Source organism: Pinus tabuliformis, chromosome X (genome assembly GCF_031772625.1).
Source record: "Pinus tabuliformis cultivar Carrire ecotype Pingquan chromosome X, CPIR1, whole genome shotgun sequence".
Classification (NCBI taxonomy): Eukaryota; Viridiplantae; Streptophyta; class Pinopsida; order Pinales; family Pinaceae; genus Pinus; species Pinus tabuliformis.
Window position 1 is genome coordinate 600,955,502 of NC_142308.1, and position 72,089 is coordinate 601,027,590.

The 72,089-nt window shown below is 38.0% G+C and overlaps 1 protein-coding gene across 1 annotated transcript; it reads left to right on the plus strand.

Annotated features, from left to right (window-relative positions):
- The first annotated feature begins 32,857 nt into the window (after positions 1–32,857).
- On the plus strand, positions 32,858–34,409 carry LOC149141464 (class V chitinase-like). Its single transcript, XM_089447187.1, has 2 exons — positions 32,858–34,077; positions 34,218–34,409. Exons 1-2 carry the CDS (start codon positions 32,985–32,987, stop codon positions 34,238–34,240), a joined length of 1,116 nt encoding a protein of 371 aa, XP_089303313.1. The 5' UTR covers positions 32,858–32,984; the 3' UTR covers positions 34,241–34,409.
- The last annotated feature ends 37,680 nt before the right edge of the window (positions 34,410–72,089 follow it).

Below are 72,089 nucleotides of genomic sequence, written 5' to 3' on the forward strand. Positions count from 1 at the left end.
TGATTGTAGAAATACAATTATTGTGGTTAAATATATAGAAATTAATTTATAGGATGATGAAAATATCTATTTAATTATAAAGTTTTGTAATAAATGTGTAAACAAAATTCTTGTGGATGACTTTATTGTGTTTGGGTACATTGAACTAATGAGTTCATCGAGACTTCATCAATAATTCACTTTAGTCATAGTTGTTGGCTCCCCGTTAATGGCGGTGTAGAAGGTCAACGCTCTCCATGTGTTTCATGGCATGTGCTTAAATCTAGCGATGTGTCTGTTTACTAACACCTGTGGGTTTTGGTGTAATGGCAATCGTGACTCCAACAAGTGGTATCAAAGCCAGAGGTCTCGAGTTCGAAACACACTGGGCTCGCGTTGGGGGGGAGATTGTTGGCTCCCTGTTAATGGCGGTGTAGAAGGTCAACACTCCCCGTGTGTTTGTGGCATGTACTTAAATCTAGCGATGTGTCTGTTTACTAACACCTGCGAGTTTTGGTGTAACGACAATCGTGACTTCAACAATAGTTTGAAACTTTTTCATACATCATTAGAGGAACATATAACCACTTTTCATTCACTACTAGACCTTCCCTACCATTTGGGATCATCACCTATTTTTAACATTTTCTATTTTTAATACGGGTGAAGCATAGGATAACACGTGACCGTGGCTAATAAATGAATGGGCTATGACATGGCTATTTCCACTCCATTATTGTTCATTTCCTTATCCCTAAGGTCCAATACAAATTCCTCTCTTATTTCTAAAGATAACCTACCTAACCACCTTATCCACTCACCTACCTACCTTATCTATTGACTTTCAGTCTTATTTTTGGAGTTTGCATGGGTAGTTATTGCATGTGAGGATTATTACATCAATTCTAACTTATTTTCAACTCCACTTACAAGTATTTAACCCTATCATTATATATTTTTCTAATTTAGGGTCTCCCACTCCATTTTTTTACTTACTAGCTATTCTAGGAATGCTAACTAGTTGAGTGCATGCACAAGGGAACCCCAACCTAATTTGAATTTCCTTTCCTTGATCAAGATACTATTTTTGTATTCATGTTCAACAATAATATCATATCAAAGTTTCATGAATAATTCAAATTGTATTTTTGGTTATATAAACAAAAATTAACTAATGATTTTTTTTACAAGGATTGATTTGTAGGCCCAACTATCTCTCTCTTTCGAGTTGGACCTATGAATCAATCCTTGTAAAAAAAATAATTAGTTAATTTTTGTTTATATAAAATTACTCATCTTCCTCATTGATCCTCACTTGATGATATCCTGACCTCAAGTCGACCTTGGAGAAGACTACTGCTCCCCGCAACTTATCAAAGAGGTCATCAATACGTGGCCATGGATATTTTTTCTTTATGTTAAACACACAAGAATAGTGGACAACCAAATAGGATAAACATGAATACATTTCTATTAACAAAGATGCACATTAATATTACATTCTTTTGACCCTTGGTCTTCATATACCAAGTGGTCTCTTGGACTCCAGTGATTGTTCACATTCCACACCAACCCTTAGCGGATTAGGTGTCCAACATTCCTCCCCTTAATCCGAAGGGGTATATATGAATCGAAGAAGAGATCTCTAATACAAAAATACAATAATGCATGAAGACAATAAGCTAAATGTTTTCTTTGAGACAATGGCATAAGGTGGGAGAACTCAAGGTCTCAACCGATGATGGTTTAAAGATTACCATCAACACTGAAATGCTTAGTGCAGTTCTCGGAACTCTTCCCAATATCACAAAAAGATGAAATCTTCTGCTAGAGGAAGTGTCCCTAATGCTTTGGAGAGGGAGACCTTCAACCTGGAAAAAGGGAGGTCTATAACCTGTAGTGGTTTAAGGAAGGCCACCAGCCAAAGGAACACTTAGTGTGATCCATGGAACTCTTCCAAATTTGGCAAGAAGTTGAAGTATTATGCTAGAGGAAGTGCTCCTTAATGCTTCAGAGAGGGATACCTTCAACCTAGAAAAAGGGAGGCCTGCAACCTGTGGTGGTTTAAGGAAGGCCATCAACAAAATGCATGCTTAGGGGCATCTGTGTATCTATCTACAACTATGAATCTGGGTATGCTTGTCTCTGGTTGAAGGCTCAGGGAGCAAGTTCAGGTTGTGGCTCAAGATCGCTTGATTCATCTTCAAAACTTTTATATGACCATCACTTCCCCCCTATCAAATACAAGGTGAGAAGACAAAGAGAAATCAACTTCAAGACTTTTCAATACTCTAGAAGAAATTATGACATGTGACTGAAATATCTTCTTGGATGTTGAAAAGCATCGCCAAGAAGTGATCCATACAAGGTGAATCTTTGTTCTTGTAGGAGGAGGTTTGTTTTTTATACATCCATATGAAGAATGAGTTTGCTGATCACAATGCTTGCACGAGTGAAGATCAAAACAATGATATTTCACATGGCCAACTTGGTCACAATGTTGGCATTTCACAATCTATTGTTGTGGATGATGAGAAAGAACTGGTGAAGATGAACTGCCATAAAGAAACCCGACACTTTGAAATTGAATGGGCTTGGAAAAGTATGGAGTATTAAGGGAAACCTGCTTGTCATATCCAAGACCAACTTTATTTCTATTGTTGTTAATATCTTCCCAGGATCTTATGATGGATTTGGGAACTGGAGGCTGAATCTCTGCATTTGCATGCAAATTTCCCCTGAAATGGGCACATGATGGGAGTCAACCTCAATTTTACTGATTTGACCACTTTCTGGCAGCTAATGGGAGTCTGTCTTGAACTCAAATAGAGAATTTTCCTGAACAAAGACAAATTCAAAATGATGAATATGCTTCTCTAACTCGTCTTGCTATAGCTGAGATTCAAGATGCAAAATTTCTATCTTATCTTGTGCATTTTGTAGACATGTTTGAATGTCAGCAAGAGTGGTTTTGCTGATTTTGACTGTGTTTTCAACAGTGGACACGATTAGAGTTCTCAATAAATCTAATAATCCATGAATTTTCATCATTATTCAAACAACTCAAGTCAAAAAATGGCCACAAATGTACTTGTAAAGGCATATAGCTAGCAATGCAATATTCTTCAGAATTAAAAGTTCCCAATGATAAGAGGTAAATCCAATTAATCAATAATCCTTTACAGGCAATAAATATTGTCCTTGAAAAATGTTTCTTCTCTGTGTTTGCTGTCAAATAAATTCCTCAACAAAAGATGGACTTGAAAAAAAGACACTTCTCTACTCTATGTCAACAAACAACAAGTTAATTGGAAGATTTCAAGTTCATTCCAACACGCAATCTAGCTTCAGGGCTTGATAAACGTAAGGGGATTCGTTCAAACTCAACAACTTCCTTCTTCTATGTCATTGCAGGAATTTTCTCATCACCATCAACGATATGAGTTCATGCATATGTACCACATAGTCTTGGTGAGTTTCAATTATACTATCTACAGGAGATATAATACTCAAAGTCGCATTTGAGAAGGTTTCACGATGTTCCAGCAGCATCAATCACCCTTCCTCTTGGATGATAGAGTGATCACCCCATTTTGTACGCTATGATGCTCAGGTAGTTCAATGATGAACTAACACAGTTTTGTGAGGGCTTCTGATTTACAATAGGAGCATGACCCACTCATAATAGCTTCAAAAAATTATGTCTGCCTTTATGCAAGCCAATCAACTCACAACAACAAGTTCAAATGGGGCCCACATGTTATCTCAATGGGATGTTCACAAACAAAAACACACCGTCCCGATCATAGCGCACCTATTTTAGAAAAAGGACATACCAGGAGAAACTATATACTTCTCATCAATCCTAGTGATAGTCCAGCCACTATTCTTCTTGGGAAGACAGACACTAAGATAAATGATGGTCTCTTCTGATATTATGATCCAGATTAAGCTGTTTTAGCCTTGTGTTTGTGAGAGGGAAGGCATGACAAGGGCCAATTTTTGGTGCAAGTCAGTGGTCTTAAGAATATAACCTAATCATCAGAAGAGAATGAGAACGATGTTCGCCCCATCCTAAATGAAAGATATGTGATTGTTGTGAAGATAAATCCCCTCTGCGGATAGAGGCGATCTCTCTAATGGAATGAGTGGGTCTAGAAACAAACTAAACAAAATAATGTAGACTTTCCTAGCTTATGTTTAAAAATGCACAGAGAGAGAGAAGCCTACCTCGCTCTGATGCTAATTGCTCAATCCTTTGATGATGACTTTGATCCCTTAGCTTCCAGGCTCGCTCCTTGCTTGTTCCTTACATCTGAGTACCTACAAGAGAGATCAAAGGACAATACAAGATACAAGAGCATACATAGTATATATCAAACATAAACTACTCAATAGATCAAGGAGTATCAAGCTAAATGCATAAATATTTAGACATTTATGGAAAGTGAACATCAGATGTATATATTAATGAATAAAAAAGGGAAGCATACAACCATTGCCTTGATGTTGGAGACCTCCTTTTGGTGGATGTCCAAGTCCAAGCCAAGACTCTTCAAGCACTCCTTATCTTAGTTAGTGTTAGGATATTCCGACACATAGGAAATAGTTAAGTTCAACTTGGTCTAGTATAGAGTTAGGTAAGTGTGTTTCTTTACCGTTGTACATTTTGTAACTTACAATCCGACGGTCACGATATGTAGTGATCCGACGGTTCACTCTCTCCTCGGTATTACCGACACTTGATCTGTGGCTTGACACTCGATTGGTCCATGAGTTCTATTTAAAGCGCATGGAGGGTCATTGTTCGAGTAATCCGTCTATGAGAGAAAGCTTATGTAAATTTTCATTCTTTGATTAATAAATTGCCTGAAGTGGCCACGTTGGCTCAGGCCGTGGACTGTTTCCCTCTTTGAGGGTTTTAACCACGTCAAAAATACTGGTGTATTGATTTGAGATCTGGTTGTGAGCAGTGTCCTTTTGGTGTTCTTTCTGAGGAACTTACCCTGTAAATTCCTACATGGTATCAGAGCTATTTGAGGGCCGCGTCCGTTGGTGATCCAAATCTAAAGCCGGTAGAACTGCATGTGGCTTTCGTTTCCTAGATCTACTGTTTCTGACTGCTTTCGGGTCGAGAGGACTGCTCTGTTGTGTTCGGAGCATCTGTTCCAGTGAGGAACCCCTTTCGTTTCACGCGAAAAGGTTTCCGGTAGCCCTATCTGCGTCATTTTTAAGATCTGGAGGTATACAGTGTTTATCTGCAGTTTACTGTTATTTTCTCTCTGGTTATTTCGGTTTCTGTTTATTTAGATTTTTTTAATTACCGGATCTATACCTTTCATTTCTGCGTATGCTCTTTGCCCTGCGACTCTGTGCGATCTGGGCAAATTAGAAACATAAAGGAAGTTTTTTTTCTCATGCGTATGCTCTTTTCCCTACACCTTAGTGTGATCTTGGAAAATCAGAAACATTGAGAAAAATATTTAGTTTCCGGCTAAAGCTAACTTCGAGCCGTAAGGTCCGTTTTTCTTTGCATATTCGTGTTGGGTTTTGTGTTTTTGTTTTGTAGGAAAAAAGAGCTTTCTGAAGGCAAGCACGCAACCCAAGCCCCCCCCTCCCCTCCCCTCTCTCTCTCTCTCTCTCTCAAATTTTTTGTATAGCTCAATTGGTTCAAAGCTATTTTAAGAGAGTAGAGGTCTTGGGTTCAAATCTCCATTTTGTGGGGGCGTTTTTTTTCATTCTCGCACATTCGCGCACTTTGCCGGCAACTTCAACAATTTTTTTTCAAAAAGCCATAACTTCTTCATTCGGAAGCCTTTTTCAGAGCCATTTTTTTTAAAACAGCCTAATTTTTCGAGATCTATCCATTGGAACACTTACTTTCAGCATCTTCAGCTTCAGTTTTTTAAAAAATGGAAAGTCCATACCAAGTCATTCTTGACAGCACTAACTACTTCCAATGGATATCCTACATAGAAGATTTACTTAGAAGTAAAGGTCTCTACAGAATAGCCACAGGCCAAGAGAAGAAACCAAAAGATGAAGACAAGGCTGCAAAATGGGAAAATAGACAAGATCAAGCATGTGGTTTGATAGGGATGTCTATTTCGCCTGATCTTAGATTCCATATTGCAGAACTTGATACTCCTCATGAAGCATTGGAACAAATCATTAAAGTTTTTGCGATTAAAAATGAAATTAGAGCCCATCAACTTGAAAATGAGTTGCTTACATTGGATCCTAATAATTTTTCTTGCATTGAAGATTTCTTGTCCAAATTCAAGACCCTTAGATATCTCTTGGAAGATGTTAAGGTTAAGAAAGAAGATAGTAACCTTATTTATTCCATCCTTACTAAGTTGGGACCAGCCTACTCTGTATTTGTTTCCACCTTCCATTCTACAAGGGAAGCTTTCATTTGTCAAGGAAAAGACTACAAGGCCCCTTCCTTTGACTCTTTTTGTGATTCTTTAATAAGAGAACAAGAAAAACTCTTACACCTTGGTCTTCTTAATCTTGGAAACTCTTCCAAGAAAGCGTTAGCCGCCCAGCAGCAACCAAATTCAAAGAATCCTAAGAAGTCATATCCTAAAAAGAATGGTCCTAAACCAAACAAGGGTCCTAAGCAAACTCACCCTCAAAATGAAAGATCATTTCAGCAAAATGATAAGACCAATAAAAACAAATGGAAGAAGACTGATAGACATTGTAACTTTTGTAATCGAGATGGCCACTTAGAATCTAAATGTTTTAAGAAGATGGAAGCCTTAGAAGCCGCAATGAAGAAACATAACATCCATGTGGAGCATTCTTCAACTTCAACTTCAACTTCATCTTCAGGAATGGCACTTTCTGCATGTCGTTGTCAATCATCTCAGTCTGGTTATGCATTAAATGTATCTTCTTCTTCTCATTCTCATGAGTGGCTCATTGATTCTGGAGCCTCTTATCACATGGCCAAAAACAAAGCCATGTTTTCTTCTTTAAATGATTGTAACACCAAAAATATATATGTTGGTGATGATAGATCTCTTAATGTTGTAGGGACTGGAACTGTTCATCTAGACAATGGTCAGTTTAATGATGTATTATGTGTTCCAACCTTATCCTGCAACCTTCTATCTGTATATCAGATAACTCATTCAGGTGAAGGTAAAATTGTTGAATTTTCACCTCATGATGTTGTAATCAAGGATCTAAGAGATCCTAAACAGATTCTAGCTACTGGTATTGCTGATGATTCCACAAGGTTGTATAAGTTTCACAACTTTGGGTCATCAAATCTTCCCTCAGTATTTGTTGCTCATAATGATGAAGTGAGCAAACTTTGGCATGAGCGATTTGGTCACTTAAACTATCGCTCCCTTCAGCATCTATGTAAAGAAAATATGGTGACAGGTCTTCCTATGGTATCTTGCAGAGTTGGTGTTTGTTCCGGATGTGTACTCAGAAAACATCATCGGGACAGTTTTGAAAAACGTGCCTCTTGGCACGCCTCAGCCCCTTTACAGCTTGTGCACAGTGATTTATGTGGTCCACTTCCTGTTGCTTCATTCTCTGGCTGCAAGTATTTCTTAATTTTCATTGATGATTTTTCCAGACGCACTTGGGTATACTTCTCAAAACTCAAGAGCGAAGTATTTAACACTTTTTTGGTGTTCAAAGCCTTTGTTGAAAAACAATCTCGACATCAAATTCTTAAGCTAAGAACTGATAATGGTGGAGAATATGTTAAAAACACATTCATCAACTTTTGCACCGAAAATGGAATTCAAATGCAACATACTGTTCCATACACTCCACAACAAAATGGTGTAGCTGAAAGGAAAAATCGCACCTTAAAGGAAATGGCTAATTGTATGCTGCAATCTAAAGGACTCAGTCTTAGTTTTTGGGCCGAAGCAATTAATTGTGCAAATTATATAATAAATCACACTCCTACTAAGGTTCTAAAGAATATCACTCTAGAAGAAGCTTGGAGTTCCATTAAACCAGATGTAAGTCACTTTCGTGTTTTTGGAAGTGAAGCATGGGCCCATATTCCAGATGAAAAGCATAAAGCTTTAGAACCTAAGAGTGAGAAATGTACTTTTGTTGGATATTCCGAAGATGTAAAAGGTTATAGACTTATTCCATTTAAGTCCAAAAATGTTATCATTAGAAGAGATGTAAAATTTGATGAAAATAAATCGGCCTGCGAGCCTAGTCCGGCGGATGTGCCACCTCTTCCTATCTCTTCTACTTTTGAAAACATTTCTTCTTCAGATGATGAAAGTGAGGATGACAATCCTCCCCCACCTTCTCAGGATCCTCAACTTCCAAGATGGGTCCATGCTACTCGGGATGCAGCAGGTGATCTTGCTGGTGATCCTACAGATCAACGACATACACGTTCTCAGTTTGAAAAAGCCTCTTCTTTACTGGCTCAAGCTCCAGTAAATCATGATCCTGACACTTTTGCAGAAGCTTCAGGCCATCCACATTGGGAAGCAGCTATGAATGAAGAATATCATTCATTGTTGGAAAATGATACATGGGATCTTGTTCCTCTACCAAAGGGATGCAAACTTGTTAGATGTAAATGGGTTTACAGAACCAAGTATGGACTAGATGGGAAATTTGATAAACATAAAGCTCGTCTTGTTGCTAAGGGCTTTTCACAGGTTGAAGGCATTGACTACACTGAAACCTTCTCCCCTATTGCCAAAATGAACTCTATCCGCCTTGTTCTTTCCCTTGCTGCCTCTTTAAAATGGGAAGTCCATCAGATGGATGTTAAATCTGCCTTCTTGCATGGGGACTTGCATGAAGAAATCTATATGGAACAACCCATTGGCTTCATCCAAACAGACTCCAGCCTTGTATGTCGACTTAAGAAATCTCTTTATGGTCTCAAGCAAGCTCCTCGGGCTTGGTATGCCAAAATGGATAGCTTTCTTTTAGAATCTGGCTTTTCTAGGTGTTATTCTGACAATACTGTCTACACCAAGAAAGTGGGCAACTCTCTTATCATCCTTGTTCTTTATGTTGATGATCTTATTCTTACTGGTAAGGATCCCAACCTTATAAACCATGTGAAGTCCAGCCTTAAAAAGAAATTTGAAATGATAGACTTAGGACACTTACACTATTTTCTCGGTCTTCAAGTCTTGCAATCCAAGGAGGGTATTTCCCTTTCCCAGTCCAAGTATGCTTGTGATATTCTTCGTCATTTTCACATGGAAGACTGTAAGCCAGCCCCTTCTCCCTTTCAGTCTGGAGTCAAACTTTCAGTCTTTTGTACTTCTCCTGAAGTTGATGCTACCTTATACCGTCAAGTTGTAGGAAAACTCTTGTATTTAACCCATACTCGTCCTGACCTTTCCTTTGTTGTTGGCCTTGTTGCTCGTTTTATGCAAAACCCCCGTGAAAGTCATTGGAAAGCAGCTAAAAGAATACTTCGTTATGTTCGAGGTACAGTACAGTTTGGGATTCATTACAGTGCCAAAGCAGCTCCTCTATTAGTTGGTTTCACTGATTCTGATTGGGCTGGTGACCCTGATGATCGGAAGTCTACTGCTAGTTATGTCTTCACTCTTGGTTCAGGACCTATTACATGGGCTTGTAAGAAATAAGCTGCCATTTCTCTTTCGTCAGTAGAAGCAGAGTATCGTGGTGTCGTGGAAGCTAGTAAGGAAGCCTTGTGGCTTCGTCAGATCCTATCAGAGTTTGGCTTTGAGTAGCAGCATCCAACCATACTTTGGTGTGATAATCAAAGTGCCATTTAGCTATGCAAAGATCCAGTCCGGCATCAGCGCAGCAAACACATTGAACTACACATGCACTTCATCAGAAAGCTCATTCATGACCATGTTCTTGAAGTGCAATATTGTTCAACAGATGATCAGGTTGCAGACATCTTCACAAAGGCTCTCACAGAGGCGAAGTTCACTAAACTTCGATATATGATTGGAGTTCAGGAAGTTGTCACTAAGGGGGGATAGGCTCTAGTGCCTCCTTCCTTCTCCTATTGTGTCATATTTGTAAATCCTTCAATCCTATCCCAAGTTGTTCTTAAGGGGGGATGTTAGGATATTCCGACACATAGGAAATAGTTAAGTTCAACTTGGTCTAGTATAGAGTTAGGTATAGAGTTAGGTAAAGTGTGTTTCTTTACCGTTGTACATTTTGTAACTTACAATCCGACGGTCACGATATGTAGTGATCCGACGGTTCACTCTCTCCTCGGTATTACCGACACTTGATCCGTGGCTTGACACCCGCTTGGTCCATGAGTTCTATTTAAAGCGCATGGAGGGTCATTGTTCGAGTAATCCGTCTATGAGAGAAAGCTTATGTAAATTTTCATTCTTTGATTAATAAATTGCCTGAAGTGGCCACATTGGCTCAGGCCGTGGACTGTTTCCCTCTTTGAGGGTTTTAACCACGTCAAAAATACTGGTGTATTGATTTGAGATCTGGTTGTGAGCGGTGTCCTTTTGGTGTTCTTTCTGAGGAACTTACCCTGTAAATTCCTACAGTTAGATGGGCATCATTTAGGCATAATCTCAACATAGGAATGCATGCAATCAATGACCAACCATTTCGGGATGGAGGGGATTTGATTTATAGGAAGGGAGAAGGAGTTAGGGATCCACAAAAGAGGGAGGAAGGTCCACATCTCAAGGGGAAGGCCCTCAAAGGTAGGATAAAGAGCTCCAAATGGGAGAGCTCGACCATATATCTACCCAAAAACATCCAACTCATTGTTTCTCGAAGTTTCTAGCATACAAAGCTTCTCCTCCATTTTGAGAAAACCTGCCAGAAGAGGTTCAACATGGGTTTCCATATCAAAACCCACACTGGCAGCGCTAGGTAAAAGAATTGCATCTTACCATCAACATGGGTAAGCAGTGGAGCAAAGAGCGATGGTCCTGAAATTTAGGGTTTCAGTAAACCTTCTCCAGAATTGACTCAGGGCAGTTTTTCTTCCATTCTTTAGGGATGTTTCAGTATGTGTTTCATAATGAGTACAATTCACAGTTGTCAAAATTTTGGCACTTCAGGATGTGGAACAGGAAGTGAACAGGAGGTGTGACAAAATACTGTGTAACAGATGCCCCCTAAAGCATGAAGTAATAGCAAGGAGTGATGGGTGAAATTCTTTACAAGTCAAGGCAAGGATGAGAGAAACACCATCAGGAGACCTACAAATCAAGCATATACATATACATATCTAACATCTCTGATATAAACATGCCTAATGATACATGAATAAGCATCTAATAATACATGAATCCATGACATGGGCACAACCATTCGAATAGAAGGGATCATGTGCATGGATCCACGATATGGACATAGACATCCAAATAGAAAGGATCATATATATGGACCCATGGTATGGTCGCAACCATCTGTATAATCATGTGTACAATCATGAATAACTCATAACTCCACGCAACCAGGATTTATCAGATGAAACCCAGGGTCTTGAACTCTGTCCTGATTCGATCAATGTACTAATTCTATCGTGTGAATAGATGTGTCAAAGTCGAACATGATAGAAAACCGCCTGATTACCGGTCAATGATGTAAACCCTTAACAAGTACGAGAGAAACCACTAATAATGACAATGTCTCTCAAGGTACAATTAGCATAGTCCACGAGTGTGAATAATGAAGCTGAAGTCAAACACCGGTACAATCATTTGATCAAAGGCCAATAATGTGAACCTATCGTCGAATGCGAAGAACTTGCCATTGAGGAATGCAAGCTCCAAGGTACTGGAAGGGAGTTTATAGATCATCTTCCTGGATAATGAATTGAAGTCAACAGGAAGTGATCCATTGAAGGAGGGCCATAATGTATCCCACATCATCGACATGAAACAAGAGATGTAGTAGAGTAGGTAAGTTTGATTCAGGACTATGGCAGAAAAGTCGACAGTATAAGAAGTAAAGAATTGCAAATGGGACTTCTCTTGAACATATTGGTGACACAACTCTGGAGTTTGGCAACATTTGACTCAACATAGGATCAGAGGTCATAATGACAATGAAGTATAATCAGACGAGAGGAAAAATGGATTTCCCAAACCCAAGAAGGCAAGTGATGAAGTGAGGATAACCCAAACCTGACACAAGAAATAGATAAGTGTCATGTTCAAGAGCGACATGCTTCCTCTACACAAAATACAAGAGATATTCGCTTCAATTTTCCCCCAGTATTTCTAGCAAGTACCCCATTATTTTTTATCTCAAGCTTGAAGGGGATAACATATGCTTGCCATATAAGTTCATCCTTTGGATGAATCCATCCTAGTAAGTTTAACGAGTCCTAGGAAGGAAAAACTCGGTCTCGTCATGGTGACAAGTCCTGTGTCGTTTAAGTTTTACAAGTCCGACAGAGGGGTAACTCGACATCTTTTTCATGTTTAGAGAGTTTGAAAAAGAGGCAAAAAGGAAACTCCAAAGGTCCCTTTTCATAGATAGTCTCTCGAATCTGAAAAGGTAGAAAACAATATTCAAGAGAACCTCTTAGCCATGTGTGACTAAGGTATTCCTTTTTCGTACATTAGTCTATCTCAGTTTGGAAAAGGGTTAAACTTATACTGAGTAGATGTCTTTTCATTTACTTTTACGAGTTCAAAAAGACAAGTGCTCGACAATATTTTCATATTTTTAGAGTCTGAAAAGAGTTGAAAGAGGACTCCTCCTGGAGGAACGAGTGGTATAAAAAGATAGCAACTGGTTCCGGTTATGATGAAACTACTCAAAACATGTAAAATTCAAGAGGCTAGCTAATAAGACCACTCATTGCAGATGTTCCTCAGACAAGGGTAAAAGAACGAAGTGAAAGCGTATGATTGGCCAAAGAGGTAGTGATGATGGAATGTAAAAACCAAGGCTCATCTAGCAAAAAAAGGTTAATAGAAATGACAATCATGAGAGGTAAGATGAAAATGGTTTCATTTTTTACACAAGATTGAATCATGGTAAACTATGCTTGAGTATACTTGAAGATGGTTTCATTTTTTCAAAAGCTTGAAAAAAAAAAAAAAAAACTATGCTTGGGTTTGGTTTCATTTTTAAACAAGCTTGAAACAAAGATAAACTATGCTTGAGATGAGTTTGCATGCCCCAACATAATGACTCAATTTGAGGTACATGCCCCCAACATAATGACTCAATTCTTGGTACATGCCCCCAAGCTTCATTTCATTCACCTAAGTATACTACTGGTTACTAACAAGTGGATGGAATGAAGGTTAACATTATGATATCAAGTGAAAGATTCGACTGGGATTTTACGAGATATAATCAAAGGCTCGAATTGGAAGGGGATTTGTTTCATTTTTTAATGAGCTTGACACAAGAAAAGAACCATGCTCATGACATCTTGTTTCATTTTTTACCGAGCTTGAAACAAGTAAAGGAATTATGCTCATGGAGACCTATTTCATTTTTAACGAGGTTGACATAGTAAAATAACTATCCTCAAGGGGACCTATTTCATTTTTTAACAAGGTTGAGATGGTAAAATAACTATCCTCATGACCTTGATCATGGGCTATAAGAGACCATGGCTTCTAAGAGGTTCTCATCAGATGGGAGAGAAGCATTGTTGAAGGGATACATGTCAAGGGATCTAATGGAAAGATCAGGTTCCAATGCCCCCAGTACATGACGCGCTATATCACTGACTAGATCATCAGTAGACGCGGAGGCCACATAATAACTTGTGGTGGGGGTGATACCATTTACATAGAAGAACCATTTAGGGAATATGGCCGACTAGGAGGCATATTAGGACCAAAAAATGAAAGTTGATCAATGATCACAATTCTTCCTTCATGGAGGAAACACATCACTCAAAAGAGGGAAGAGACAAGAGCTCCCATGACATAAGCATAGTCATGGCCAAGGAGTAGATTAAAATTCAATAGGCCTTGGACAACCATCACGTCTATATAGATGGTCTTACCTCCCAAAGTAGTAGGATACTTGGGAAGGATACCTAACAGTTGATTCATTCCTCTATTAAAGACAACAGATTCTGGGTGATGGGGACAAGCTGTAGTGAACCTAAAGCTTTCCAAGTAGTGGAGGACAAAATAAGAACAGATGCGCCCTCATCTACGATTGTGCTAGGTATGAACATATTATAAGCCTACACTGTAATCTGAAAGGCACATAAGATGGAAGACGATATTCTGCCAGTTGACTCCAACCAAAAGAAGTGACCAAACTACTCAAAGAGGGTTTCATAGGAAAGTGAGAGATGTCTCCTTGCGCTATGGGAATAGGAGAACTACTCCCATGCACCTTTGAAATGGGAGGATTTCCCTCCAGTTCATTCGAAACCGAAGAAATAAGAAGAACCTGAGTGGTATGAGGTTCCAACTCTATTGGAAAGGTACGGTTAACCGAAGGTGGAGCCAAGTCTACCTTTTTCTCAACCATTGGCTTGTCGAGAATGGACTCACGAGACTCACTTTCAGAGAGATTGGGGTTGACCAAATATAAATTTTGATCAATCACTTGATCAATTGGCTAAGGATCAGGGGAAAGCTTTCGATAACCAACCGGAAGACAAGGCTAAGAAGTTGTAAGGTTTTCCAACTCTTTGGAAGCCTCATCCATAAGAGGACAAAGGTGAATGGGATGATTACCTTCACACAACTTACAGGGAAATTTGACTTTTCCCTTTTTCCCATGGACCTTATTATTACTAGTTGAAGTTTTATCACCAGCATGATCTCTAGAGGCTGATGACAAAGGTTGGTGTGAACATGTGGACCACACTTCTAAGACCTTGGGAATACCAGGACAATTTCGAAGAAGGTGGTCACCCTTACATAACTTGCAAGGGAATTTCACTTTACAAGATTGATTGGAAAGTTTCTAAACATCAATTGCATCAGTAGCATTGACTGCTTGGTTTCCCCCTTGCTTATTTTTCTTCTTCTTCTTTTCCCCCTTCTTCTTCTTCTTCTTAGCTTCCGGGTTGCTAGAATCTAGACTTTTACCAGGTGAATGTTTATTTGGGGTAGCATCGGATGTGCTCTAACCATGAAATTTGGTGGAGAGGTTGGGGCACATGATATCTCCAATACCCAGAAAGGGTTTGGGAAAATTCTAAACAGATTAGGAGATATTAAAATAATTAATATTTTTAATGGAGTCCCTAAGTCTAAACTTAAGGAAAATAAAATATTAATGTGTATTAATATGAATCTGTGTTAGAGTGGTCCAAAAGACATGGATCAAGCCAGATCTAATCTTAGTTGTTGATTAGGGACTTAATCTCAGTCATTGAATCGTCAACAGGAAAAGTATAAGAGGTGGCTTCAGGGTCACTTGGAGAGTACACTAGATGATCAATCATTCTATTATCTAGAGTGGGGTTTGCTAAGAGAGATAGAATCAGTGATCATGAGAGCAGCTGAGAGGCATTGAGTACAGAGAAATAGAGAAGGTAGAAATTGTGCTGGGAGAGCAGTGCAACAGCCAAGGAGGGTGACGCAGAACCAGCAAAGGCTCACATAGGGCCACGTAGAGGCAACCAAGTGTTGCGTAGAGTAGCAGAGGGGCCAGCGCAGCTGACGCAGAGGCTCCCAGAGCTGACGCAGGGCCTCCTGGGGCTGACACAAGCCTAGAAAGGCTGACACAGGGCCAACGTGAGACAGAGAGGGGCTGACACAATCCAGTTTGGGCAGACGTTGGGGTTGGAGGAGAAGTTTTGTGCTGAGGAGCTGCCGGAAGGGTTTTCTGGGTTTCAGCCAGGAGATTTCTCTCAAACTGTGAGGTATAGCTGCTAAGGAAATTCTCTATTAGGTAGGCCTATTACAGTACCCAGATTATACTTTGATATTTCTTAATAAGAAAACACTCAGATAGTTGCACCGGTTTTCCCACATTGGGTTTTTTCGGGGACATTGGTCCAAAAATAATGGTGTCATGTGGTGTGTTTTTTCTTGTTTCTTTAGTTGTTGATCTGTAATATGTTGAGCATGCACTGGTGTTTATTTTCAGTATTTACTTTGTAAATAACTTGTTAAAGAAAAATAACAAGTAGGTAGGAATAAATCAGAAAAAGTGCATGAAGGGTTTCTAAACTAAGTAAACTTAGAAACTTCAACATGGTATCAGAGCGTGATTGCAGATCATAGGAGGACTAAGAGACATCAACTGAGCGGAGCAATAGCAATAGAAAATAGCTGTCCCGAGGTGACAGAAGTTGTTTCTAGCAGCGCAGAAGCCAAGGAAGTGTGACACAGAGCCAGCCAGAGCCACGCAGAAGAAGCCGGGAACTGCATAGAGCCTCAGAGAGGCCAACGTTGCTGACGCAGAGGGCCAGAGGGCTGACACAGGGCATCCTAGGGCTGATGCAGACCCATCCAGGGTGACGCAGAGCCAGCATGAGGCAGAGAAGGGTTGATGTAGTTCACAGAGAGGCAATTGCTGGGGACTAGAAGGCTGCAAGAATATTGTAGAGTGGAGCTGGTGAGGTAATGTAGTTAGAATAGTACTTGAGAGAGCAGGGCCAGAGGAGTTGTTACCGAGGGTTTCTAGCCGAGGAACCTGAATTAGCAGTGAAATTGCACAAGATGATCAAAGAAGGGGGCATCTCGACAAGCAGCAGAAGGATTTCCAGGAGGGAAATCAGGACTCAAAGGGAGTCGAGAAGAGAAATTCCAGATGGGAAGTAGAGACTCAGAGGAGTCGAACAGAGAACTCCCAGGAGGGAAGTAGAGGAGCATCATGGCACTACACGGGGTAAGAGACCAGGATAGACTGGACGGAGCATCAAACTTCGCATTCTGGAAGGCCATAATCTTATCAGAGCTTGACAGGAATCATGTCAAGAACTTCGTCTTGAAAGTTATAGCTATCCCAGTCGACCCTAATGATAATGACAAGTATGAGGAGGCGATGGCGAGGGCCAAGGGCATTATCCTTGACGGGGTCAAGGATCATGTGGTACCACATATAGCCGAGAAGGAAACAACAGTTGAGATGTGAGAGACTCTCAAGAACCTGTACCAACATACTTCTATGCAGAGAAGAATGCTGCTTGAGAACCAGATGAGGTCGTATCAAATGAAGAAGGGTCAAATGATTGACTCCTTCCTCGGAGAACTGAATGAGATCCGAGATGAGTTTACTGCTATAAGAGCGACACCAGATCAGGAGCTTATGGTGAGGACAACCCTGAATGCTGTCTCAGAAGAGTGGGAAGTGTTTGTACAGAGCATCCTGGGTAGAGGGACTCTCCTACCTTAGGACGAGATGTGGGCAGCTCTTCACTAGGAAGAGATCAGATGGTAGTCAAAGGCAGGTAGCATTAGCAAAGGGATCAAGGTCAAGCAGGAGGAGGAGGATGTGGCCCTAGCATCTGAGGGAAAGAAAGATAAGCGGAAGAAGAAGGATCTTTCCAAGATCAAGTGCTTCCACTGTGGGGAGATGGGTCATTATGTGACCCAGTGCCCAAGGAAGAAGAGTAAGGGAGAGTCTTCCAAGACTAAGGCAGCGCCAGCACGGGCAGAGAAGAAATTTTTGACAGACGATGACTGTGCCATGAGTGCACATGCACCACTTGAGCGGGAGTGGGGAGACATCGAGCTGTAGTCAAGTGGACTATAGGCGATGAGGGGCAGGATCCTCGAGGTACCCAGCCTCTTGGATTAGACCTTGCTATGGGAGCCCCGACGAGGTGTAGTAGGACTGGCCGAGTGGGTAGAGATAGATGCAGATGGAGTGGCAAAGGGAGCTACAGTGCAGGAGTCCCGAGACAATGCAGGGCTAGTAGGCTGTGGCAGTGCGAGAGGCACAGGAGTGTTGCACTAGTGCAGGAAGGCACAGAGAGGTGTGCAACAATGCGAGATGCAGGGAGTTGTTGTAGTAGCACAGAGGTCAGAGAAAGGGAGCACTTGTCAGTGGCAGAGGGAGCTTCAACATCAGTGGGTGTTTCTAGCCCAACAGGGAGGTTAGTTGGAGGATCAGTTACTTACTTCTCAGTAACTGAGTTGCACTGCAACAATGGGCAGCACGATGCAACATTTTGAGAGGAGGTGCAGTGCAGATGCAGTGCTGGGAGGAAGGACCAGCAACAACATGGATGCAGAGGGAGATGTCGTATAGATGTAGCAGTGGCAGTGGTAGAACCATGGGCAGCAATACATGAGGCAACAGTGTAGAGGATGGTGGGTAGGAAGGCCTAGCATCAGCACAGGTACCAATGTTGGATGATCAGAGTAATACTCAGTGAGGAGTGTTGCTAGAGCACAATCCTCGCTAAGAGGGAGTGTTGATTTTGGGTAGCATCGGATGTGCTCTAACCATGAAATTTGGTGGAGAGGTTGGGGCACATGAGATCTCTAATACCCAGAAAGGGTTTGGGAAGATTCTAAACAAATCAGGAGATATTAAAATAATTAATATTTTTAATGGAGTCCCTAAATCTAAACTTAAGGAAAATAAAATATTAATGTGTATTAATATGAATTTGTGTTAGAGTGGTCCAAAAGACATGGATCAAGCCAGATCTAATCTTAGCCATTGATTAGGGACTCAATCTTGGCCGTTGAGATGTCAACAAGAAAAGCATAAGAGGAGGCTTGAAGGTCACTTGGAGAGGTACACCAGATGATCAATCATTCTATTCTCTAGAGCGACGTTTGCTAAGAGAGGTAGAATCAATGATCAGGAGATCAGCAGTTGAGGGGCATTGAGTACAGAGAAAAAGAGAGGGCATATATTGTGCCGGGAGAGCAGCGTAGCAGCCAAGGAGGGTGACACAGATCCAGCAAGGGCTCATGCAGGGCCATGCAGAGGCAGCCAAGTGCTGCGCAGAGAACTAGAGGGGCCAGCGTAGTTGATGTAGAGGCTCCCAGAGCTAACGCAGGGCCTCTTGGGTCTAACACAGGGCTAGCGTGAGATAGAGAGGGGCTGACGCAATCCAATTTGGGCAGACACTGGGGTTGCAGGAACCGTTTTGTGTTGAGGAGCGGCCGAAAGGGTTTTACGGGGTTTCAGCCAGGATATTTCTCTCAAACTGTGAGGTATAGTTGCTAAGGTAATTCTCTGTTGGGTAGGCCAGTTACAACACCCAGATTGTACTATGATATTGCTTAATAAGAAAACCCTCAGATAGCTGCACCGATTTTCTCGCATTGGGTTTTTTCAGGGACATTGGTCCAAAAATAATGGTGTCATGTGGTGTGTTTCTTCTTGTTTCTTTTAGTTACTGATCTGTAATATGTTGAGCATGCATTGGTGTTTATTTTCAGTATTTACTTTGTAAATAACTTGTTAAATAAAAATAACAAGTAGGTAGGAATAAATCAGAAAAAGTGCATGTAGGGTTTCTAAACTAAGTAAACTTAGAAACTTCAACAGTGAAGAGGAAGAACGAGGTGAATAAATAGGTGAATAAGGTGAGGGGTCAAATGTAGGATCAACATGAGGTTGATGTTGTTCAGGTGGAGGAGAACTCAGTTGAAAAGAAGTTGGGACACTTAGAACCCCCAGGATACAATGCTCAAAAATAAAAACAACTGGTAGGTTTATAGATGTTTGGAACACGTCTCTAGCCTAGACCTCTAAATGTTTGAGTTAAGTTCCAAATGCTCGTTAATTATGTTTCAATTTTGGGTTCAAATTGATGTCACTCGAATCCCTAAGATGCAACTATATGAGAAAAGGAATTTTTTTCACCTTGATGAAAGCTAGACTAATCAAGGGAATAAATTTCAATCAATAATGCATCAAACAACATGCCTTCCATTAACTTTCACTTTGACTTTCCAAATGCAATGCTCAAAAGTAAAAATGATCTTCACTTTTGACTATTCTAAATGCAACTTTTTGGAAGCAAAATGATTTTCACTTTTACTAAGATGCACTTATATAAATGATGTTTTTTCTTTGATATTTGAATGCTATAATGCAACTAAATAAAAATGAAAATTTGATTCAAATTCTCTAATGCAACTAAATCATTAACCAACGTAACACCAAATCCAATTCAAAAAAAACCTAAATGAAAATATCTTTCACTTTTTCTTTTTGAACAAATAAACAATGCACTCTTTCAACTTGAAACTCAAACAATGTAATCTATGCTTGATTAAAAACAAAGATGATTTCCAAATGAAAATGACCTAATGCAACTTGAAAAGCAACTTGATTAAAAACAAAGATGATTTCCAAATGAAAATGACCTAATGCAACTTGAAAAGCAACTTTGTAAAAGACAATTTAAAACAAATGAAAATTGATCTTTTCAATGATTTCTACAGAAAACAAGGCTCAATCAATCGGAAAACCAGTATGTTAGGATATTCTGACACATAGGATATAGTTAAGTTCAACTTGGTCTAGTATAGAGTTAGGTTAGAGTTAGGTAAAGTGTGTTTCTTTACCGTTGTACATTTTGTAACTTACAATCCGACGGTCACGATATGTAGTGATCTGACGGTTCACTCTCACCTCGGTATTACCGACACTTGATCCGTGGCTTGACACCCGATTGGTCCATGAGTTCTATTTAAAGCGCATGGAGGGTCATTGTTCGGGTAATCCGTGCATGAGAGAAGCTTATGTAAATTTTCATTCTTTGATTAATAAATTGCCTGTAGTACCCACGTTGGGACAGGCCGTGGACTGTTTCCCTCCTTGCACTCTGAGGGTTTTAACCACGTCAAAAATACTGGTGTATTGATTTGAGATCTGGTTGTGAGCGGTGTCCTTTTGGTATTCTTTCTGTGGAACTTACCCTGTAAATTCCTACATGGTATCAGAGCTATTTGAGGGCCGCGTCCGTTGGTGATCCAAATCTGAAGCCGGTAGAACTGCATGCGGCTGTCGTTTCCTAGATCTGCTGTTTCTGACTGCTTTCGGGCCGAGAGGACTGCTCTGTTGCGTTCGGAGCATCTGTTCCAGTGAGGAACCCCTTTCGTTTCACGCGAAAAGGTTTCCGGTAGCCCTAGCTGCGTCATTTTTTAGATCGGGAGGTATACAGTGTTTTTTTTGCAGTTTACTGTTATTTTCTCTCTGCTTATTTCGGTCTCAGTTTATTTAGCCTTTTTTTTAACCGGATCTATACCTTTCATTTCTGCGTATGCTCTTTGCCCTGCGACTCTGTGCGATCTGGGCAAATCAGAAACAGAAAGGAAGGATTTTTCTCATGCGTATGCTCTTTTCCCTGCACCTTAGTGTGATCTCGGAAAATCAGAAACATTGAGAAAAATATTTAGTTTTTCGGCTAAAGCTAACTTTGAGATTTTTTTAAAATTTCTAGTTTTTTGGCTAAAGCTAACTTCGAGCCGCAAGGTTCGTTTTTCTTTGCATATTCGTGTTGGGTTTTGTGTTTTGTGTTTTGTAGGGAAAAAGAGCTTTCTCAAGGCAAGCACGCAAACCGAGGCCCCCCCCCCCTCTCTCTCTCTCTCTCTCTCTCTCTCTCTCTCTCTCTCTCTCTCTCAAATTTTTTGTATAGATCAATTGGTTCAAAGCTATTTTAAGAGAGTAGAGGTCTTGGGTTCAAGTCTCCATTTTGTGGGGGCGGATTTTTTCATTCCCGCACATTCGCGCTTGTATAGATCAATTGGTTCAAAGCTATTTTAAGAGAGTAGAGGTCTTGGGTTCAAGTCTCCATTTTGTGGGGGCGGATTTTTTCATTCCCGCACATTCGCGCACTTTGCCGGCAACTTCAACAATTATTTTTCAAAAAGCCATAACTTCTTCATCCGGAAGCCTTTTTCAGAGCCGTTTTTTTTAAAACCGCCTATTTTTTCGAGATCTATCCATTGGAACACTTACTTTCAGCATCTTCAGCTTCAGTTTTTTAAAAAAAATGGAAAGTCCATGCCAAGTCATTCTTGACAGCACTAACTACTTCCAATGGGTAGCCTACATGGAAGATTTACTTAGAAGTAAAGGTCTCTTCAGAATAGCCACAGACCAAGAGAAGAAACCAAAAGATGAAGACAAGGCGGCAAAATGGGAAAATAGACAAGATCAAGCACGTGGTTTGATAGGGATGTCTATTTCTCCTGATCTTAGATTCCACATTGCAGAACTTGAGACTCCTCATGAAGCATTAGAAAAACTTGCTAAAGTTTTTGGGATTAAAAATGAAATTAGAGCCCATCAACTTGAAAATGAGCTGCTTACTTTGGATCCTAATAATTTTTCTTGCATTGAAGATTTCTTGTCCAAATTCAAGAACCTTAGATATCTCTTGGAAGGTGTTAAAGTTAAGAAAGAAGATGGTAACCTTATTTATTCCATCCTTACTAAGTTGGGACCAGCCTACTCTGTATTTGTTTCCACTTTCCATTCTACAAGAGAAGCTTTCATTTGTCAAGGACAAGACTACAAGCCCCCTTCCTTTGACTCCTTTTGTGATTCCTTAATAAGAGAACAAGAAAAACTCTTACACCTTGGTCTTCTTAATCTTGGAAACTCTTCCACGAAAGCGTTAGCCGCCCAGCAGCAACCAAATTCAAAGAATCCTAAGAAGTCATATCCTCAAAAGAATGGTCCTAAACCATTTCAGCCTCAAAATGAAAGATCATTTCAGCAAAATGATAAGACCAATAAAAACAAATGGAAGAAGACTGATAGACATTGTAACTTTTGTAATCGAGATGGCCACTTAGAATCTAAATGCTTTAAGAAGATGGAAGCCTTGGAAGCCGCAATGAAGAAACATAACATCCATGTGGAGCCTACTTCAACTTCAACTTCCGGAATGGCACTTTCTGCATGTCATTGTCAATCATCTCAGTCTGGTTATGCATTAAATGTATCTTCTTCTTCTTCTCATTCTCATGAGTGGCTCATTGATTCTGGAGCCTCTTGTCACATGGCCAAAAACCAAGCCATGTTTTCTTCTTTAAATGATTGTAACACCAAAAATATATATATTGGTGATGATAGATCTCTTAATGTTGTAGGGACTGGAACTGTTCATCTAGACAATGGTCAGTTTAATGATGTATTATGTGTTCCAACCTTATCCTGCAACCTTCTATCTGTCTATCAGATAACTCATTCAGGTGAAGGTAAAATTGTTGAATTTTCACCTCATGATGTTGTAATCAAGGATCTAAAAGATCCTAAACAGATTCTAGCTACTGGTCTTGCTGATGATTCCAAAAGGTTGTATAAGTTTCACAACTTTGGGTCATCCAATCTTCCCTCAGTATTTGTTGCTCATAATGATGAAGTGAGCAAACTTTGGCATGAGCGATTTGGTCACTTAAACTATCGCTCCCTTCAGCATCTATGTAAAGAAAATATGGTGACAGGTCTTCCTATGGTATCTTGCAGAGATGGTGTTTGTTCCGGATGTGTACTCGGAAAACATCATCGGGACAGTTTTGACAAACGTGCCTCTTGGCACGCCTCAGCCCCTTTACAGCTTGTGCACAGTGATTTATGTGGTCCTCTTCCTGTTGCTTCATTCTCTGGCTGCAAGTACTTCTTAACTTTCATTGATGATTTCTCCAGACGCACTTGGGTATACTTCTTAAAACTCAAGAGCGAAGTATTTACCACTTTTTTGGCCTTCAAAGCATTTGTTGAAAAACAATCTGGACATCAAATTCTTAAGCTAAGAACTGATAATGGTGGAGAATATGTTAAAAACACATTCATCAACTTTTGCACCGAAAATGGAATTCAAATGCAACATACTGTTCCATACACTCCACAACAAAATGGTGTAGCTGAAAGGAAAAATCGCACCTTAAAGGAAATGGCTAATTGTATGCTGCAATCTAAAGGACTCAGTCTTAGTTTTTGGGCCGAAGCAATTAATTGTGCAAATTATATAATCAATCGCACTCCTACTAAGGTTCTAGAGAATATCACTCCAGAAGAAGCTTGGAGTTCCATTAAACCAGATGTAAGTCACTTTCGTGTGTTTGGAAGTGAAGCATGGGCCCATATTCCAGATGAAAAGCATAAAGCTTTAGAACCTAAGAGTGAGAAATGTACTTTTGTTGGATATTCTGAAGATGTAAAAGGTTATAGACTTATTCCATTTAAGTCCAAAAATGTTATCATTAGAAGAGATGTAAAATTTGATGAAAATAAATCGGCCTGCGAGCCTAGTCCGGCGGATGTGCCACCTCTTCCTATCTCTTCTATCTTTGAAAACATTTCTTCTTCAGATGATGAAAGCGAGGATGATAATCCTCCCCCACCTTCTCAGGATCCTCAACTTCCAAGATGGGTCCGTGCTACTCGGGATGCAGCAGGTGATCTTGCCGGTGATCCTACAGATCAGCGACGTACACGTTCTCAGTTTGAAAGAGCCTCTTCTTTACTGGCTCAAGCTCCAGTAAATCATGATCCTGACACTTTTGCAGAAGCTTCAGGCCATCCACATTGGGAAGCAGCTATGAATGAAGAATATCATTCATTGATGACAAATGATACATGGGATCTTGTTCCTCTACCAAAGGGACGCAAACTTGTTAGATGTAAATGGGTTTACAGAACCAAGTATGGACCAGATGGGAAAGTTGATAAACATAAAGCTCGTCTCGTTGCTAAGGGCTTTTCACAGGTTGAAGGCATTGACTACACTGAAACCTTTTCTCCTGTTGCCAAAATGAACTCTATCCGCCTTGTTCTTTCCCTTGCTGCCTCTTTAAAATGGGAAGTCCATCAGATGGATGTTAAATCTGCCTTCTTGCATGGGGACTTGCAGGAAGAAATCTATATGGAACAACCCATTGGCTTCATACAAACAGACTCCAGCCTTGTTTGTCGACTTAAGAAATCCCTTTATGGCCTCAAGCAAGCTCCTCGGGCTTGGTATGCCAAAATGGATAGCTTTCTTTTAGAATCTGGCTTTTCTAGGTGTCATTCTGACAATACTGTCTACACCAAGAAAGTGGGCAACTCTCTTATCATCCTTGTTCTTTATGTTGATGATCTTATTCTTACTGGTAGTGATCCCAACCTTATAAACCATGTGAAGTCCAGCCTTAAAAAGAAATTTGAAATGACAGACTTAGGACACTTACACTATTTTCTCGGTCTTCAAGTCTTGCAATCCCAAGAGGGTATTTTCCTTTCCCAGTCCAAGTATGCTTGTGATATTCTTCGTCATTTTCACATGGAAGACTGTAAGCCAGCCCCTTCTCCCTTTCAGTCTGGAGTCAAACTTTCAGTCTCTTGTACTTCTCCTGAAGTTGATGCTACCTTATACCGTCAACTTGTCGGAAAACTCTTGTATTTAACCCATACTCGTCCTGATCTTTCCTTTGCTGTTGGCCTTGTTGCTCGTTTTATGCAAAACCCCCGTGAAAGTCATTGGAAAGCAGCTAAAAGAATACTTCGTTATGTTCGAGGTACAGTACAGTTTGGGATTCATTACAGTGCCAAAGCAGCTCCTCTGTTAGTTGGTTTCACTGATTCTGATTGGGCTGGTGACCCTGATGATCGGAAGTCTACTGCCGGTTATGTCTTCACTCTTGGTTCAGGACCTATTACATGGGCTTGTAAGAAACAGGCTGCCATTTCTCTTTCGTCAGCAGAAGCAGAGTATCGTGGTGCCGTGGAAGCTAGTAAGGAAGCCTTGTGGCTTCGTCAGATCCTATCAGAGTTTGGCTTTGAGCAGCAGCATCCAACCACACTTTGGTGTGATAATCAAAGTGCCATTCAGCTATGCAAAGATCCAGTCCAGCATCAGCGCAGCAAACACATTGAACTACACATGCACTTCATCAGAAAGCTCATTCATGACCATGTTCTTGAAGTGCAATATTGTCCAACAGATGATCAGGTTGCAGACATCTTCACAAAGGCTCTCACAGAGGCGAAGTTCACTAAACTTCGATATATGCTTGGAGTTCAGGAAGTTGTCACTAAGGGGGGATAGGCTCTAGTGCCTCCTTCCTTCTCCTATTGTGTCATATTTGTAAATCCTTCAATCCTATCCCAAGTTGTTCTTAAGGGGGGATGTTAGGATATTCCGACACATAGGATATAGTTAAGTTCAACTTGGTCTAGTATAGAGTTAGGTTAGAGTTAGGTAAAGTGTGTTTCTTTACCGTTGTACATTTTGTAACTTACAATCCGACGGTCACGATATGTAGTGATCCGACGGTTCACTCTCACCTCGGTATTACCGACACTTGATCCGTGGCTTGACACCCGATTGGTCCATGAGTTCTATTTAAAGCGCATGGAGGGTCATTGTTCGGGTAATCCGTGCATGAGAGAAGCTTATGTAAATTTTCATTCTTTGATTAATAAATTGCCTGTAGTACCCACGTTGGGACAGGTCGTGGACTGTTTCCCTCCTTGCACTCTGAGGGTTTTAACCACGTCAAAAATACTGGTGTATTGATTTGAGATCTGGTTGTGAGCGGTGTCCTTTTGGTATTCTTTCTGTGGAACTTACCCTGTAAATTCCTACACAGTATCTCAATGACACAAACAAAGGGAAAGTGATGACTAATTGACCTAGAAACCCTAGAACTTAATCAAATTTTCACTTTAACACTTCAAACCCAAAGAGACTAATTTTCTAATTAACCAAGACAACCAGACAGGTCAAATCTAGACACAGAGGACAGGAAAAGACCTTCAGAGGCCAGGACACACTAGATTCTAGGGTAGAAACCCTATTTTTTCTCAAATCTCTGAGCTCAGCGCGACTGTTCAGGGATAAAATGTGCTAGGCGAGAAAATTAGGAAAAAAGAAAAAGAATTTCAATAAACAGTCCAGACCTAGCACTCTAAAGCAGTGATCATTCAATGTGTAGACCTATACAGATCCAGACTAACTAATAATTCAATGGTCCGTCAAACTAATCAAAAGACCAAATAGACAAAAGAGATTGAAGAGGCTATAGCTTCCCTAGTGGAGTTGTCATTTTGTTTTGAAGATAAATCCCCTCTACGAACAGAGGCGATCTCTCTAGCCCAATGAGTGGGTCTAGAAACAAACTAATGCAAACTTTCCTATTTTGTGTTTAAAAATGCAAAGAGAGAGAGAAGTCTACCTCACTTGGATGTTAATTGCTCAATCCTTTTATGATGACTTCGATCCCTTATCTTCCAAGATCGCTCCTTTCTTTTTCCTTACGTCCAAGTACCTGCAAGAGAAAGGAAAATACAAGATACAAGAGCATACATTGTATATATCAAACATAAATTACTCAATAGATCAAGTAGTATCAAGCTAAATGCATAAATATTTAGACATTTATGGAAAGTGAACATCAGATGTATATATTAATGAATAAAAAATGGAAGCATACAACCATTTCCTTGATGTTGTGCGTATTATAATCTATGGTTGTGCATACATTTGGATCCACAAGCCCCTCCAACATTTAACCAAAGGGGGCATCTGAAAAGTGGTTTTCACTTTTACTATCATTTATAGCTGTCAACCTCATGTAATTTCGAACCCCCTCCCCCTAAGCCCCTTACTACGCACCCCCCCTTTCGAAATCCATTAACTTTTTTGGTTTGAATTTTATAAATATGGAGGGAATAGATTTCATGCCATTATGAAACAAATACTATGTGGATGGGAGTATATGGATTTGAAAACATGATGGATTTATAAATCATTCTAATGAATACTTTGAACTATGAATTTCATTTAAATATTTGGAAATATTAATTTAAATATATTATTTAAATCCAAATATTTTGTGACAAAACAAAGTATTTAAAATATGATGGATAAGACAATGCACATGACAACAACAAGATAAACAAGGACAACAATGCATATCTAGCACAACATTTCAGAACAAAATGCAGTAGAAAGAGGGACAACAGTGCATATCCAGCACAACATTTCAGAACAGAATGTAGTAGAAAGAGGGACAACACAAACATCTACCAGCAAGACAAACAACATTGCTCATTCAAAGGCCTAGTCACCACCAGAATGCCCAGAAACAACAGATTTCTAGCAGATTTCTCCATAAATAGCCACAGTCAGCAACAATTCACTTTAAAGGCTAAACATAAGATCAGAAATAGTATAGACTTCCTATTAATTAGTTGTATTTTAGGAAATATCTACATATTTTTGGTAGAGATTGTTTGTAATAATTTTTATTCATATTTTTCCAAAGATTATTAGGGAATATTTTGTAAATCAATTCATTCTTTGGGATTTGATATTAGTTTAGCTAAAGATCTTAGGATATTTTGTAAATTAATTTATAAATACTTCATCTTCAGAAGTATTAAGGGTTGTTTTCCGAATATAATTTCCTTCTCCATATTGTAATTTTCAAAGCATTGGAGCATCAATAATATAAGGACCTTTCACAGGATTCACGTGGTGTGATAAATGGTGATGTGTCTCTTTTGTCTATTTGTTTAAACATTGTTTTCCTTTCTCTGTCCTTCTAAATTTCTGAATTAATCAACAAAAATTGTGATAAAGAGGATTTGTTAACCAAAGCACCCTATTTTGGCTATTGATAATTTTAATATTTTCACTGAAGTCAGATCAAGGAATTAAATTTCTGAATTAATCAACCGAAACTGTGATAAATAGGATTTGTTAACCAAAGCACCCTATTTTGGTTGTTGATAATTTTAATATTTTCCACTGAAGTCAGATCAAGGAATTCTTAATTGCTCCTTGGTCTCTACTGAACCTTACACTTCCACTATTCCACAATTCATTTAATTTCTGAAAAGATCTAGTTAGTGCAACCTAGCTTGCCCCGTGAGAACTCCTCTAGAAATTGATGCAAAACTCCAGTTTAATTCATAGACTCCATAGCCTAATGGAATTAAAACACTCAAATCAACCAAACCTTTCAAACAAAACAATAAGTACACTCATAACTAGCCTAAAATTTACATAAAAAAAAGCTAAATTTTATAGAGAGATCCCTCTCTGAAGCTGGCAGGGCTAGATCCTAGCTTCCAAAGTGGTTTTGATGATGTCCTATGTGTTTACTCCCTCAACCTCAAAAATACAGAATGACAACATAGTGGTGACCATACTGGGGATCTGAAAGTTTTAGGTTCCTAAGAAAAGTATATCAAGTTCCAGATCTGATTACTGATGGTGGACAATGATCAGACACAAGAAGGTTGAATCATCCACCTGGCGACTCCACACAGTTTCAGCTCAATTGGAAGACTCCACTGGCAGAAGAATCCAGAAATTAGGACATTCATGGCGACTCCACTGCTTACTGATCAGGTTGTTTCCTAAAAACAAGATGATAGGGTATGTGGTAAACCCTATATCTTGTGAAGTTATAAAAGAAATTAGGGATCAGTTAGCAGATTTTCAAATAGATGAAGTCTTTTCAATGATCGTGCTTCATTGTTTGAGATCTCTCAAGTCTTCTCTTGAAGGTAAAACCTGTTTTTTTGAATTAGTTGTTGAAAGGTTTGAAAAGGAGATTGAGCTTTTAGATGTTCAAATCCAATCATATAACTTCCAAGATCCTAAACAGTTCTTGGAAATTCTCCCTCCTCTCAAACAAGAAATAATAGTGCTACATGTTGATGTTGAAATTGAGCATTGTTTTGAGAGTAAATCAGATGAATCATATCAGAAATTGTATAATGATATAGAAATCATATGTGGAATACCCAATCATGACCATAAATTTGCAAAATACTTTGAGCATCAAGTAATAGGTCATGTCTTTCATGATCCCATAGCTATCTATATGGAGAAGTTTTTCACTACAGAGTCCTAATTAGTTTCTAGTGCCTCGCTTGCTTTCCATGGTTGCAGAGCTCTTTGTCGTGAAGATCAAGCTGATAATCAGTTTCTAGTGCCCTTACAAGCTCTAGTTCTGATTCTTCTTAAAAACAGTGAAGGAGCTAAGGTATTGGATCATATTTTTGATTGGATATATTGGATATTTTACATTGCATAAAGTCAAGCATTTGGTGTTAGAATAGGATTGTATATACATAAATAATCTTACCGGGTAAGCATATTTTCAACATTCAGATTTTCAGTGTGCAATAGTGATTTCAGTTGTTAGTTTGCAGTTTTACAGTTTGTAGTACAAAGTTCAGTTTGTAGTTTCAGTTCAGATTTCAATACACAGATCAGATTTATGTTTAAAGTTTAGAACAAATGACTAAGGTTTTCAGTTGCAAAGGTTTTTTTTATGATAGAGAAAGTTGCAGATTCGAGATCAACCCAATGGATCAGGGTACTAGTCTACGGTGTTCTTGACACTTCACCAAGAAGTGCCATTCCTTTTTTGGGATTTGATATTAGTTTAGCTAAAGATCTCAGGATGTTTTGTAAATTAATTTATAAATACTTCATCTTCAAAAGTATTAAGGGTTGATTTTCGAATATAATTTCCTTCTCCATATTGTAATTTTCAAAGCGCTAGAGCATCAATAATACAAGGACCTTTCACAGGATTCATGTGGTGTAATAAATGGTGATGTGTCTCTTCTGTCTATTTATTTAAACATTGTTTTCCTTTCTCTGTCCTTCTAAATTTATGAAATAATCAACAGAAATTGTGACAAATAGGATTTGTTAACTAGAACACCCTATTTTGGCTATTGATAATTTTAATGTTTTCCACTCAAGTTAGATAAAGGAATTCTTAATTGTTCCTTGGTCTCTACTGAACCTTACACCTCTACTATTCCACAATTCATTTAATTTCTGAAAAGATCCAGTTAGTGCAACCTAGCTTGCCCTGTGAGAACTACTCTAAAAATTGATCCAAAACTCCAGTTTAATTCATAGAATCCATAGCTTAATGGAATTATAACACTCTAATCAACCAAACCTTTCAAACAAAACAATCAGTACACTCATAACTAGGCTAAAGTTTACATAAAACAAGCTAAATTTTATAGAGAGATCCCTCTCTGAAGCTAGTAGGGCTAGATCCCAGCTTCCAAAGTGGTTTTGATGTTGTCCTATGTGTTTACTCCCTTAACCTCAAAAATACAGAATGACAACACATATAACTCAACGCAGTCCCTAAATGACATAGGAAACCCACTAATAAAATGTTGAACCTTGGCCTTCTCATCCTTGAGATATGGTACATATCTCAACAACTCAAGAAATATGGTAATATACTCTTCATCTAACAATTGTCCCAACTTCAACTCATAAAACTCCTTTTCCTTGTTGTCATAATATATGTCTAATAGATATTTCTCCTTGAAGATATTTTCAAACTCCTTCCAATTCAGTCTTTATTCTGATAAGCCTTTAACATTTTTCAAATCTTCCTACCATATGTTTTCCCTTCCTTTTAGGTTGTAGGTGGCTAAGTATTTATAGGGATTTGAATTAGTGATTTATCGCAAGGCGTGCATTAACAATATACCCATTCACTGTCAGTGCAAGCCTGTGGGCAATTTTGATGCATATTTTAATTTAGTTTTAATTTTAAAATTATTTTATGTATATTAATTTTAAATAACATATTATTTTTTATAAATAAATTTTTTTATATATTTCAAAAATAAACATTAAAAATTATATTTACAATTTTATTTTCATTTTCATTTTCATTTTATAACTCAATTAATATTCTAACATGAAACATCAAAAAGATAACTCTTCACCAGAATTGGAATTTCAAAAAAATCAGCCTCTTAAATTTGACATTGTTCAGAGTTTCCAACCCGTTTTCATAGTTTCTTTATAATTTTTTAATCTGTATTTAAAAAGCAAATCACCCCTGACGGGCAATTTGGCCGTCAAATTCGAACCCTACCCTGCTCCCCACTGAAACACTTGTATTATACTTCATTGTTTAACCAAACCTATCCATAATACTCTTCCTGAATTGCATAACGCATACGTCAAATTCGCCGACATCCACTACCATTCATAGTCTGGTCCAGTATACACAGGAAGTTTCTGTTCGGATTGTTACCTAGTCAAATGTAATGCTATAATAGTGACTCAACTATCCTTATCGTTTGCCGTACAACACAATCAAGTAATCAATAAGAAGGTGAGCTCCTTTTCTGGGATTCTTCCGTCGTCAAATGCAATAATTTGGCTTTAAAAACGTTCAGTGTATTTCAACATTTTATTATGTTTCCCAACGGTGCATTGTGAAGTATTCAATACGTTAGGTTGTTACGGAGTCAAATGTAGTACTTTTGAATTAAGAACATGGGATATATTCAACCATTTCAACCTGTCAAAGCCATCTGGAAGTACCTATGGTGCTGGAGGATTGAAATTCCTGCCTTATCGAACGATTTCTGGCCGGTGGGTTTGTGTTATAAGAGCGGAGTTGTTTATAAGTGAGATGTTTTGAGAGTATCTGTGGATTTTTAGCTTAAATTTGGTAAAACAAAATTGTGGTCAAATTTTGATTGTTGTGACAATGTTGTTTAAATTGGTTTTTTTTATAGTATATATAAATTCAACATTATCGACTCTTAAAAAATTTTGATTATAAAAAATTTCAATGAATCAATAAATTACATTAAAAAATAAATTAGTTCACTATCAACTATGAAAATATTTTGATTATAAAAAATTAAAAAATAAATTAGTTCACTATCAACTATGAAAATATTTTGATTATAAAAAATTCAAATATTTTGATTGTAAAAAATTTACCTATCAAACTTGTAATTTGATTTCAATAAATAAACAATCCCATCAAAAACTAAAAAACTTTCTATAAAATCTCACTTATAATTCACCAAAATCTTTCTAAAAAATCTCTTATAGATGACTCGATGATTCTTATCGGAAGCTGCCACGGTTGACTTTGGGCGTTCTCCTCCCCTGACCCGAAAGCGCAGGCACGTTCGGGCGGTAAAACCCATGTTATCCATACGGCATTCCCGCTTCCATAGAATGACTTCCTTGTTTTCCATAAATATTTTATTTTAGCTAAGACGCCGAGCCGCTTCAGAAGACTTTGGTTATGATTATGAACTAGCCATATGATAACTCAATTCTATATATATAATCGTAGCCTGCCTCAGAACTTGCACCAATTGCTCATCGCCTATATCAATTTCCAGTTCCAATTCAAATCATGGCTGCATTGCATCGTCTACTTAACATAATTGGAGTTGCCTTTACTTTCCTCTGCGTCATTTCTCCGTACATGGCCTCGGCTTTAAAGGGCGGGTACTGGCCTGCCTACAGCTACTCCTACTTCCCTCCCTCACAAATCAACGCGTCCCTCTACACTCATCTCTACTACGCCTTCGTAGATCTTGACGATCAGACGCTCGAGGTGGTCGTGAGCGTGGAGAATGAGCAGAGCATCCAACAATTCACGCCCCAACTGCAGATCAACAATCCGTCGGTGAAGACATTGCTTTCCATCGGAGGAGGTGGAAATGACACCGTTCGTACCAAGTTCGCTAAAATGGCAGCCGACGCCTCACTACGAAAAGCGTTCATAGATTCGTCCATAGCTCTGGCCAGGAACTATTCCTTCCATGGCCTCGACCTCGACTGGGAGTATCCGCAGACTGTGACGGAAATGGACAACTTGGGGCAACTATTGTCTGAGTGGAGATCTGCCGTACAAGCAGAGGCTCAAGCCACGGGAAACGACCCCCTGCTCCTCACAGCGGCCGTCTATTTCTCTCACAGCTTCTTCGCGTGGGGCGACGTTAGAGAATACCCCTCCGCAGTGGACAATCTTGACTGGGTTAACATAATGGCCTACGATTTTGCGCAGTCGGATCAGACTAGCGCACCCGCGGCCCTCTACAATCCCGATTCTAATACCAGCACAAGCTTTGGAGTCCAATCGTGGCTGGATGCCGGTTTATCTTCCAGCAAAGTGGTCATGGGAATGCCCCTCTATGGGCACTCGTGGAAACTCCAGAACGCAGGGCAGGTGGGAATCGGCGCCCCAGCTAGCGGTACAGGTATAAAAGATGGTTCCATTACCTACTCTGATATTCGGGACTTCATTGGACAGAATGCGGCCACGGAAGTGTTCGACAGCACCTTCGTTTCGGCTTACTGTTACGCAGGACTCGACTGGATTGGCTACGATAACGACCAGTCCGTTGCCAAGAAGGTGGTGTTTGCTAAACAGAAAGGGCTGTTGGGCTATTTCTTCTGGAACGTTGTGCAAGATACCGCCGATTGGGCTCTCTCGCGCACAGGTAACGTTGTAGTGTTTTAATTAAGAATTCCTAGACGTTTCTTTCATTCATTCGCTATTAATTGCGTTTTGGGTTTAGAAATTACATTTATCCGTGAATTGAATTTGATTTTTGGTTATTTGTAAAATCTATGTATGCAGCTTCGGATACATGGGCCGCATGATGTCGGAAGACCAGTTCACCTGCTACCGTTGCATCTCTATGAGCCGTCCATCCATTTAATATGTGTGCGCTGAGGATTTTTAACCATCCGCGTACCGAAATCAATAAATAAAGGCGTTGGTTAATTTATAGGGAAATGAATAAATAAAGGTGAAATGTTTTTTTTTTAATGATATTTTTTTTTTGTTAATTTTAATTAAAATATAATGGATATTTTAAAAATTTGAGTTTAAATTGTTTAATTTCTATAATTTTAGTGTTATAAGTATTTTTCAGAATATTAAATTTATTTATGCATTCAAAAATATATCTTAAACAATAAAATATATTGAAATTGTATTGTCAGATTTTAATAAATTCTTGTGAAAAATACTATTTCATGTAGACTATATCATAAATAAATAATACACTTACACATCAATTTTCTTGTACATAGTAAAATATTTTTAAACATATTTAAAAATTTATCCTATCAAATATTTTATATTATTTTTATTTATATGTTTAATAAATTTAATGTTTTTATACTTAATAATCTCATTTTTCCGGTGAAAATTTAATTTCTAATATCATTCATATTTAAAAAATCGAAGGTTGAAGTCAAAGCGAATAGGTTCGACAATTTTAAAAACAAAGTCAAACATGTTGAGAAGTATGGCTTTCTTGATTTTCCAGATCAGCAAACTCTTCGTTTATTTAAATGCATGACACAATCTAATTATTTTCTCAATACATCAGGTTTTAATATTAATAATATTTTAATTCTAGTAAAATAAAAGAAAACCAACATTTATATCGATCACAAACAACCAACTCAAAAAACTTTCAATGCTTTTCCTTCTCTTACACAAACTCCTTCCTTGCAGCATTTTCATATATATAATCATCCTCTTCTCGCAACATTTTCATATATATATGTAATCAACTTCTAATTCAGTTATGCAAATAGAGCTATTAATTTGTTTTCTAAAACATACTTCCTAATAACATTAAAAAAATATTGTTGTATTTTTAAAGTACTTACAGTGCTAAAAAGCCCTGGCATAGCCATACATAGAATTTGTTTTTTAATTTCTTTTCAACATAATCATGTCAAGTGAATAGAACCTAACCAAAAAAGTTATCATTAACCCCAACCACCCAGGCTATACATCATTGACAGAATAATAATCATTATTATAATGTTTCAATGCACCATTCCTCCCACAATGTTGTTGTTGCTTACCATTCAAATCGACAAAATTGTGAATTCAAATCTATGACCCATACGGATTGTAAATCCATTGTAGATTGGTATTTGACAGATGCAAATGTATAAATCGTAGCGCTGCCATTCTAAACTCTTATCCGACAGATATAATAGAACAAATATTTGAATAAAGAATATATTTGATAATTACAAGGCACAAATATAGCAGATCTATTAAGCGGTCTATCATTTTTCAGGTTCACATTTTCCATATAGTATCTAACATCATGTTTCATAATGATATGAGTTGCTTGTTAAAATACATGATATGGTTATAATTCTGCTATCTAACATTATTATTATTTCAGTGTACATGGGTAGGTTTTCAATAATTTAGTGCATAATTTATGGTATCTTTATTAATATGATAGATATTGGAAACAAAATATATAATTAAAAATAAAATATAAATATCACAATTAAGGGAAAATTTTAAAAATGGAAAATTATTTTAATAAAAAAATTTGATTTTCGAATAATTTTATATAAGTCTTTTAAATTGTTGATGATTTTTAAAGTAAAATCTGAACAAATAATTTTTAGAAAAAATGGAAATTGATAAATCTTTTTAGAGTGAACATGGAAAATTAGCATATGTATAAAATTTAACCTTTAAAATTTTTTGTGCTCAATAATTCACCAATCTTTGACAGATTCTAGATCATCATAAAAATAATATATAGGGTTTTTTGTTTAATTTTCTTTACTGTTTTTTTTTTACATAAAACTATTTAATAATTATGTTTGGGATTAAAAAACGTATTAAGCTTGGTGAATTTTTTTAATGTGTATATTATTAATTATGTATAGATTGAACTCATACAAAATGAATTTGAGATTACAACAATAATAATTTTGATTCTATTCATTTAATTTATAACATCATCAAATTCTCACTCTCTTGTTATCCATAATGATCATGATTCCCCTTTTCTTAATCCTATATATTTGTATCTATCACACTCTTTCACTTTATTCTCCTTCTTTCAAGCATCATTGACATCAATAGTGTTTCATAGCTATCTTTTCCCTTGCCTCATCACAAGATCAAGGAAATGTATTCTTTGTAGCATTAATGTTAGGAATAACATTTTTGAAGTTTTAGTGGAATTCCTAAGAACGCTAGTGAGAAGTGAACATAATTTTTATAATCATCAAACTTATGAGTTGGGGATCAAGCTCTAACATTCCACTCTTTCATGCATTTTCTCATGGTATGCGAGATAAGTGAACAATCAATATCCTCAATAAAATTAACATACCAGGAGTTCTTAATCACTAATTTTCTTTAGTTTTGTGTTTCTATGGATGTTGAGAAACTCCATATTATAAACATCATAACCTAAATAATAATCAATGCATCCAGTCACACAAAATTTTCATACAAGATTTTCATGTTCTTAGAAACTTATAAAATAAGTAGCATCTCTTCATTGATTTTATAATATTTTTCAAAATTATCATCCTTCAACCAAACCCTTAGGAATTACAACGATTATGTATTTTATAATAAGAAATAGAATAAACATAAGTACCATTGTTAAGGACACTTGGGTATGCTAAAAATTTGAATATAATATGTAGTGTTCATGTATCATATGGATGCACTGATTACACCCTCTGAGTATACAAAAATATTTGATTTTGATGATTGCTTCTAAAATTTTGTATTGTCATTTTAACACTTTCAAATTTCTCTGAAGAAAATGTGGCTCAATGTTTATTTTATTATTATTATTATCAATGTATATGTAACTCATCAAAACATTATATTTGAAAGTACAAAGTATTATTATTATTATTTTTTATTCAAATTTCAACTTATATATATAAGCGTGGGTTAAATTTTAACATTTTAAATGAGAAGGAAAATAATTTTTTAAGTAGTGTACCTAGTTTACTCTTATCAATTGAAATACAACCATTTTTTCAAAATGTCATTATGGAAATGTGTTGGGTAGCGAAGACCCCACGTAATGGTTCTGCGGCTTAAAGCCTATAAGTTAGGGTAATATTATTGTAAATCTCCAAAATGTGCGGACCGCGAAATGTAATAAGTTGAGTCATGGGGTTGTCCGCCCAAAAATAATATAGAATAATAGGAAGTAAGTCAGCCTACCCATGGTCTGCAAACCATGGGTAGAAGGCAGTTTTTGACTAGATCTGATGGGTTATGGGTTTGTACGAGTAATTGTGCTCTGAGTCTATAAGTCCGAGTCAAGGGTGTTGGTAGATAGATAGAGGCTCTACAGCTGTGTGCGCAAAGGCCTGGTAGAATCTGCAGTTGTGTGCGTGGACCCCTGCAGCTGAGTGCACAGGGCGGATCTGGTTGTATTGACGGAAAATATTAATAAAGATAAGTGCTTTCTGAAATATCGCGGATCTATTGTATTCTGGTTTATGCATCTGTTATATGAGTTTATGTCTTTAAATAATTATAATTGCGCGCAAACATCGCGGATCTATTGTGTTCTGGTTTATGCATCTGTTATATGAGTTTATGTCTTTAAAGAATTATAATTGCGCGCATTAGGTTTTATTGTTAAATGTTTGCTTAAGGACTGTAACAAGAAGAGCAAATCGGCAACAATTTCATTAATAAGAAAGTACACCTACGAAGATCTACGCGAAAGCCTGATAGCAGTACAGAGTCACGTGAGGCCGCAGAACGATTCGTGACCCCTCCAGACCACATCAAGACATCCCAAGGGTGCGGAAACCTGGTTCCAGCACCCTCCCATACTACCTCGGGTGAGACTTCAGTACGCGCTCCGCAGATTGTTGCCGAAAGGGCCGGTAATGCAGGATTTGTTCAGTTAAAACACTTCTAAACCTGTGTCAGGCCCCAACAAGCCAACAAATGTTTCCATTGCCGAGACTAGGATCTTCCTAAGGGATGTCTGATGTCGGAACGCTGGAACCTTAGGAAGAAAGAGATTGAAGATTGAGTGGATCACAAGTGGTACGAGTTCGTAGTGGGCCCTAGCACACCTACGCGCAAACCAGAAGTTAAACATGACGAGCGCGATCAAGTTGTCGGTATTTAAAGGAGCAGGAAGCGAAGATCCATAACAGTTTTGGTTCATAGTAAGGGCAGTATGGGAAGCGCACAGAGTTACGGACGATAACATCAAAAAGGCTACTCTGGTTAGCGCGCTGCAGGACCGCGCGTTGACATGGTATATAAAGTACTCGAGCGATCACCCGAATGCGGGAATAGCGGAGATCCAAGAGGCATTGAAAAAAGAGTTTAGCCGGCCAAAATTAGAGACGCAATCGATCATCGGGTTTAAGGAGATCGTGATGTTGCCAGGAGAAACTCCTTGGGACTTGGATCAGAGACTAAAAAGTACGATCCGAGAGGCTAACATGACATTAATGGATGGACAACACCGCACGTGGTTTGTGGCATCTTTAGCACCACATCTGTGGACGATGCTATCACAGCGAAAGATCTCGACCCAGGATGAGGCATTAGAGATAGCAATGAGGTTGCATGAGACTCCAATACAGGATCCTAGGTTGGGAGTTCAACAGATCCACATGCAAATACAAAACCTGTGTTTAGAAATGTAGAATTTAAAACAGGAAAAGGCGCCTCGGTCAGAAGCTCGGGAGGAAGTGTGGTGCATCAAATGTAGAAGCCAGGGCCACGATAAGGATCACTATCCGATCTTTGCGAACTATGTGGCAGCGGGGGGACCAACACCGTTGCGACCAGAGGCACAAGCGAGGCCAAGCACGCCCCCCTCGCTCTGGTGCACGATCTGTCAGGTGGGAAGAAACCACAACACAGACAATTGTCACCCACTGCCAAAATTTACCTAAACCCCCCAGCAGCTATTTTGCAAATTTTGTAGATCGGTGGGCCATGAGGAACGAGACTGCCGTAGTTATGAATTATTGATGGACCAATCACCTACCTACAGGATACAGACTAAAGCGCAAGGTCAGGATCCAGCAGTGGCGATAGCGTGCGGTGGGTTCCAAGAACGAGGATGGGGACGGGGAGGAATGCTGCCAGGAAGGGGCCGCGGGCAGCTAATCTGTTACAACTGCGGAGGACCAGGGCACTATGCGTGGGGTTGTACCAACCCGATCAGAATATCGTGCCCCTACTGCAAGCAGTTCGATCATGAAATAATAAATTGCCCCACATGATCGCACAAATACGTGAGAAAAGGGCAACACAACCTATGACGACGCAGAATGTCCAAATAATGAGGTCTGAACTGCACGAAGAGGACGCTAACGTAAACATGGTACTGAGGCGCAGTGCAACTACATTCTTGCTTGTTACATATTACTCTCTTGACAAATTGCACATTCTTGAAAGTGACCATGATATGATATATGTAGCCAACACAAGAAGGCACATCATGTTAGGTATTCCCCGTGCCTATGTGACCCGATTCACGCGTTTTCGATTCTTTTCTTTGGCTTGTGGCTCCATTCACATTCACTAATTTAGGTTCAAGTCGTGCCTCTCTTTGGCTTTGTGTCCGTTTTCTCCCCCCCTTCACCGTCACTAACACTTGGTGTTGTTGATGCCATAGAGCCGTGAAATGGTATTTAGGTGGAATTATGTAAACCACTTTCATTAATTCATTACTCTCCTTTACCTTTACCATTGAAAGTGACCCTGATATATGTATCATGTTAGGTGTGCTACCTGCCTATGTGACCTGATTCACGTGTTCTTGAGTCTTTTCTTTGGCATGTGGCTCAATTCACATTCACTAATTTTGGTCCAAGTCGTGCCTCTCTTTGGCTTTGTGTCCATTTTCTCCCCGTTATTGATGCCATAGCGCTGCCAAATGGTATTTAGGTGGAATTATCTAAACCACTTTCATTGTTTCATCACTCTCCTTTGCCATTGCAGCAATTAATTTTAAACTATAAAAGTCATTATTTCATTACTCTCCTTTACCATGTAATTAACTTTAAACTATAAAAGTCATTATTTCATTACTCTCATTTAACTATAAAAAGTATCCAAAGAGGTTAAGATGTTTTAAAATTTGGGAAGAATTGTATTAGTGTAATTTTAAAAGGCGTAGTCAACTGAGTTGTGAAAGTTTTGTTTAAAAATTTAATTTTGAGAGTGTCAATCATTTTTTTTATCCTAAAAATGGATTTAATTTTAATAAGAATTGGTTGGGTATCTAAATCTTGAAGCTTGACAATTATAATTTAGATTTTCAAAAATTTTACTATATTTTCTTAAAATTTTACAAATTTCCAAACAAAATTGTGACCGCATTAAACTATAACATTTTAATATTTACTTGTGAAGTGTGATACTGCAATTTTAATATTATATTATAAAGAATTTTTAAAACCGTTTATTTATGTTCTTTTCCAGAAATATGTTATATTATAAAGAATTTTAAAAGTGTAATTTAAGTTATATATACAGAGTGTGCGAAGGAAATTTTGTTTTGATTTGTTCCTCTTTCATAGGAGAATTGGATTAGGGATATTATTTGTAATAAGGTTTTAAAGGTAAATAATTAATTTTATAAGTTTTTAAAGATAAATAATTATTAATATAAAATAAGAATAATATGCATATGTTAGTTATATATTATTTTATTTTAAAAAATATTAAAATTTGGAAAAAATAATAATTACATATTTAAATATAAAATAAAATTCATTTAAAAAAATATTGCTATAGTAAAATATATATTATTACTTTTTTTGTTTAGTTTTTATTGATAAAAGTAGGATTCAACTCTATGGTTAGGGTTTGATTTTGCATAGTTTTTAAACCTTGATTTTGTAGGAGGATATAGCCATCTAGCTAGGATACGTTTTAGATTTGGACTCTCTTACTTTGGTTAATTCTGATTCAACTAACAAGTTCCCTTGGGGGAGGGGTGAGATCCCCTCTTACAAACAAGTAGTGACTGGTGAAAATTAGTCTAATGTTGGAGGTTCTAGTGCTAATAATGGTGAAGGAAATGCCTGAGAGAATTCAATCCTTGGAGCACAATGAAAATCTTATTTCAAGAATAGATGCCTGCCCTAAGCAACAACAAATCCAAAATATGAGGTATGGACCAATAAACTAGAAGGCTACATTCAATATATGAAAGATCACACCCTTATATGCAAATTTATTGAGATATGGCCTTTTGATAAGGATTTGGTGAAATGGATTTACAATAAATGGAAACCCAAAGGACAAATTGATCTAGAATTGGGCGTGGGGGATGCTTCTTTACACTTATCTTCTCGAGTTTAGAAGTTAGGGTCGGGTGTTCGAGAACAACCCCTACTTTTTTAATAATGCAAGTATTTTCATTAGATTTTGGGAGGAAAAATATAATCCAAGAAAATACTCAATGTTTATCGATGTTGATATGGGTCAGGATGTTCTATTTACCCAAAGAGTTTTGGAATCCAAAGATACTTCAAGGGATTGGAAATTTGATAAGCACATTTGTTAATATCTCAAAAGTTACAAGACGTGGATGGTATACTTCTGTAACAACCCTAGTGAAAATTCCATGTAATAAAAGTTAATAAAGGAAAAATAATAACCACAATTTATGGGACACTTATTCCAAGATGAATGTTGGGAAATACATCCTAGTGTGGGTGTTCATTTGGTTATTAATGGCAAAGGCAATGGCTAAGGATTTGAAAAGGAAAAATGACATTTTTTGCACATTTGTTTATGAAAATAATGGAAATTATGAGTAAAGGGAGGTGAAAGGTCATAGGTTGCATGTGAGGAGGAAAATGAAGGAAAATTATGGAAAATGGAGAAAATACAGGCATCATTAATAAAAAAGCTTCTAAGGATTAGTTCACAGACTTTGGTCAGTTCAGTTTTGGAGCTCTCTCATTATTCTATCTCTCTCACACTTTTGGATACTTATAGTTTTCTTGAAGCACTCTTGGTGAGTGTGGCATAATTGGATTTTTGGAGCAAGAAGGCAAAGGAAGAGAAGGAAAGCGCAAGAGGCCATCGATATCAACAACTGCAACAGTTTTGCTTGTAGGTACCAAGTTGCATGTATGTTTTCCTCACTAGTTTTGGCATGCATGGCATATGCATGTGGATTATTGGTCATGATTTGTCACTAGAATGGAGGATTGCATGGATTGATAGTGGATTGTCTAGTCTTTCCATTTCTGGATCGTCGTGGTGATTGTGGATTTATTTCCTTGTTTTGGTTGGTTCTCATGTTTCCTTAACTTGGTTGAGTTACTAGTCCTGGAAGCCTTGGTTGGACAAACAATTTGGAAGCCCTTGGTGCATTGAGTTACTAGTCCTGGAATCCCTGGTTGGAAAACGCTCTAGAAGCTTGGAATAAGTTGTGGGTTGAGTTGATAGTCCTAGAAGCCTTGGTTGGACAAACCTTGGTTACTAATCACTATCACTTATCTGTTAATTGGGCTGCACCTATAGACCTGTTAGCTAGTATAAAATTATGAAACCCATTTCATTTGGTTAAGCAATTAACTTAGCGAGCTATCGAATATCTGGATGCTCGAATATAAAAGTGAACAATGTTGAGTCAATTATCACTCCATCTAATACCAATATACTTAAACTTTGCTAAACCCCATCTAGTATAATTTAACGTAATATAAACACAGTTTAAAGAAATAAATAGGCACCCATTGTGACAGGTCATCAAGTGACGACAATCACTTTCCATCAATTGTTATCGATGATGCAAGGGATTCAGTGTGCCAAACCCATTTGATATCAATATGCCTTGTTCCTTCTTTTTTTTCTTTACACTGCTTTGTTCCTTGAGTCGTTCACTCCACCCTCTGCTACCTTTGATGCAGACTTTAGAAACTCCTTTGTCATCATTGAAAATATTGTAGTTGACATCAATGAAAACATATGTGCAATAGTTAGGTACTGCTACAACTGGTGCTTGACTGATCTTTTTCTTTAACTCCTCAAATGCCCTATACTAACCCTTTACCCACTAGAAACTCTTTCGACTCATTATGGTGTGGAGTGTTGTTGTTATTGCTAAAAAATGAGGCTGTGAATATTCCCAGGTATTGTGCTACCCTAAAAATACTACTTACCTCAGAAACATTAATAGTCATCGACCACTTCATGATGGCCTCCATCTTGGAAGGATTTGTATTCATCTCTCCTCCACCTATCACATACTCCATACACACCAAATAATACTATGCAATCTCGCACTTCTTTAAATTTGTTAGAAGCTTGCTTCTTTAATGTCTCAAGCACCTGCACCAAATTTGAGATGTGCTCCTCCCAGGTATCACTATATATTAGTATATCATCCAAATAGACAATAACAGATGAATCTATAAAACAGAACAATATATTATTCATTACCTCATAAACATAGCTGGTGCATTTCATGGAAAAAATGGCATGACTAACCACTCATACAAGCCTTGCTTTGTTTTGAAGGTGGTCTTCCAAGTATCTTCTTATCTGACTCAAACTTGGTGATATCCATACTTTAAGTCTTGCTTGGTGAAGTATTTCTCTTGCTACAACTGATCTAGCAGATCATCTATCTTGGGTAGGTGGTACCTATTCTTGAGCGTAATTTTGTTTAATAGTCTATAATCATACACATCTACTTAGATTCACCTACATTTGCACTAACATATAGATGATCTTGTCATCCACATATGAGCTTATTTCAACCTTGTTGCTTGAATAAGTTGCCATGATGACCTACAACTAGAAGTATAAGTCATAGATATAAGCCATAATGTGAGCCTCCGTATGGTGGCCCTAACTAATAATCTTGGGTTCTTTGGAAAAATATGAAGGTCCTAACGTGGAGGTTAGATCAAATGGGAAATCGATAGATTATGAAGAACTAGGGAGGAAATCTAAGAAGGAACCCGAAAAGGATCAACCCATCTCTAGTGTCATGAACCCTTCATAGTCCCTATTCAAAATGGAATCAAAGGTTGACATCAAGCCGTATGAAGGTAACATCGACACTCTAAAGGTAAATCACTAGTTGTAGTAATTACAAGTTTATTTTAGTGTTCATCATATAGAGGAACAATAGAAGATTTCATTTTCTCAATTAAAATTAGATGGCCATCTCCAGACCTAGTGGGAAAGCCACACAAAGACCTTGAGTTTGGAGGGAGATCCTACAGTGACTAAGTGGGAGGACTTGAAAACCCTCATGAAGTCACAATTTTACTTGATCGAGTATGTAGAGGACCAGTGGATCCAGTGGCATTACTTTAGGTAGAATCAGGGACAGTGTGTACTCTGACATAGTGTATAGGAGTACACCACAACATTAGAAAGAAGCCCAAACCTCTCCTCTATAGGATAATGGGGGCTATTCATAGATCTTTCACTCATGATTGGGCTTTTGTGACTTTTAAGTTAACTGATATGATCCCCTACAAATATCCACAATATACCCAAAGAATCCTTATTTGATACCACTATGATCCATAAACTTTTGTGGATATTACAATAGACAATTCCTGACAACATATATATAAAGTCTATTAGAAAATAGAAAATATACACTATGAGGGTTTATTACTCCTTACATTTCTGGATCTATTAATTACTATATATTGCATATGCATACAAATTATAATTATGTAGAAAATAAAGAACAATGAAATAAAAATGAGAAACCAAAATTAACACAATATATAACCTAGGAAACCATTTCAAGAGAATACCCACCTAGAAGGAAAGGTTGCTTTCCTCTCTTTCTTTGAATGGAAAATGGATGCAAGTACAAAGAAGTGAGTATGTGGCTTATGGGCTACTACAATGCACAATCCCTCTCTATTTTCTCTTTTTCTATCCACTCTTGGCTAGTCTACTCACATATGGAACAAAATGCACTTGAATACAATTGAAGCCCTTTTCCTTCTAGTGGTCCGGTTATAGCACAACTCAATAGCCTACTAGTGGTTAAATTTGACTCCTTCAACTCTTAAATATAGTTACAATATGGATTTTCTAGACTCTTCTTCATCGTGATTTCATCACTAACCCCTTGTCCATCAATAATGGGCTCTAACATGGGATCCTCTCAAAATATGGTGGTCAAAAAAGGAAAGTAAACTTCTTAGTGACATAACTTTTCCATACAAACTCCTATTTAAATTATTCATATGTTTTTGGAAAGGTATTTGTGTGTAGACTAACAAAAAAGAATACAACACATAAGAAACAAATTTTTACCCTGAAAAAAATTGTTTAATGCCTTAAACTACTCCTAGAAAATTTCAAACCCCAATTTGCCAAACTATTACAGAAAAAATAGCCCAAAATAGCCCAGCCGCACTTTCAGTTCAGCGAACACCACCTTCTTGGCAATGGTCTCGTCGTTATCGTAACCAATCCAGTCGAGTCCTCCGTAACAATAAGCCAAAACGAAGGTGCTGTCAAACACTTCCGTGTCTTCATTCTGTCCAATGAGGTCTCGAATATCAGAGTAGGTAATGGAGCCATTTTTTATACCTGTACCACTAGCTGGGATGCCGATTCCCACTTGCCCTGCGTTCTGGAGTTTCCATGAGTGCCCATAGAGGGGCATTCCCATGACCACTTTGCTGAAAGATAAACCGGCATCCAGCTAAGATTGGACTCCAAAGTTGGTGCTGGTATTAGAATCAGGATTGTACAGGGCCGCAGGTGCTCTAGTCTGGTCCGACATATATCCTGCAGCTGTTCTTTTCCTTTCATTCTTTGCCCTGGATGCGTCGCTTTGCCTTTTGTTGCGCACTTCCCTGTTTTGTGCCTTGGAACGGGCTATGGTTATCGACCGACCTGGAAGGGAGACCATTGGTTCTTGAGCAGGGAGGTCAACCGATTATTCAACTGGAATAGAATCTGCTTGTTCTAAATACCGAATTCAAACTCCACACAAGGAAACACTTTCGATTCAATTCCCAAAAGAATCTTCTAAAAACCTAGAGACTTGTAATCAAGATATAAAGAGACATAGAGAATGGATTTTAGGCTCACCGATCTAACTCTGTATTCGTAAGTCTTTCATTTTATAACTAGTTAAGTAAATAGGTATGTATATTTTGTAATATGGTTTTTATTTCATTTTTGTTTTTATGATTAAAAATAAAATATGTATATGGATGAGATTTAATAAATGGGATATCCATAAGGTTTTTATTTTATAATTATTTAAGTTAATAGGGAAATTTATTTTACAATTATTTAAGTTAATAGGTATGTTTAAGGGTTTCTCAATTTTTTTTCAATAAAAATAATTATATGTATAGGTGAGATTTAATAAATAGGAGATATTTTTAGTCATTTTTTTTGTTCTCAAATTTTTATTTTGGTAGTTTAGAAATTTTTTCTTTAGGTGGATCCATTCCCCATCCCCACTTAAGACCCTAACCCTTATGGACCCAAGGATAATTGAACCTAGGTCTCATGACAAAGGGCTAATGATTTGACAGGGGGGCTTCAACGGACTAGGCTACCCATTAAGGCTCTTGAAGCTCAATTATTCTAAATGTTTCAAGAAATTTTCTCTTCTACGGTTTATACTCTGTTTTAGTTCCAAAATAAATGCTTGTCTCATAATTGCAATCATAATTTCATTTTGTACAAGTTTCTTATGAAGGATTTCAATTGTAGTATGAAAGAATGTTGTGAAAGTCTAACCTTATTGTAAATGTATGGTGTCAGCTTACAATTTGGAAATTGTTTCAAGTAAGAGTAGAGATTATTTGGAATTAACCCTTTATAGTATATATTTTAGTTTATTTGAATAGATATGTTGTGATGAATGTCCAATGGTAAATTCATAGATCATACTAGTATTAGAGAAAGATTTTTTGGGAATTTTGTAGGATGTTTTAGGGGATCGCGGAAACAATTTGAATCAAAAGCTATAAAACCCTATGTTGGCTACTTGAATTGTTTATTGATTAAACAATCGAGTACCACATTAATTTGTCAACCCGGGAAAGTCCTTTTATTTCAAAGGTGACCTCGTACTGTATGTACTTAATTCTAAAAGCATTAAAAGCTGTAGTATACACAATTCTATTTTCTGTCAAACTCCTTACTCTATGTTATAACAATTAAAGTATATTGCAGAGATGAAATGAAAGTAGTTAACTAAGAATACAAATCTGCAAAGAAAAATAATGGTTTCTCTGTTAGCAGAGGATCAGGACCCTATCCTCAGGGTAAGGATGTTCAGCACCTGCCCCTGTAACCAGGTTGCTAATACACACTGCAATTCCAAATCACCGGTGAAGTATTCTTTTACAATATCAAGCAATTAACAAAACAGAGTATCAGTAAAAGGAAATTATCATAGGTAATGCTACAGAATCCAAACAGAGTACCAACAAAAGGAAATTATCAAACACACTCACACACTAACAGAAAATAAATGGGTGAATCTTGTGAAGAAAGTGGGCCCTGTCCCTCTCACAAGATTCCCCAGAACACAGATGCCAGATTAGATGCTCAGAACAATTTTTATTCATCTACCAAAATGTCCAGTTACAATGAAGATTCAGACTTGCTTTTGTTTTTCAAAATTTCCCTTACAACTTGTTTCCTTTTCTCCCCCCTTTCTAATGTAGATGTCTCCTCTTTATAGAGGAGACATCTATTACAATAGACCGCCATAGTTCATTCAGTTAAACCTTTTTGTCAAAAATAAGAAATCCATCCTTGTTACAGGATGCCGTTACAACAGTGTGACGGTGTATTCTTTCTTGGGTCTCTTACTGTTACACAGTTGGTAAACAAACTTCAACCGTCTTCTTGGAATCCTCGTACTCTCCTTTGCCGCTTCTCCATTGTTGTTGATTTAGTAAACTCATGCTGTTTCTGGTGTTTTAGCAACTGTAACCGTGTTTTACCCTTTCTGGACAGTTGCTGATCGTGTTGTGTCAGTATGGAACTCTGCCGATCTTCTGATAGTTGCTGTTTGTCATTTCCGGTATTCCGGTTGTTGCAAAATAACGTTTTCCCTGCTTTAGATAGTTTTTGTTGCTGGTGTTGCAGCGACTGCGTAGATGCTGTTTCTGGTGTTGCAGCAACTACGTAGTTGATGTTTCTGGTGTTGCAGCAACTACGAATTATAATTTCTGCAGACTTTAGACAGTTCAACGGTTACTTAGCAACTTGGTTAACTTCTCCAAAGATTAATTATAAAGATAACATGAATATGTAATGAATGATTAAACATATAGTAATGCGGAGAGTTACTTCATACCTTGGAATGATTAGGTCATTATATAATCAAAAGCTTTCAACTTATGGACTGAAGAGGGTAATATTATAGCAAAACTACAAGGTCAAAAGTGGTCAATTTGGAGTCCTAACATCCCCCCCAACTGAAAGGGTTGCATGTCCTCATGCAATGCTTACTCTAAATCTGAGTCGGAGTACTGGGATGAACAGTGTAAATTACTGATACAGTAGCTATGGAAAGTGTTATCAAACCTGTCTCTGAACCCACACACAGTCTCTAGTTGCCTCCATGCTGCCACCTCTTCCTTTTTGGATGATCCAAACTGACCCTTGTATTGATGACCAGATAACCATAAGAGGGGAAATTTAAATCTGTAGCCAATCCATTTTTCAGCACATTGTTCCATACATCTAACATAGTAAGGTACCCTTGAAATTGCTGCCTGTAGATTAGGGGGATTGTAGGGATGATACTCCTGTCTTTCCTTGGGACAGTTTTCCCAGAATAGGTTGTTGGCTTTAATAGCCAAAGGTGCCTTTGTTTTCACATAGTGTTGGCAATCTCGCAAGACCACTGCTTGTAGTTGCCTAATGTGATCAGTCATTCCAGGTTCACTTAACATTCTTTGGTGCTATGCAATGAAAGTAGCTACATTTTGAGGTTCAGCCCTAATCCAAAGGAGGCAGTTCTGTTCATTGTGTTGTGCTGAGATGAAAGCGTTTTGCCAAGTGAGTTGGTTGGCTAGAAAGGAAATGAAAGCTCTGAGTTGTATGTCGCCAACAAGAGGGAGTATATTCATTTTTCTGTCTTTAGACATGGCTTCGTTGTGGAGATAAAGCTCACACAACAAATTCTGATCATTCTTGGGTGCCTCTGCAAAGGTTTCAATAAATTGTTCTGATGTAATCACCTGATGAGGTCTACCATCTCTAACTGCCTTTATCTGTAAGAATGTTAGTCGTTCCCTCAAAAATGCAGCATAGTTGAAAGAGGGTTTTCTTGTAGCAAGTATTCTTTGAACCAACTCAAAAATCTGGGACAGTCTAGCTTTTAGTTCCTTAATTTCTTTGTATTGAGCTCTAGACTGCTCAAGTGCTTCCCAATTCTTATATGCATAATTGAACCTGATTCCCTTTTGCTGTTGGAATGCTTTCCCTTGTGACAGCTCATATTCTCTCCACCATATTCCCTTTAATTCTTGAAAACTAGCGATCTCTATGCATGCATCACTGACAGAGGGAGATTCAGTTTGTGTAAAGGCATCAACAAGAATTTTCTGTTCTGTGATAATTGGAGTAGGCCGGGGTGATTCGATGTCTTCTTTTCCATTTCCTGCTGATTCCTGTGTAACAGCCAATGCTTCTTCTTCTTGTTCCATAATAGTTTGGGTAGGCCGGGGTGATTTTATGTCTTCTTCTCCATTTCCTGCTGATTCCTGTGTAACAGCCAATGCTTCTTCTTCTTGTTCCATAACTTTTGAGGAGCCTGCTGGTTCTTGAGTTACAACAAGTTCTTCTACTTCTTTCTTTACACTTTTTGGAGATCCTGTTGGTTCTTGTGTTACAACAGGTTGCTCTATTTCCACCTGTATAGTTTTTGGAGAACCTGCTGGTGTTTGTGTTGCAGCAGGTTGCTCTGTTTGCTCCTACACCGTTTTTGGAGAGCCTGCTGGTTCTTGTGTTGCAGCAGGTTGCTCTATATCAACAGAGGGTTGTGGTGGTTCTGTTTTTGCTTCTGCAATTTGTGTAACAGCAGGTTCTTTCATTTCAACTACAACAACAGAAGGTTATGGAATGACTCCAGTCATTGGTTCTGCAACTATCTTGTATCCTGCTTGAGTGTATATCTCACCACACTTGGCGCACATATATTCACTCTCTTTACTCTTCTCCGTTGCAGATGCTACCTGTGCTAAAATGTGCAGGTTGCGTTCATTTTGATAAGCTTCTTTGACCCTTATTATTTCCTCCTGATAATCCTGAATTTGGGATTTTAGAAATTCAATTTCTTCTTGTAGGGCAGATATGGTAGGCTGAGCTTGTGGAACTGTAGGTTCCAGTGGAGGCAGAGGTTGCGTTTCAGCATTCATTTAAACATTTATACCCCCAACAGGTGGTTCTTGTGTGTCACCTGGTGGGGTAGTGGCTGTTTCTTGTGTTGCAGCCCCTTGGCCAATATTACCTTGGGTGTCGGCAGCTAGTTCTTGTGTGACAGCTGCCTCAAAAGATAATGTCACGACACTGTGAACACTCTGCATCTCAGCCCCAGAGGGTGAGGAAGGGGAGTTTCCAGGGCTGGTGGGAGTACGGGTTCTTAACATGATGGGTGGGGAGCTGGGGAGAGTGGGGCTAGGGGGTTCATCTGTTACAGACGATCGAGTCCTTTGCTTGGGTAGAGAAGCAGGGAATTCAGATATTTTTCTTTTTCGGCTAGCTTTCTTTAAAATAGGGGTAGTGGCGGAAATAGCAGTTGCCTTGACCGAAGCCCTAGTTATTCTTCTTTTCAGTGGGGTTTCATTTTTCTGCTGCTTCTTTCGTTTGAGAAGGGTAATAGGGATGTTATCATCAGAGTCGTCAGTAGAAATACCAAGTATAGGAACGGATGGGTCGGTTTTATTGGGGGATGGGGTTGTTTGCATAGGTATTTCTACTGCTGATTGTACATTTTCAGCAACTTGTGGGGGAGTTTGCTGGGGAATTTCTTCGGGTATTTGCTCTGAAATATCGTCTGTTTGATGAGGAATTTCTTCGGGTATTTGCTCTGAAATATCCTCTGTTTGCTCAGGGATTTCTTCATCTTGCTGAGGTATGTCCTCAACTTGGTGAGGAATTTCCTCTTCCTGATGAGGAATTTCCTGCTTTGGCTGAGGGATTTCTTCCTCTTAGTGGGGATAAATGAGGGGAGGGGGGTTATTTAAGGCAAGGCCTTTATTTATCAATAATTGAGCTAGACGGTGGTGTTTCAAGGAATGGAGCGGACGCTTTGCGTTGACAGTGTAACGTGACATATTTTTAAGACATCCCAATAGATAATATGGCATATTTATCAACTGACCATGTCTCAAGTGATTCAACAAGACGAAATCGTGCTGGTAAATTACCTGGTACCAGCCTTCGCACGTCAGGTATTGCTTTACAAACTCAACAACTTTCGGCCATGGTTGAGGCAGTGATTGAAGTGCTACGCCTCTGCCCTTGGGTTCTACCTGCTCGCCTGGTTGAAGAAAATCCTGCTGTGCATTGAGGATCAGGTGCTTCCTACTGAACCATCGCGTGCCATTAGCTGGTAGCCCGGTAACTTGGGCTATGACTTCCTCTGTGACTGGAATTTGAACTCCCTGAACGACAGAAAACCCCTCTGTTAAATTGCATGCAAACTCAAGGACTTGCTGTGCATCGAAATCTGGAAGTCTCCTAAAATAATCTAGCCATCCCGCTTGCAGGAAGATTTGGTAGGCCTCAGGATAGAGCTCAAGAAGTGTTGTTGTGCCAGGTTCGTATGTGATGAGATTTCCTCCCATAGCTGCTGTTTCAGTGAAAATTCTCAGTACAGAGTCGAGTTTCCGAGTTCAGTCCAGAGTAAATTGTTGCAAATGGTAACATGACACGATGAGGTGACTTTTACATATTACCGGGAGAGTTAAGGGCGACGACAGTTGGCGTGCTATACAATTATGACAACGCTTTGGTAATCCCCCCCCAAAAGCTACGACTAGGTGATATGATTGGAAGTACAATTATTCGGTAGTCCTATCAACGTCTCCACATTAACTATTATTTAATATCCATGCATAATCATGCGTACCTTTATATTTTACCTTTTTAGTTGCTGCGTCGAAAAGTCTTGTCTTGTCTTTTGCTGGATTAATAATGATTAAAGCGGGTCTAAAAGTATGAGAATACCAGCGGTTTTTATTACTAGCGGGAAGTAATAGTGGAGGGTTGTAATCATCATAGTGTATGGCTGGTTCTTTTGGTAGGAAATGGTATGTTTTATGCAAATAATAATTCATTTCTTGGGAACTGAAGTGGAGAAACTGGTGCTTTTATAAATGAGAGAAATACTGAAAAAGGCATTACGACATCGGGAAGTGGTGTTACAACAACGGGAGTTGGTGTTGCAGCAACAGGAAGTGGTGTTGCAGCAACGGGAAGTGGTGTTACAGCAACGGGAGTTGGTGTTGCAGCAACGGGAGTTGGTGTTGCAGCAACGGGAAGTGGTGTTACAGCAACGGGAGTTGGTGTTGTAGCAACGGGAAGTGGTGTTGCAGCAACGGGAGTTGGTGTTGCAGCAACGGGAAGTGGTGTTATAGCAACGAGAGTTGGTGTTGCAGCAACGGGAGTTGGTGTTGCAGCAACGGGAAGTGGTGTTGCAACAACGGGAGATGGTGTTGTAGCAACGGGAGTTGGTGTTGCAGCAACGGGAGTTGGTGTTGCAGCAACAGGGAGTGGTGTTGCAACAACGGGAAATGGTGTTGCAGCAACAGGGAATGGTGAAAGACTGATTTATGGTCCAAAAAACGTTCCCAAGTCCGCAAAGTGAAGCTTTTGTTCTCAGCCATTTTCCAAAGCTAAGATCTGCAAAATAATGAATTGTAATATGGCAACCCTTGGCAGGGATTATTAGTTGAAAAGAATATCTAATCTAAAAAAAATACATAAATGAACAGAAATTTAAGTGCCTTGAGGGACAGCAAGTTCCCCTAGGAAAGCATAGTGTATATCTGCCATGCAAGTAGCTTTAAAATCTTCTTTAGAAACAGGCCGCTGATACAAATGGAGTCGATACCCATTCACTAGTAGTGGTGTTCTGCTATCATCAATCGTTAAAAGTCTGACTGTCCCATTTGGAAAAACAGCATCTACTTCATAAGGCCCTAACCACCTTGTTCTTAACTTACCTTGGAAATTCTCGAAATGGGAGTCATAGAGTAGAGCCCAGTTACCTTTCTGGAACTGCTTTTGCTTGATGGTTCTGTCATGCCACCTGCTTCTTTGTTGCTGTATCATGGTTGTTTGATGGATGGCATCCAATCTCTTCTCGTCCAATTCCTGAAGCTGCTGCAACCTGGCTGTCTGTGCATCAGTCAAGTCAAAGTTAACAGCTAAAGCAGTTCTTAAAGTTTTGATTTCAAACTCTACAGGGAAAACAACATTTTTTCCAAAAACTAATTCATAAGGTGAAAAGCCCGTAGTATTCCTCCAAGTAGTTCTATAGGCCCATAATGCCTCAGGCAACCTTTGAAACCAGTCCCTTCTATTCTCCTTTATTGGTGCTTTCTACCTGCCCATTTGCCTGGGGGTGATAAGGTGTAGTCATTTTGTGCTTAATATGATATTTCTGAAGTGTATCCTTGAAGCCATGAGAGTTGAAAGGAGGTCCTCCATCTGTGACTAGTTCTCTAGGCAATCCAAACCTAACAAAGATCTCTTCAAATAAAAATGTTAGTACTACTTCTTCATTAGCTTTAAGGAGTGCCTTAGCTTCTACCCATTTAGGCATATAATCTGTGCACACTAATATGTACACTCTTTGATTGGATGGGGGATTAATGGGACCTATAAAATCTAATGCCCATCTCTCAAAAGGTTCAAGAATTACGTGGGGATTGAGTGGCATTTCATCCCTGTGATTAGGCTGGCCCATTCTTTGACAGCTATCACAGGCCTTCACATATTTCCTTGCATCTTTGAAGAGTGAGGGCCAATAATAACCCATTCTGAGTACCTTGTGTGCTGCTCTTTTGTCTGCAAAATGCCCTCCACAAGGGCCATCGTGACAAGCTTTTAATACATCATAAATTTCATCTTCACCAATGCATCTCCGGATTTCTTGATCAAGTCCTGTGTGGAAAAGGCACCTGCTTATCTAGCTGTACCTAGCGCTTTGCTGGATGATCTTTCTTTTTTCCCTGTGTGATAGGTGCGATGGTAATTTTCCTGCAACTAAATAGTTGGCAATGTCTGCATACCAAGGTGAGTGAGCAGATACTACAAATAAATATTCATCAGGAAAAGAATCATCTACTGGAATGTTTTCATTAGTTTTTAATCGAGAGAGGAAATCAGCAACTACATTTTCTTTTCCTGGCCTATCTACAATTGTGATGTCAAATTCTTGTAATAATAATAACCATCTGGTAACTCGAGCATTTGTAACCGATTTATTCATTAGATATTTAATGGTCGAGTGATCAGTATGCACAAAAGTAGTATAGCCAGTAATATAATGTCGAAACTTATTGATAGCATAAATGACTGCTAGGAATTCCTTCTCAGTGACTGTATAATTCAGTTCAACTGGTGTCATATTCTTACTGATAAAATAAATATCATGGGGAAGACTATTTTCTTCTTGGCCCAAGACAGCTCCAATTGCAGTATCTGAGGCATCAGAGGATATATGAAAGGGTAGTGCCCAATCAGGTCCTCTCAAAACGGGAGCTGTAGACAACTGATGTTTAAGTTCATTAAATGCTTTTTCACAATCACCAGTCCACTTAAATTCAACATTTTTTGTTAATAACACAAATAGAGGAGAAGTTATTTTGGAAAAATTCTTGATAAATCTTCTATAGTATCCAGCATGTCCTAAAAAGCTTCTTACATCAGTTTGTGTTTTGGGGATAGGGAGGGTCTGAATTACCTGTATTTTGGCTGGATCGACTTGAATTCCTAGGAATGAGATGAAGTGATCCAATACAATACCTTGATTCATCATCATATGACATTTTTCAGTGCTTAAGGCAAGGTTTGCTTCTACACATCGCTTAAGTACTTTTTCAAGATTCTGCAGTGCATCCTCAAAAGTCACTCCATAAGGAGTAAAGTCATCCATAAATATTTCTAAGGAATCATTTAGCATATCAGAAAAAATCCCTATCACTGCTCTTTGAAATGTTGCTGGAGCATTACATAGCCCAAATGGAAGAACCCTGTAGGCAAAGGTCCCCCATGGGCTAGTAAATGTCGTCTTGTCCTGGTCTTGGGGTGCAATCTTAATCTGATTATATCCACTAAATCCGTCCAAAAATGAAAATAATTTCTTACCTGCCAAATTATCTAATACCTGATCAATGAATGGTAAAGGGAAATGGTCTTTCTGGGTGGCTTTATTCAGAGCTCTGTAATCCACACATACTCTCCATTTGCCTTTTTTCTTGGGTACAATTACAAGTGGGGAAACCCACTCGCTATCAGATATAGGGTATATAAATCCTGCATTCAACAGTTTTTGAAGTTCTTCCTTCACAATTTCCCTTAGATTGGGATTCATCCGTCGCTGGGGTTGACAGACTGGGCGGGATCCTTCTTTAATATAAATGCGGTGGGTGCATAGCTCAGGAGAAATCCCCTTCATGTCTGTATAATCCCATGCAAATGCTTCTTTATTTCCCCGGAGTAACTTTATTAACTGCTGTTTTTCATTATCAGTTAAGTTAGGATTTATATTTAATGTTTTGCTAGGCTTAATTTCTATTGTTGTACTTTTGGAGGAGCTGCCTACTATTGTCTGAGATAAATTTTTAGTTTTCAGGTTCTGCTGAGATTCAGATTCCAAGATTGCAGTGAAGTGATTATACATTTCTGGGCTGACCGAAGAAGGTTCAGAAATGAAGCTACTGATTAATTCATCTTCGGTAAAGTCTTTGAAAGTTAAAGCTTGTCCGATAGTCAAGATAGATTGGGTTTCTTCATCCTCGTAATCTACCCATACAGAGTTGTCATTATTAATCATGGGTGTAGCATGAGGATAAAGGGTAAGCTGTTTGGTTTCCTGCCCATTAGAGATGGTCATTGATCCTGATCTACAGCTGATGAAAGCATTTGCTGTAGCTAGCTAAGGTCTTCCTAGAATCAATGGATGACCCCCCAACTTTGTTTTAGTTTGTAACACCACAAAATCAGCTGGGTAATTCCAGGATTCTACAGAAATTATTAGGTCTTCAATGACTCCTTCAGTTTTAATTGTAGAGCGATCAGCCAGCTCTAGAATGGTTGGAGTTTCCCTAATAAAGTTTTTTAACTGTAGCAATTGTGTTGTTTCAAGTGTCATAATGTTTATTGCAGCACCTAAATCTACTAGAACTTTAGAGACAAAAGTTTTTCCAACCTGAACTGTTACTGTAGGGTGACCAGGGTCACCATATTTCACAGGAGGATCTTTTTCTGTCATTAAAGCAGTCAGTTCTCCCATCACATGAACTGTGAGGGGGTCCTTAGCTTTTCTTCCAGGTTTTTTTATGCAGATATCTCTAACAGTCCTAGCATAAATGGGAACATCTCTTAGCGCTTGCAACAATGGAATTTTAACATATAAATTCTGCAGTTCGCCTAAAAGGTTAAAAGCAGGTTGCTCAAGCGTTTTGGTGAGAGCCAGACGTTCAGGGAATGGCGGATCTGCTGTTTGAGCATTGTTGTTAGATGTTGATTCAACTGTTTCAGCATTATTGTTAGCTGGTTTTTCTTTTCCAACTTCCTCTTTATCATAGTCAGTAATGTCATCAATGATGGGTTCAATAATTCTCCCTGAACGAAGATGGATATCGTTACATTGCATGGGGGAGACAAGCTGATTTTGAATATCAATTACTTGCAGAGCTTTATTGTTATTTGGGTTGGGGTTGGGTTGCACAGGCAGCTGTGGTCTAATTGCTTGGTTATTCAGAGGAGTATTGGATGGTAAGGAAAGAGACTGTTGATGCTGAGGAAATGGCATCTGCTGGCCTGCCCAGTTCAGATTCCATTGATTAAAATACGATTGCTGGGGAGCCCAAGGATTCCATATGGTAGGATCAAGAAAAGGAAGACTTGGTTACTGCATGGGTAGAAAATTCATCGTATTAAAGGGTGGGTACTGCATTTGGTTCAGGGGTGGGTAATTTGTTTGAAAAGGAGAATGATTATTCCAACGACTAAATGCTGTGTTAGAATTCATACCTTGTCTTTGTGGCCATTGCCTCCTCTGTGTCATCAGGTACACTGCTTCAGCCTCTTCTTCAGTTGACTGCAGTGCTGCTTTTATTCCAGGCAGAGAGGGGCATTGCTGGGTCTCATGGTCCTTTTCACAGATCGTGCAGACTGGTACCTTATCTAGTGGGCATTCCCTGAGTGGGTGTTTTTCTCTGCATTTAGAACAAAAAATAGGTAGGGCATCTTCTGCTTCTGCCTGTTTCTTCTTTACTTGCAGAGCATCAATTTGTGAAGCAAAAGAGCTTAACATTTCAGTTTTAAATTCTTCCAACAAATTACCTATTTCAACCCTTGTTGCTCCTCCACTTGCTGACTTCTAGACTCTTGAATATACGTTGTCCCTACTTTTTGGTCTGCTTACTGCTCCTCTTGAACATCTCATATAGAGGTTGATAATTTCATCAAATGGTTCCTTGGAAATGTCCCATTTTCCAAGCATATTCAACATGTCCAAGCAGTCATCTTGTACCCCTTTCAACAGTATTGTTTTCAGAATATCTTTACTCATGGTAGGGTGGTCAGACCGCTGCAAATTATACTGTAGTCTTTCCACAAAGTCCTCCAGATTCTCGTCCTCCTTCTGAACCATTTTAAACAACTCTTCCTTCCTCTCTCTTGTTCGGCAGTAATCCTGATATTTGGCTAGAAAACTTTCTTTCATCTGATCCCAGGTAGTGATTGCCTGAGCTCCCAAGCTCATAAACCACCTTAACGCATTCCCTTTCAGTGTTGCTGGAAATAGTTTTAGTTTCTGATTAGGGCTCACATAATCATAACTCCTACATAGTATATCAAATTCAAAGAGGAATTCATCCGGGTCTTCAGAGGATAACCCATGAAAGTTGGGTAATGCTGAAAGTGGAATGTTCTTCATAGGGGTTGCCCCTCTCGGGATCTCCCCAATAGGGAACTCCAGGGTAGAGAGTGAGTTTTCCCCCCTTCCTTCTGCTCTGTTATCCTCCATTGGTCTTTTTCCTGAATCGCTTGCTTTATCTTCTGTATCTTCTGTCTCTTCAGGTTCTTCTACCGGTTCCTCAGTGTGCTCTGGTACTTCCAGCTTCCTTTCAGGTCCTAGTACTTCCTCCGTCTGTCGATCTGTTTGTGAGGAATACTGGATCTGAGGTCTCCGGGAACTCGTCCTCTGTGATGTCTCGGCCTTTGAAATAATTTCGTCAATGAAGGTCTTTCTTCCTCCTCCACCTTTGCCGCTTGTGAAATTAGGTTTCCTGCGTCCTCTCATGCACCTGTTATTCTTAAAAAGAAATCATTAATGCTTTTAAAATCTCTAGTCGCCTTCCCCGGCAACGACGCCAAAATGTTGGCTACTTGAATTGTTTATTGATTAAACAGTCGAGTACCACATTAATTTGTCAACCCGGGAAAGTCCTTTTATTTCAAAGGTGACCTTGTACTGTATGTACTTAATTCTAAAAGCATTAAAAGCTGTAGTATACACAATTCTATTTTCTGTCAAACTCCTTACTCTATGTTATAACAGTTAAAGTATATTGCAGAGATGAAATGAAAGCAGTTAACTAAGAATACAAATCTGCAAAGAAAAATAATGGCTGCTCTGTTAGCAGAGGATCAGGACCCTATCCTCAGGGTAAGGATGTTCAGCACCTGCCCCTGTAACCAGGTTGCTAATACACACTGCAATTCCAAATCACCGGTGAAGTATTCTTTTACAATATCAAGCAATTAACAAAACAGAGTATCAACAAAAGGAAATTATCAGAGGTAATGCTACAGAATCCAAACAGAGTACCAGCAAAAGGAAATTATCAAACACACTCACACACTAACAGAAAATAAATGGGTGAATCTTGTGAAGAAGGTGGGCCCTGTCCCTCTCACAAAATTCCCCAGAACACAGATGCCAGATTAGATGCTCAGAACAACCTTTTATTCATCTGCCAAAATGTCCAGTTACAATGAAGATTCAGACTTGCTTTTGTTTTTCAAAATTTCCCTTACAACTTGTTTCCTTTTATCCCCCCTTTCTAATGTAGATGTCTCCTCTTTATAGAGGAGACATCTATTACAATAGACCGTCATAGTTCATTCAGTTAAACCTTTTTGTCAAAAATAAGAAATCCATCCTTGTTACAGGATGCCGTTACAACAGTGTGACGGTGTATTCTTTCTTGGGTCTCTTACTGTTACACAGATGGTAAACAAACTTCAACCATCTTCTTGGAATCCTCGTACTCTCCTTTGCCGCTTCTCCATTGTTGCTGATTTAGTAAACTCATGCTGTTCCTGGTGTTTTAGCAACTGTAACCGTGTTTTACCCTTTCTGGACAGTTGTTGATCGTGCTGTGTCAGCATGGAACTCTATCGATCTTCTGATAGTTGCTGTTTGTCATTTCCGGTATTCCGGTTGTTGAAAAATAACGTTTACCCTGCTTTAGATAGTTGTTGTTGCTGGTGTTGTAGCGACTGCGTAGTTGCTGTTTCTGGTGTTGCAGCAACTACGAATTATAATTTCTGCAGACTTTAGACAGTTCAACGGTTACTTAGCAACTTGGTTAACTTCTCCAAAGATTAATTATAAAGATAACATGAATATGTAATGAATGATTAAACATATAGTAATGCGGAGAGTTACTTCATACGTTGGAATGAGTAGATCATTATATAATCAAAAGCTTTCAACTTATGGACTGAAGAGGGTAATATTATAGCAAAAATACAAGGTCAAAAGTGGTCAATTTGGAGTCCTAACACCCTAGACATGGCTAAAAAATTTGTTTATAATAACTCCTAAGATCCAACAGATGAGAGATTCTAAAGCCTAAAAGCATATGTCATAGATATCAACTGTAATATGAATATCCTTATGGTATCTTTGGCAAACAAGCTTGGAATCAAATAAGACAAAGGTTCCAATCGATAGGTCAGATCAAAGGAAAAATCAAGTGATCAAGAAGATCTAGATCTAGAGGAGTTAAAGAACCCAAAAAAGAGTAGTTGGGTTCAAGCACCATGAACCATTCATAGTCCCTCTTCAATATGGATGCAAAGGTGGACATCAAATAGTATCAAAGTGAGATTGATGCTTTGAAATTAAAGCACTAGTTGTAATTGCCAGATGTTTACTTTAGTGTCCACTACATAGATGGGGAACACAAAATTTCATTCGCTCATTTGAAATTGGAGTGCCATGCCCTAACTTGGTGGGAAAATCACACATAAACCCATAGGCTAAAGGGGGATCCTCTAGTAACTAGGTGGGGGGATTTTAAAACTGTCATAAAGTTCCAATTTCTATCATATCAGGTATATAGAGAACTAGTGGATCCATAGGCATTATTTTAGGTAGAGGTAAGGGTAGCGTGTATAGGATTACACCACATCATACATGAAGATGACAATAATGTTGGGAATCTCTCCCAAAAACATAGATATATGCCTCAAGTATCTAGGGAATCTACATAGCTATTTGTGAAAGCAAGTGATGTTGTTCAATCCCAGAACAATGGAGAAGGCTTGTGTGTAGGCACTGTAGTTGGAAAACATAGGCTAGAAGAAAGGGAATTCAAGTGATTCAAAGCAAAAGGAACACCAAGAAGATTTTCAAGAGGGGAAGAAGCAATGGAAAGTGGGAAAAGATAAAATCACAACAACCAAAACACAACAATGCAAAGATATTAGAAACCACTGCAGCAATGATGGTCACACATAGAATAAGTGTTGGAAATTACACCCACAAATCAAACAAAAGAAACTTAAGAAGGATATAATGAATAAAATATCATAGCCACAAATTCTAGCAATCAGATGGAAAAGAAATCTAATGTGGATGAGAAGAAAGTTTTCACATCAATGCAAAAGGAGGTGAATCTCAGTAGCCTTCATCAACATGAAGAGAAGGAAACGATAAAACAATTCCATTTAAAGATATAAGTCATGAAGACAAATATTGATGTTTTATTCAACTTAAGTTCATAGGAAAATCTCATAGTAATAGATCTGGTAAAAAATATTAAGTTGGAGGTTCATAACCATCCTAGCTCATATCAATTACGATGGATCAATGGGGAGGAAGAAATAAAGGTAACCAAAAAGTATAAAGTTAAATTTGCTATTGGTAATGATTTTATTGATGAAGTAGAATTAGATGTAGCTCCACTTGATGTATGTAGAGTTTTTTTTTGAGTCCCTATATGTACATGTAGGATGCAATTTTCATGCAGAGAGCCAACCAATACCACCTTATCAAGGACATAAAATACCTCCTCATCAACACACAAGATAAAGTCAAAGATTTCAATGATAAGTGGCAACCAAGTTAATTATTTTTAGAAAGAAATATGTTTAACTATTTCTAGAATAAAATTAGTCTGATGATGACTCAATAAGGTCAAAGGAATCCTTGGAGGGGTGTATTGAGTAACATAGAAACTATTGAAAGAGTTGCTATAGGCATATCCTATAGCCTAGAGGGCTACCACCTAAGAGGGAAGTGAATCATAAGATCCAATTATTTCTAAATTTTCCTTTGCCAAATATTGGGTTGTTTAGACATTCCATTTTGTAAACAAGAAAAGTGAAGAAGTAGTTCTAACAACTATTGGTGTAGAGTGTTATTCAACCAAGTACCTCACCATGTGGGTCACCTGTCATAATTATGCCAAAGAAGTATGGGACTTAGGTGAATGTGTGTCAACTAAAAAGCATTAAACACAATTATACTCAAGAACATATACTCTCTACCTAGGATTGATGACCTATGAGACCAGTTGTAGTGAGAAAAGTACTTCACGATGTTGGATTTAAAAATCAGGGTATCACTAGATTTAAGCCAAAGAAGGAGATACTTATAAATCACCTTCAAAACTAGATAAGGTTTGTATGAGTGCTTAGTCATTCCATTTGGTATATGTAATGCACAAGATACATTCACAAGATTAATGAATGATCAACTACACCTTTATTTAGATTCATTTGTTACTATTTATTTGGATGATACACTAGTTTATATTGGTACCTCAAAGGAGCACATCTCACACATGTTGCAGGTGTTGAAGACTTTGAAGAAGCACCAATGGTTAAAAAATCTCAAGAAATGTGAGTTTTTACAGCTATATTTGGTGTATTAGGCCATTGTGATTGGTGGAAGGGAGTTCAAGATAGATCCTGATAAGATGGAGGACATCATGGAGTGGTAGGTGCCTACAATTTTTTTTGAGGTTAGTATTTTCTTAGATATCATTTTTGGGATTCAACTGCGTTAAGTAAGTCATTCAAACGTATGACCATTTCCATGAGAGGTAGTCGTAACTGACTAATTTCTCATGATTTTTGAATAGTTCACTTAGCACTCATTGCATCGGGTGATGCTCACAGGGGTGAAGAAGTGGGATTGAAACTAGTAACGAATCACATAGCATCAATCATCACTTCCGGGGCTTGCACCCGGTAACCAGGACTTCCCAGGAGGTCACCCATCCCAGAACTCCTCTGGCTCAAGCGCGCTTAACTGTGGAGTTTTTCCCCACAATCAAGCCCACTTAGCTTGCTACCCCATTTGCAAAACCTTAGCAAGTATTGTGCCTCATGAACCATTCAAGTAGAGATCCCTTGACTCTTTTTGAATTTAAGTATGGGGGATTTACGCAGTGCATTATATTAGATATCATTTTTGGGATTCAACTGCGTTAAGTAAGTCATTCAAACGTATGACCATTTCCATGAGAGGTAGTCGTAACTGACTAATTTCTCATGATTTTTGAATAGTTCACTTAGCACTCATTGCATCGGGTGATGCTCACAGGGGTGAAGAAGTGGGATTGAAACTAGTGAAATGTGGAGAACGAATCACATAGCATCAATCATCACTTCCGGGGCTTGCACCCGGTAACCAGGACTTCCCAGGAGGTCACCCATCCCAGAACTCCTCTGGCTCAAGCGCGCTTAACTGTGGAGTTTTTCCCCACAATCAAGCCCACTTAGCTTGCTACACCATTTGCAAAACCTTAGCAAGTATTGTGCCTCATGAACCATTCAAGTAGAGATCCCTTGACTCTTTTTGAATTTAAGTATGGGGGATTTACGCAGTGCATTATATTAGATATCATTTTTGGGATTCAACTGCGTTAAGTAAGTCATTCAAACGTATGACCATTTCCATGAGAGGTAGTCGTAACTGACTAATTTCTCATGATTTTTGAATAGTTCACTTAGCACTTATTGCATCGGGTGATGCTCACAAGGGTGAAGAAGTGGGATTGAAACTAGTGAAATGTGGAGAACGAATCACATAGCATCAATCATCACTTCCGGGGCTTGCACCCGGTAACCAGGACTTCCCAGGAGGTCACCCATCCCAGAACTCCTCTGGCTCAAGCGCACTTAACTGTGGAGTTTTTCCCCACAATCAAGCCCACTTAGCTTGCTACCCCATTTGTAAAACCTTAGCAAGTATTGTGCCTCATGAACCATTCAAGTAGAGATCCCTTGACTCTTTTTGAATTTAAGTATGGGGGATTTACGCAGTGCATTATATTAGATATCATTTTTGGGATTCAACTGCGTTAGTATTTTCATTGGGGTAGCATAGTGCCCGAGGAAATTCATATCCTCATTTTTAGTAGTAGCTACACCACTCCATGCCATAACGATGAGTGGCAAGAGATTATAGTGGGGTAAGGGTCAACATAAGGTATTTTAAGAGTGGAAGAAGAAAACAAGTAAGCATTGGTTCTTGCATTACCAAAGTTGTAATAAACCTTTGAAGTGGAGATGGTTATGACTTGGTATGCTATGGGAGTGGTCTTGGTGTAGGGAGGAAGGCATGTATATTGGAAATAATAAGAGGGGGCGGGGTGCGGGGTTAATTAATATTTCTCATCGATTAGTTTTTATTTTTTTACTTTACAGAGCATTAATTAACATTAGCATCAGATCATAACATGAATCAACACCAATCAATAATGCACGAAAAAAAAGATAATAGACACCAAAGATTTTAGATGCAAAACCTTCTAGGAGAAAAACCATTTAAATCTTCATTACTTCATAAACATATCTAGTGCATTTCATAGACAAAATGGCATGACTAACCACTCATACAAGCCTTGCTTGGTTTTGAAGGTGGTCTTCCAGGTATCTTCTTATCTGACTCAAACTTGGTGGTATCCATACTTTAAGTCCTACTTGGTGATGTATTTTTCTTGCTACAACTGATCTAGTAGATCATCTATTCTGGTTAGGTGGTGTTGGGTCTTGAAAATGTCATTCATTTCCATTACACATTCACTATTATGTCCATTATATCACCTCCATTTCACTACTATGTCACTACATTCACCCCACTTTCATTATCATTGGGCCACATTTGTGTTTTTCCAAACTTTATTAATTCTTAGCCTTTTTAAGTGAATTTGTGGTTAAAAATTAGAAAATAATGTGCATATGCTTATACCTAACAAGTGGGTTGAGATTGTTGACATGTGTAGGTTAAAAGGAGGCTTCTAGAAGACCCTTATGTGGCACTCTAAGGCCAAATTCGAATTTGAGTGGAAAGAATCATGGGATCATGAGGATATCTGTCACATCTCCTAATTGTATTGAAACTCTAAGAAGACATGTGTCTTATCAGTTCCTATTTTAATTAGGACTCTAGAGGTAGAGGGAGAGATTCATGGACTCTCATTAATGAGATGGCTTCTCATCTTTTTGTATAAATATGATATCTCTCTCCTTCATTTGTTAGCTTGTTAGTCTTAGCTTAGCTTGGAGTTTATAGTTCTTCCTTGATGGTTTTTGAAAGCTTTCCATTGTACTTTGTAATTTTGAAGAATTTGAATAAAGCTTTGATGTTCTCAACATGGAAGGAGATGTGAAGTAGATGTCATGGAGCATATTAGAATGTAAGGTAGAGTAGATTTGATTTTGTAATTTTGCTTTGATTTCATTCATGTATGTTATTTTATTGCTTTCAAGTTTGATAGATTAGATTTTCCATTCATGCAATTTTAATTCATGTAAGTGTGTTCAATCGGTTGATTGTAGATTAGTTTTTTCTTTACATGTTTTTGCATCAAATAGTGACATGAGATTTGCCTCTCTGCTGAATTTTTTCTTAAGATTTTCAATTTCAGTTATGCTTTGATTTCAGTTTTATTTATTTGTTGTTGTTAGTTAGTTTAGATATCAAATTCTTCATGTCATTTGACGTTATCTCCAAAGCCATGGCTTAACCCCGAAAATCTACTTGGCGAGCTATGGGATTATGAGTGAAGTGATTTGATTTTACTTTTATCTCAGCAACTAGATATCAAGTTCTTCATGTTATTGACGTTATCTCCAGAGCCATGGCTTAACCCCGAAAAGCTACTTGGCGAGCTATCAGATTATAAGTGAAGTGACTTTATTTTACTTTCATTTGCAAGTAGGTAATTTAGATATCAATTCTTCATGTTATTAACGTTATCTCCGGAGCCATGGCTTAACCTGGAAAAGCTACTTGGCGAGCTATCGGATTATAAGTGAAGTAAATTGATCTTGTTTTCGTTAGTCTGCAATTTTTGGTTTGTTTGAGTGCATTAGTTTAGATTTTATTTATGTAATTAGATGGGCAGCAGAGACAGTGATTTCATGATCAATATTTCATCTTTCATTTGATTTAAGTAGCTTCATATTTACATTTTTGTTCAAGTATTGATTTTATCAATAACATGTTTTGAGATCTTTTGAAGTGCTAAGTTTTGGAAGTTACTATAAGGGACATAAACCTTGTCTTGAAATCTACATCCATACTTGACCTTTAAAAGTATTCTTAAGACCTTAGAATAGGATTTCCATTTGCATTAAACACTTTAGGAAACCAACAAGAACAAAACCCCAAAAACAACATAAACTATAAAACAACGAAGTAAGAAAAAGGCTAACTAAGCATATATGGTGCACCACACTTCATCTGTTTATGATACTCGGATTGATAATTTATGTAGAGCGATTTAAGACGTTAAATTGACTAGACATTTTGGCGTCATTGCTGAGGAAGTGTAATTAGGAGACCTTATTTCTTACATCTAAAAAAAAAAATTAATAATTTCTTGAGTATGCTCTCCTCCTGCACTTTGTGTGATTTGGAGGATCAGAAAAATGATTGTTATGTTAAAAAAAAAAAAAAAACAAAAAAAGAAGGAGAAGAAAAAGGAGACAAAATAAACTTCATCATTTCAATTGATTCAAAAAAAAAAAAAAATGAATCCCAACTGCTTGGATAGGTTCAGCTGTCCAAGATTGACTGGTTATGATCTGTAGTGGTCCTCAAAACACTATATCCAGTTTTAATAAGATTTTGCAACTTAACTGCGGAATGTAGCCTGATTCTGCAGCTAACTGTGAATTTCGCAGCTAATTTCAAGGTTTAATAGGTTACAGGCATCCAATGAAGAAACCGACCACATGGGCATCTCCAAAATTGTCCTGACATGGATTCTATCCTAGTCACTCAGCCCAAATTGATAAAAAAAAATCAGCTTAAGGCCTCAATCAAAGTTCTGTTTTTAGCATATTTTACTTGAAGTCTTTGCTCCCTGAAATTGAAAATCATTAATCCTTCTTATAAAAATTTACAATTTTAGAGAGAAAAAAAATAAAATAATCAATGGCTATCCCCAATTATAGTCTCCACTGTGGCCTCAATAGAAAATCTGCATTCCTGATTGAGCTTTGGCCTTAAAACAAACTTGCAAAAATCATATAAAAAAAAACATAAACCTGCAATATAAACAATTCTCCCATCTTTTTGTAGCTTGAAATATCCTCTATTTTTTGGCCTCAACCTCAAATTTGACAGTTGCATTCTAAGTTGTGAAGACAAAAAGAAATCAGATCATCACCTTCAAAGCCTCTGTCAAACATGCACAAAAATCAGTTGCAAGATTTATTGCAAATAAGCCAATTCTAAGAAACAGCGACAGAAGAAATGCTTTTACTGCAAATAACGTGAAAGGGCTATATCAAAGAAGAAATTTACAAACTGCATTGCCTGTTTAGACCGTACAAATGTTGCCCAATATGCATATGGATTAGTTGCAATAAGCCGACAGCTGAATGCTTTGGGCTTGATAGATGTGCCAGAAATTGATTTGGATAGTAGTTTAGCTGAAGCTCTAGACAATGGGTGATACGATTACTTTACAATATGTTGGTTCTGCTATTCATAATAACAACAAATGATTCAAACATATGCGGCAGAAGAAATCGATTTTACAACCGAATGCAGTAATTCACACAAAAAAAAAAAAACACAGAATAGTAAAAACCTCAAACTTTAATGCACGATTTGGTCAAACGGAGACGAATTTGGGAAAAATAAAACATGAATTTTTTCGACAATAGGGTCAGTTAGATAACCCAGAAACGGTTTTAAGAAATTCATGGTGGTTTGAGAGAATTTCTTGGTTCTCTGAAGCCTCTTTTTGCATGCCGCGTGAGGAAAAACAATTCTTTTTGAACAGTTGTGGCCATATTTCGATTTCTTTGAGAAATCTGCCCAGATCTGATTTCCTTGGCTGCCAGGTCATCCACCATGTCACTGAATGCGTGAGAAAAAATGATTTCTATTAAATGAACAAGGAATAGTTTGAACACGGCACGCCGTAGTTGTTTGAAGAAACACGACTCTCTGTCATTAAAACCCATGAAGTTGCTGCCACCCATTTGTACTTGTTCTGTTACTTCCAGTTAAATGTTGGGAGAAAATGGAATAGGGAAGACAACGTTTATACCCATGTTGGCTAGTTTATTGAAACCAGATCTTGTAGATATGGAGAATCCTGAATCCAATGTGTCATACAAACCGTAGAAGATCAACTGAAGCTCTAGTCAATTGTTAGGCATTTATTGCACCAAAACAAAAACAAAACAAAAATCCGTGATTCATAGATGCACCCTCAATTCACATCTGATGTCATGAAACCACTTCAGATTGAACAATTAATGTAGTAAATCTTTCTGGTAGAGAATTACATAGAGTTGCAAATGCATACCTGGATTCAAAACAGCGTATTGTTGCAGCATGAAGCTGCACAAATAGTCCAGTCCTTGCTCAGGCCAAACAACTATGTTATTATCAAGCATGACCTTAGTATCCTTGATTATTTATCGGACTTTATCTGTTGTTTGTATGGGAAGCCTAGGGCTTATTGTGTAGTAACACTGGCATTTTCAGTTAGAGAAGGGATCAATATCATTTTGGTTGGTTTTGTTTCAACTGAAAATCTCTATTTTAAAGATGAATCACTTACTTTTAAGGTTGCAGAAACTCAACAGGAAAGTGCGGAAGAGATAAAAAGCTAAATATGTGTAAAACTAATGGTTGGCTATCTTTTAGCTGCGGAATGCAGCCTGATTCCGCAACTAACTGGCATTTTCGCAGCCATTCAGACTTCTATAGGTTATAGGTGTCAAGAGACGAAACAAACCACATGGGTAGCTAGGAAAATGTCAGTACATGGATGGTGTCCTATTCATTTGATCTAAGTCGATGAAAAAGACCCTGGTTGAAGGGAAGTCAAGGTGTGTGTTATCACTAAGTCGCCACACTAAGTCGCCGCATGTCAAGAAAAAAAATGAATCAATGAAATGAATAAGTTATTTGCTCGCTTTTCTGAAGGTATTGATTAATTTTGGACTGATGATGAAAGATGAATGGATAACTTTTTATTCAAGATTTTTAGCTATAGAAACTGTGCACATTCCGCAGCTAAAGTCCAATTCTGCAACTGTTCTCTAATTTCGCAGCCGAAAAAACCTCATTGTTCAAATCAGCCTATCTTTCTCATACAAAATCAGATTTTGATGATTCAAGTACCGCTGGAAAGATCTACACAATGAGAAATCCATCATTAGAGTTTGAAATGGCAAATAATGAAATAAATTGCTGAAAAGAAGCAACATTCAACTTGGGGCACCAATTCCAAAGCAGGTATAAATTTTTTTGATTTTTCCTTTGAGAACTTGTTTCATTAATACAAATTCTTAGTTTTGTGTGTAAATATCATAATTAGAGAGATTGGTCACCTCTCTCCTTTGATAATCTTACATTCCATTGCAGAAGAAGTATTAGTTTTTTTGCAGGTTCCAGAAGGAAGGACAAATGACTACAAGAGAATGGTGTCTCTCTAAGAGACCAATTTGTTTCATAAGAGGATGATCAACAACAAAGAGGAAATATGTCGATGCAAAATCAGATCCAAACACTTGAAAAACTTTCATATACTATTGTCTCCATCACATCCATACCTCATAATAAACCATTCACCTCATTTCACTTCATATTTTCCATTTATATTCACATCCACTTTCCATCTCTTTTTGTCCATTCATAACCCACAAATAAAAGCAAGAGGCGCATTCACATGCTTATTTCTCATTGCCATTTCTACTCTCCATTACCATCTTCCATTTCTTGTCATTTTCATTTCGCAAATAAGCCCTGCTTCAACGCAAATTATTGATTCCATAGTCCTTTGAGTCTAAGTTCTTTGTAAAAACACCTTGAGGCTTGCATGCCTTAATGGCAAGTCCTCATGCTGACAAACAATGGGAATACATTAATTTCCCTTGTTCATCAGATCTTCTAGGTGACTCGACATCGGCAAATTCATTCGTACCTAGCAAGATGTTTTTGGGCATCTTGGATCTCACTGTCATCAATGGTGAGAGTTATCGTGTTGACTAGTGACATCCATTAATGGCCACTAAGTCAACAATTTCCTACTATGTTCGACATCAGAATATTTTTTTTCACATAGTAGGAATTGTGCCAATGAGTATTGAAGACATGAAGACTATTATTTTCAGCATTTTGGAGCAGATTCAACAAGTTTTAGTAGAAGTAATAAAAAGTCATCTTAACTCTTTATCCATGACTCTGCTTGTTCAGCCACTTGAAGAACAGTATGATCAGAATTTTGTAGCCACCACACATACAACTCATCCATTCCAAAGGGTAAGTTAAGGTATGCCATTTTCTAACTTTTGACCATAGAATTCCATAAAAAGCTAGAATGATAATTGTTGGAAAAACATTTCTCTTCTTCATTTCATAAAATTGCCAATACCATTAGTTGGGGGGGGGGGAATACATTCATCTTCATATCTTTCCATGTCCATATCATACTCAGGAGCCCACATACTTCCAACATATATTAACTATTACATTGTTATTATGAGCATACAATGGCTTTTCAAAAAGTGTTTAAAGGATAAAGTGGATACAAACAAAATCATGGTTGTCACACAAGAACCAACCATCATGAAATCCAATAAAGATATACTTTGTAACAATAATCAAAATGTCATTATGCAAAGTTCAAATATCAAAATAGAATGCAACAACAACAAAAAAATGATTGTAACACAAGAACCAACCATGTTGCAATTCAAGTAAAACACTTTGCAGAAATATGAAGTTATCAAATGATATCATGTAAAGTTAAGCCAAAGCTCAAGGATCAAAATAATTAGTGTAATGTATATTGCACGAGGACATGCAATAACTTCAGTTGGGGGGTATGTTGGGTCTTGAAAATGTCATTCATTTCCATTACACATTCACTATTATGTCCATTATATCACCTCCATTTCACTACTATGTCACTACCCCACTTTCATTATCATTGGGCCACATTTATGTTTTTCCAAACTTTATTAATTCTTAGCCTTTTTAAGTGAATTTATGGTTAAAAATTAGAAAATAATGTGCATATGCTTAAACCTAACAAGTGGGTTGAGATTGTTGACATGTGTAGGTTAAAAGGAGGCTTCTAGAAAACCCTTATGTGGCACTCTAAGGCCAAATTCGAATTAGAGTGGAAAGAATCACGGGATCATGAAAATATGTGTCACATCTCCTAATTGTATTGAAACTCTAAGAAGACATGTGTCTTATCAGTTCCTATTTTGATTAGGACTCTAGAGGTAGAGGGAGAGATTCATGGACTCTCATTAATGAGATGGTTTCTCATCTTTTTGTATAAATAGGAGATCTCTCTCCTTCATTTGTTAGCTTGTTAGCTTGTTAGTCTTAGCTTAACTTGGAGTTTATAGTTTTTCCTTGATGGTTTTTGAAAGCTTTAGAAAGCTTTGTTGTACTTTGTAATTTTGAAGAATTTGAATAAAGCTTTGATATTCTCAACATGGAAGGAGATGTGAAGTAGATGTCATGCAGCATATTAGAATGTAAAGTAGAGTAGATTCCATTTTGTAATTTTGCTTTGATTTGATTCATGTGTGTTATTTGATTGCTTTCAAGTTTGATAGATTAGATTTTCCATTCATGTAATTTTAATTCATGTAAGTGTGTTCAACCGGTTGATTGTAGATTAGTTTTTTCTTTACATGTTTTTGCATCAAATAGTGACATGAGATTTTCCTATCTGCTGAACTTTTTCTTAAGCTTTTCAATTT

Coding starts and splice junctions, on each gene's coding strand:
- LOC149141464 (XM_089447187.1), top strand. CDS start 32,985: ATGGCTGCATTGCATCGTCTACTTAACATAATTGGAGTTGCCTTTACT. Junction 34,078..34,217: donor TTGGGCTCTCTCGCGCACAG/GTAACGTTGTAG, acceptor CTATGTATGCAG/CTTCGGATACATGGGCCGCA.